At 42.4% G+C, this 71,687-nt stretch overlaps 2 protein-coding genes across 2 annotated transcripts; both read left to right on the top strand.

Annotated features, from left to right (window-relative positions):
• Positions 1–8,161: 8,161 nt before the first annotated feature.
• Positions 8,162–17,218, top strand: GEM (GTP binding protein overexpressed in skeletal muscle). The gene is made up of 5 exons (XM_039706344.1): positions 8,162–8,284; positions 9,961–10,303; positions 13,584–13,660; positions 14,143–14,347; positions 15,982–17,218. The coding sequence occupies exons 2-5, from the start codon at positions 9,970–9,972 to the stop codon at positions 16,257–16,259; spliced, it is 894 nt and encodes a 297-aa protein (XP_039562278.1). The 5' UTR covers positions 8,162–8,284; positions 9,961–9,969; the 3' UTR covers positions 16,260–17,218.
• Positions 17,219–34,569: 17,351 nt separating this feature from the next.
• Positions 34,570–59,948, top strand: CDH17 (cadherin 17). Its single transcript, XM_039706251.1, has 18 exons — positions 34,570–34,655; positions 37,285–37,348; positions 40,092–40,190; positions 40,879–41,016; positions 42,602–42,740; positions 44,072–44,230; positions 44,881–45,080; positions 47,609–47,740; positions 48,310–48,460; positions 49,128–49,343; positions 50,595–50,671; positions 51,917–52,108; positions 53,328–53,572; positions 55,314–55,444; positions 56,358–56,594; positions 58,503–58,619; positions 58,726–58,842; positions 59,721–59,948. Exons 2-18 carry the CDS (start codon positions 37,310–37,312, stop codon positions 59,825–59,827), a joined length of 2,496 nt encoding a protein of 831 aa, XP_039562185.1. The 5' UTR covers positions 34,570–34,655; positions 37,285–37,309; the 3' UTR covers positions 59,828–59,948.
• Positions 59,949–71,687: the final 11,739 nt, after the last annotated feature.

Raw genomic sequence — 71,687 nt, 5'->3', positions numbered from 1 at the left:
AGAGCATGGGAGGCAATCCAGAGCCAAATCCTGCCTTAGCTGCTCTCCTCTCCTTGCTGAAGGAGCCCATTTCCCTCCACTGACTCACTGAGATGAAGTTGCTCTTCTGCATACCCTGCTAATGGGGCAAAGAGCTACTGGAGGCAGAGTTATACTGGCCAGCAGTGGTGATGTAATTGTTAGCAGCAGAGTCTTGGGTCAGAAGTCAACCAGGAGTGGGCTTGTAACTAGGAGATCAAAATATTTTCTCTGCCTTTTGCAGAGGGACGTGTCTGTATTGTTCCCCCTTGCTTCTCTCTTTGTTCACTCTGATATGTTTTATCATCTCAGTTCATGTTTGTGGGTCTTACTTGACAGAATTGTTTAAAATCTGTCAGAGCAGGGCTGCAGAGAGGGCACAGTGTGGTGGGAGGGACAGCGGGGCTGTGCAGCTGCCTCGCCTGCTCTGCTCCAAGTGGGAGCTCATAGAACTGAGATTTGTGGAGCATCAACAATCAGATCCCGTTTACAAGTCATGCTAAAAATACATTCCTTGAGCTTGTGACTTTGAATTAGCTATTTTGCTTTTAGCTTCTCAAACTGCCCGCCTGACCTTTGATTAAACTTCCAGTAACACAGAGGATTTGTGAAAAACAGGGCTACTTCCACAGCCTCAAAAAATCAAAACTTTTCCTACCAGTTCATCAAATTTTGTACTTCACGGGAACAATGCATGTCAGGGACCCAGTTCAGAGCAGCTCACCTGAGAAATGGGCTTGCCACACAAGAGATACATTTTCTTTTCTAGTCATATCTTTTAATCCGTAGCACGCTCGGTGAGATGATGAGAAAAAGTCCTCCCTTATTCATAGGAAATGTTAGTGTAGAAAATGCTCAGAAAGTATTAAAAGATGTGTTAATTGCTGTGAAGGAGGGAAAACATGACTGAGACATTGCAGAGTCCACTGCTGAGAAGGATGGTGTTGTCCCACACATTATCATAGAGAGCACATTTTGCAGAAACTTGACTTGCACTGGAGCACAATGCAGTGAAATTATTGGAAGTTCTGCTAGTCATCAAGATAGTTGATTAGAGTTATTAATGTTGGCTTCTCTTCTATGCCCAGCTCCTCTGTTTACTGCCTGCTTTCAAAATTGATAAATTTGATTAGAACAATAGAGAGAAAGCAGAAGACAAACTGGCAGTTGTTGTAGGAGGTCACTCTACAAGCTTGAGCATCATCATCATACACGTGTGCATGTGTGTGTCCTAGCTAGAGGGCTCAAGAAAATCCTGCTGCAGCTGTGCCTCCCTTTTCTGGCTCCTACAGAATCCTTCAGTGCCAAGGAACTGGCTTCACAGCATAAGACTGCAGCTGACAGCATTGTAACTGCTGCTGTTTTACTGAGTATGTTCCCTGAAAAACATGCTGGCTGTGAGCTCCCTTTTCCAGGAGGCCTGCTGGATGGAGCAGGACGTGTCTGTAGTGATGCACTGACAGCAGACACTGGCTTGCAGAGGCAGGGCAGAAAACTCCACAAGACATGTTGCCATATGAGAGGCTATGAAGAAACAGCAGCTGGTGCTTGGTCACTGGGGATGGCAGCAGAACTAATTCCTCCCCAGAATTGTCTCAGCAGCTACTGGGAAAAGACCCCTGTTGCTATCTGTGGTGAACATGGCACATGTATGGGTTTCTCCTGTTTCATAGCCAAGTTGCTTTGTGTATTTATGTACCTTCTGTATGAGAGGAGGAAAGTTCTATCCATGTGCAATGATTAAATCTTAAACCTTGTCTTATTGCCCACCAGAAAGGGACATCGGTAAAAATCATCATCAAAATTAGCCTTTAGGCCATTAGGGATTTCTTCATTTCACTTGACTGCCAGTACAGCTTTCAGACAGTGCTGTTTAAAATCAGCATTAGTGCAGAGAGACTCATCTCCCCAGCCCTCTGTTGTCAGTGGGGAGAGAGGCATCTCCATGATTCATGCAACCTGTGTTAGATGAATCACCCTGGAGCTACTTGGTTAACCCTGTCTGCTTCGCTCTGGAAACAAGGCAAGCAGTTTAAATGAGGTGAAATTAATCCTACCTGTAGGGGCCAGTGATCAGTTGACCTGCCATGAACACAGTACATGAGGTGAAGAACACAACAGAGGTGAAGAATTAGATCTTCAGAAAGAAAATAAACATATCTTCAGGTATATGTTCATTATCACATCTTACATTTTGGAAAGTGGAAAGTACTTGATGAATGACATAAGGGCAAAGCCATGTAAATAAAAAAGATGCTGTTGTTCAATTAAGTAGACATTATTTATTCCTGACTGTGTAGAGCATCTTGCTCAAAGGCATTTTGTATGGCTCCAATCCGCTTAAAGCCTGACACTGGAGAGTGTGTGTTTTGCTGATAAACATGAGCCCAGGAGCCAGAAAATCCAAACAAGACAGTGAATCACTGAGCAATCACATGAAGCATCACTTTACTAGGTGCTAGTGTGGCAAGCAGGCAGCCGAACGCTGAACCAGGGACACTGGGTGGACGATTCTGTAAATGGAGAGAGATCAGAGCTCCCTCCAAGAAGACCATATTTAGCTGTGGTTTTGTTACTGCTGGTTGACTGCACAAAAAAGAGAGCTGGGGAAGGATATGACACCCAGACCCCACACCACAGTGTTTTGGAGGAAGAGCTGGTTTAGCCACTGCCATGTGTTTTGTGTGACATGTGTTTTAGCATGACACTTTTCTCCTGGTGCAAATGGGAGTAAAAGACCTGGTATGACCTGGACTGAACCAGCCCAAGCAAACTCAGCCCTGCTTCAACCACGTGCCACCACCTTTCCTCAAGGAGTGCACCAAGCGGGGGTTGGGGTCCTGCAGACACCCACAGCCCTGCCCACCCTCCCAGGGCCTCTCCATCCTGCCCATGTCAGCCTTGACCCAGAAGTGGGATTCCTCCACTCAGACAATGAGTCCAAAACATTTTTTGATTACGCAAAACAGAAGGTGTTTTGCAAGCCAAGGTGGGTCAGAGAGCTCAGTGGTGCTGTCTTGCAATCCCAGGCTGGCTTGCTGTGTAGATAAATGCAATCAGAACCTGAAAGTCAAGATCTGGCCACCACATGGAATATTTTTAAAGTAGATTTGCTTCTATTGGCATGGCTTCTTTTATATTTCTGTGTGAATATGCGTGAGTATTGATAATTATTGCTGGCTGCACTCAGTGTAAGAGTCTTGGAAAGCACAGTGAAGAAGAAATTGCATTTGGAGAAAAAGACCTTTTTCTGGATCTCCCTTCAGCAGGTGTGAAGATTAGAATAAGATCATTGTTCTGCTGAAGTTTCTAACCTATGGTTTGCTGATGAAGCAGTTGCCTATGGTTAAATTACTATCTTCACTTAGTGGTATGAAGCAAGGTATAAAATTCTGTGAATCCTGTAGCTGCAAAGGACACAGTGGCTCCTGAACCTGATTGCTCTGAGGACTGTGGCATACTATCAGGATCACAGCTGCAAAAAAAAATCTTCTGTGCTGGTGCCATTCATCTAAAGGTTTTTTTAGCTCAGTATTTGAAGAACACTTATGGCTAGCTCACATCCTACTATTATTAGTATATTAAGATTTTTTTTAAGTTTGCATTGAAAAGCACATTTATTTATGTCATATATGACTTAATCCCATTCCCTGGACAATTATCGGCAGAATTCATTAACGTCATTGAGTGCAAGAGTGGGAAATAGGCAGTCCTTTTGCTAAGTAACTCTTACTGAAATAATCCAGTTTGCCATTTACTCTTTATCATTGTTCTTTTTTTTCCTCCCCTCAAAGCTGACAGTTGTTTTAATTTATTTTCAGTTAACTAGACTAAAAAGTGACTTTTATTTTATTGTGAACTGAGCTGCATTGCTTCCCCTGGCTGGTCATTTCCCATTTTCTGCTGAGTCTTCCACTGTGCTGGCTTAATGTATTAATGGGGAAACCTTTGGACACTGGTTATAGTCAATGGAGCTCTGCAGTGCACAGATATAGAACACTCACTCCTTTTGGTACATCAGAATCCAGATTATCTGCAAGTAATAGACTAATAAGAGGTTCTCAATGAGTCAGCTGATTAAAGGCAATCTTATTCCCTGAGAACTCTAATGCTGGCTTTACAGCTAACTTGTGCAGATCAGTGCTTCTTCCCTATCCTTGTGCTCATCACCAAAGGGTCACGTTCTACTTTTGGTGCTCAGTTAAAGAATTGTAAAAATGCTGCTGTGATGTGGAAGGAAAGGAGCTGGTGGAACAAATCCAGTACTCCCAGCAAGCAACTCTAAGAACAGGGCCTACCAAATCTACTGCACTGAAAAGAGCAATGGCTATTTTTTAGATTGGGTGGTGGCACTTTCAGGTGCTTCTGAATGCGTCCCTTAAAATGAATCAATGTTTTATTATTCCTTAATTTCTCAGTGTCTTTCTCTGCCCTGTCCCCCTTTTAAGAACCTCAGTAATTTACTTCAGGCATATAATCCTTCATTTCCCTACTCATATATCCCAGTCTCAGAGTGCTTGATCCCTTGTCTCTTTTCAGTCAGTATGAAACTTCACACTGAGTCATCGGATGTGAATTGGGATTGGCAAAGGCAAAGCTGTGGACATAAGTTGGTATAAGTAATCCAATGGTGCCATTGCTGTGGCCCAGTGCTGCTTCATCCCACATCTATTTTTGCCTTTTGTTCTACATTTGGTCTCCAAGCTGCCTGTGGCTGCCTGTGCAGTAGGAATGAATGGTGACAATGGAGCAGCTTCCCTAGGGGGGGCATGCAGTGACTGTGGGCACCCCCAGCGTGTCCAGCACTATCCAGCCCAGCACCCAAATCAATTTCTCTCCATATCTGCTGTTGTTGGTAGGGCTGAGAATAGCCAGGGGCCTGCCAGCACTGCCAGATGTGAGAAGCAGGGCACAATGTGAAATGCCACAATGGTCTGGAGGAGAGGCAGACCTCACTCACTGCCTATGCTGGCAACTCGCTATTGGGAAAGTCTGCTATGCCAGGCCTTCTGAGGGGAAAGATGGAGGTGAACTTCTCTGATGGATGTATAGGGAGAAAGTGTACTTTCAAAGATGCTGCATTCAGTTTTCATTGAAAGAAATCTGAATTTTGTTTTTCCTGCTTTTTAATTTTTTTTTTCCTGCCTTGAATTTCCCTCCGACTCTGAGATAATTTATGTCCTCTCTGTGGACCACCCTTATACCAGAAGGTTTGAGGAACCACTTTTACCATCATATACATACATTCAAACTACCTAGTTAAGTGTTAGCTAAAAAGCAGTGCTTTTACAGTCAATGCAAAATTTCTGCCTAATTGCTCTGGGCATCACCTGCTCTAATTGTAATTGGCTGGGGAAGGGTTGCAGAACTGCTACTCTGCAGTGTTTACTTCATCCTGGCTGCAGGGAGAATTCCTTTAAGATGTGATTAATGAAACAGAGAGTGAATAAGGTGGGAGAAAAACAATGCCTCTGACTTTTCATGCTGCACCAGGCAGTTACGTTCAAGTGCTCGTGTGCTTTGCGACAGCACTGGCCTTATGGTTTGTCTCTTCTCGTGCCTGTGTCGTGGGCAGGCACGAGACTTGCACAAATGTTGGCCAGCAAAGAGTGCAAAAGGGCTGAACAGACCAGGACTGCAGCAGTCTCCATCAATCTGTGGGATTGTTTTTGTCCCTGAGAAGGTCCCAGTTCATATATTTCAGTAATCAACCTGCTGTTTTCCCTTGTAAGTAAGTACCTGGAGGCTAAAAAGGCTGCATCTCTCCCCAGCTTAAAAAATGGTTAAGAAAGTGTTTCCCCCACAGAGAGAGTGAGTGAACTTCGTGAGTGCTGATGGCATTCCCTGAGGAGCAACAATGCCACATCCTGTGGATGTGTAGTGCAGAATGGGATCTGGAGAGTTAATTGTCCAGTTGGAAAACCAGAGTAGGCTCAGAAGAGACAGTACAAAGGAAAACACACATGCAAGTTCCCCAAGTACACGCACTTCATGCCACAGTGGGAGAACTCTTCTGGATGGCTTTAGGGAAGAGATATATTGTGTGGTTCTGGAGAGACGTGTTTTCTTTGTCTGTCTTGAATTTTATGAAGAGGATATGAAAGATGACGTCTAGCAATTCCTAATCTAACAGTAACTACAACTAAACACAAAGGCTTTTCTGATTTTGGTTTATTTCTTCTGTCTGCACTTTCTGCTGTGATATATGTTAAACATTTGGGTGAGACATTAGAGCCTGCAGTTCTGCTGCAATCACTCTGGCCATAAATCTCTCCAGTCCTGCAGTGGACAGGTTTTGCTTTTTTACTCAGCAGTGACAAATTACAGACAGCTTACAGAGAGCTGTGCAAACCTGAGGTCCATGGTACTCTAACCACCCACTCACCTTCAGGGTTTCCAGCATGTTTCAAAAAATGAGCAACTTCAGTTGAGTATGCCAACAGGAAAGTTATTTTTGCAAAGTACTGTCCATGCCACAAACCTTCCTGGATAGAGATGTGGTTACATTTTGTGCAGTAAGTATTACAAGCCCCTCTGTACAACCTACACAGAGGATGTGGCACTTTCTGCTCCTTGGGCTTATCACTCAGCAGCAGAGGCCCAGAGCCTGATGAGTAAGAGAGAGGTGAGGTGAAGATACAGGACCTGGGGCCAGTTTAGCTGCTGCCAAGCACTGAAATACACAAGAAGGAAAATCAGGGCATATTTTTGCTCAATTCTATCCTTGGTAAATCTGCATAATTTTCATGTACATTGATGAGTACCTATTACTTTGTGAAAAGCTCTAGGCTTTTAAAACTTGAGAACGGCTCAGGAGGTCCTTGAAAACCCTCATGAAAGACACAGGAATGCAATAAAGCCAAAGGGGAAACCAAGCAAGGAGATTTCAATTCCAGTGTTAACAAGAGATGTTTTCTGCACATCAGTGTTCCCTTCAATAAAGGTACATTGCCAGTTACAGATTTGCCTGTAGCATGGAAAAAAAAAAATTACTCCCCCTGTTTAAAACTAAAGTTGTTCAGACTTTCTAGGATAAGAACTTGTCCTGTTAGATTACAACCAGGAGATTGTACATATAAATGTAAATATGTAAATATAAAAGAAAGCAGTAGGACCTCATTATATTTAATCCAGAGTCTGGATAATTGGGAGCTGACTACAGGGTTTGTGTATACTTATATAAAAGTTGTGGTAGCCCTAGCAAGTAGTTCTGTCACAGTTCCTTACTCTTCCTTTGCTAATGAAGAAGCATGTTGTTACAAGTTTCAGCAGTTTTGGATTTCTTGCCTTCTGGCAAAATTTCTTCCGCCAATCAGCTGTGAGGCTATAAAAATAAATATAAAAATTTAAGGACCAGACCCTGGGTTTGTGGCATGTACACTATATAGTGATTGTTCCTGTACACAGTGTCAACATTGTGTGACTTTGTGCAGACTTTGTGTGTTCTGGTGCATCTTTGCCAACATCCAGCTGCAGTAACACTGAATTCATAGTTGGATGTCTTTTCAAGCCCTTGGTAGGAAAATATTGAAGCAGAAGTGAGAGAGAGATGGTTATGCAGTTCAGGAGACTGGGTACGGTCACATGGAGGCTGAGAGAGAATAAGAGGTTTGTTAATATTGGAGCTTTAAAAACAAAGAAACAAACAAAACCCCAGCAAAGCCCCTAGAATAATATTCCTACTTCTAAAAAATTTCAAAATAACATTCAGATATTTTATTCCAGAGAAATGTTTTGTCCAGCAGGGGGTTAAGTGTGTTTTGCAGACAGAGAGCAGATACATAGTCCATTTACAGAATCTTATGCATTAAATAAACTTAGGTAAATTTTAAATCATCATTAATTTTGAAAACATTTGAATTAAAAGCTCTCTGAGGCCAAATGACATGTATTATTTATTTTTGTTCCACTTTCCTGTTTTCATCATGCAAGAGCCAAAAGTGTTTATTTTACTGGCAATATTAAAACAATCACATGATTTTGAGTAAGTCTTTCGAGATTGTTTGCAAGTTTTTCTCTTCTGCATGTCTGCTTTCCCCCAGCTGGGGGCTGGCTGTTGTATGGAAAGGCCAGCCACGTCACGGAAAAGCCCTGTCTCTGATCAGATGGGCTTAATATAAACCAGGTTTGCTGAGAAGGAATTAAAGAGGCAGTCCCAGAGCAGGAGAGGATTTACTCCGGCAGAGCTGCTCAGTGTGGCACAGCCCAGCGAGGCAGAAGGGCAGGGGGAACAAAGGACTGCACTGGCTGCGGCAGCCTGGCACAAGTAAGAGTGGATTTGGACCCAGTCTTTTCCTGGAGGTGCTGGAGATCCAAGCAGCTAAATGCAGTATGGGGTAGCAAAACCAGTTTGAGCTTGGAGCACAGTGTGTGACAGGGACTCGTTTGGCTGTTTTTAATGAGGGATGGCAATTTGTTAGAGGCAAAATTTTAAAATGCTTGTGTTTGTGATGGTTTTGTGAGTGACTGCTTGTTGCAGGTTGTGAGTTACTCTCTGTTGTTTGACTGAATCAGATCTGGCTTTTTCATCTGGTCTTTTCAATGGGGATACTGCAAGGAAAAAGTGCATTTTAGAATTCAACCACAGTAAATATTTAATTTTGTTTGTGAAGAAGCCTTTGCTTAGTGTGTGATTTCTTCCTTAGATGTATTTCTTGCTGACAAAGTTCTGTGACTTGTATCATTTTGCCCCAAAGTACTGCACATCACAGAGAAAATATTGTGTATTCTGTAGTAAATTCAGACAGTGCTTTTTCTATATATTTGTCCTAGGTCCTGCTGGGAATTTATTCACAGAAGTTTTCAGACAGTTTTGTATGAAGAAGAATAGCAATTTGTACATGTTGCTTTACTGTTCTTTTTATTGTTCATCACCTATTATTGAGGTTTGAAAGTGGTTGGGTGAATTTTATGGACAATTATCCAATTTACTGATATGGAGGAGAGAGCCGAGAAACATCAGATATAGGGAAAAAAGCAAAAATGTCTAAATAATGGTCACTTTGGGAGCTGGAATGCATCAAAGTAACTTTCCTAAAAATGGTAGATATTGGCCTGTGGGACTGACATCACTCTTCTCTGCCTCCAAGCAAGGCAAAATAGAGTTTGCTGAGTAAAATATAATTAAGAGCTATGCTTATGTAAGAAGAGTGAACCTATCTAATTAATTGTGTGGTAATGAAGTTATTGATTTAATATCTATAAATTAATGAGGCTTTTCTCCCAGTTGTATCTCCTGTAGAAGCTATGATTTTTACCTCCTCAGAAAAGCTGTTGGATTTCACTACATTCTCCCTCTTACCAGCCAAAGAGTCTATCTGAGGCAGAATCATTCTCTGTTTACCTGGCCACAGACAAGACCCAAATCCACCCCATCACAGCAAGACTTGCTTGCATGACTTTTTGTACCAGGGTTGTCTCAAGAGTGCAGTGAATTATGACTTATTGCCTTCCCAAGAGTTTCAGCTCTTAACTGAGTCAATGAGAAAGATGCTGGAGGTAGCTGAGTCCAGTGTCTCTGTCCCCAGTGATGCCAAAAGGAGGTGAACGTTGCCTGCACCACAGGCAGGCTCTCGGCAGGGCTGCAGCTGCTGTGCAGGACTGGTGTGTGAGCACTGTCCCCTCCTTCTCCTCCTGGGACACAGCAATGCCTCCCTCTTTCCAGGACTGGGCTGCACCCAGCACAGCCGTGGGCTGGTAAAGGCTAAACAAGATAGGATTTAGCATGTGAGGGTGGTATTATCCCTGGGAAACAGGCTCTGTTTCACTAGCTAATAACTAAAATATTTCTTTGTGCACCACCAAGTACACTAGAGTGCAGAAAGGCTAATTTTTCTTTTCTCACATATTAGGTCCCTACAGAGGAGTATGATGTGGCCCCTTGAAGAGAGCATTTCTAAATATTTTGTTGGTAACATTTGTGATTTCCCTATCTTTCTCTAGGGCTTAAAAATGACTCTCAACAATGTCACCATGCGTCGCACCCACAACAGCAGTTTGCACCAGCAGCAGCAGCGATGGAGCATCCCTGCTGATGGAAAGAACCTGCTGGTCCAGAAAGACTCCAACGAGTACAACCCACAGAAACGGTACACCATCAGTCCTGATGAATATTACAGAAGGAGCTGGTCCTCGGAGTCATCCGACTCCGTCATCTCCTCCGAGTCTGGCAGCAGCTGCTACCGCGTGGTGCTGATCGGGGAGCACGGCGTGGGGAAGTCCTCGCTTGCCAACATCTTTGCAGGGGTGCACGACAGCATTGACAGTGACTGTGAGGTGCTGGGAGGTAGGTGGTTATGTCCTGGGGTGTTGGTGTTTGCTTGCAGTCAGCTCTGCCTGTAGTAATTGGCACAGAATAAAAGAGAGGCCGTTTAATGTAAACCAGAAGTAACAAGTGTTTGGGTGTGATTATCAAAACTGATTGAGCTCAAGCAGCTCTTTTTAAAGAAAACAAGAGAGCAAAATATGATGAGTAAGATACTCTCCAACAATGAGTGAAAGCCACTGAAAGAAAGCAATTCAGAATCCCATGCTATTTAATTCCAAAATACCTGTTGGAAACTGCCTCATTCCTACCTGTGATGATGCTACACAAGAGTCTGCTTCAGCTTTCATGCTGGTCCAACATTTGTGTCACCACTGGCATCAAAGGGCTGACTCCAGCTTTCCTTGTGGGAGGGGAAATAACTGAAGGTCCTCATGATTTACAAGAATTAAATACTTTAAAATCACATATAAAGAAAAAGTCACTTCCAAAATATTTGCCATTAGAAGTCATCTCAGCCTTTCTGTATAAAGACATTGCTTTAGTACAGGCTGCATGGACTTGCAGTAAAATATGTAAAATTTTGAGTAAAAACCTTGTTTCATGTTATTTGTACAGTATAGGTTCCTCCAGGAGGAGCAAAGATAAAGGTCCTTCAAGAGAGTAGGAAAATTCCTGTTGTCCACTGGGGGAAAGGCACAAACTGTAGGATTCTCTTTGATGCTTCCCCCTTGCTTTGTTTAGGATTGCAAAGTGCTCTTTAATCCCAAAGATCAGACCATGCAGAAGGTGAAGCTGTAGCACCAAGTCCTGAGCTATACTGTGTGAAAGATGTTGATGTGGAAGGGTTGTGCTGCTGCAGAAGTTTCTGTATCTCCAAGGACATAGTCATTGCTGTTTTCAGGGGACATGCAGTTTGCTGCTGGGTTTTGTTTGTCACTGTGCAGGGCTTTCTTTGTCTCTCCCTTCTGTCTCCTGCCTGTATTCCCTTGGTGTAATGGCACCAGTGCTACCACAGAGAATTTCTGGACTTCTCTCTATACTGTGTGAAAGATGTTGATGTGGAAGGGTTGTGCTGCTGCAGAAGTTTCTGTATCTCCAAGGACATAGTCATTGCTGTTTTCAGGGGACATGCAGTTTGCTGCTGGATTTTGTTTGTCACTGTGCAGGGCTTTCTTTGTCTCTCCCTTCTGTCTCCTGCATGTATTCCCTTGGTGTGATGGCTACCACAGAGATTTTCTGGGCTTCTCTTCCAGCCTTCAGTGGGGCATAGGCAGGACAGCTTCTTTTTTTTTTGTGTTTAACTCTCCAGTTAGTGGAAGTTTGGCCCAGGATTTAAAAAAACCCAGTATCAGGAAGGTCACACTCACATTTTCCTTACTTTACTTGCTGTCTCAGACTGGCGACACAGAAATTTGTGCCCTTGGGGGATTTGAAATTCACTGACTTAGGTGTGTTCTGCCTTCAGCTTCTGCCATCAACTTCTTCCATAGTTCTACCAGCTCCTCAGCCTGGAGCATCTCTGGTAAAAGTTTCCATAGTGCTAAATAACTGAAGTAGAGTAGGATCCTTGGACAAGCCATCAGGAAATGGAGCTGATTTTCTTTGCACACCCCTGTCAGGCAGTTTTCTTTTCCCTGAGGTGAAGCCGTGTGGTTTCCTCTTTCCATCACACTCCCAGCAGCATTGCTTGGAGTATAGCAGTGAAAGATTTTCAAGGCCAGCTCAGAAGAGATAATTGGAAGTCTTGCTTGTTGTTATCTCTCTCCTTTTTTATTGTCAGCTTTGAAAAGAGCACAAAATGAACCAAGTGCTCACTTTCAGTGTGTTTTATATTCTATGGAAATTCCCTAGGACTGACCAAGGTGCAAATCAGTGCTGAATATGATTATTTAGGCATAGTATTTTCAAGGAGTGTGATTATGCATTTGTAGCTTCTCTGTATGTAATGCAGTGCAGAAGGAGTCTTCTGGATTTTGTCCTCTGGTGTGCATGGAGCTTGTTCTCACACAGATGCTCAGTCACTTGAAGGAACTATTTACTTTAGCTTTACAAACTGGAACTTTAGCTTACACACTGGAAATTTAATTGCATGGAAGGATAGTTTCAGGGTAGCCAGCTTACAGAGGAGTACAGCTGCTTTTAAGGAGAGGCTTTGCTACTGATTGTAAGATGAAGCTAACTCATGAATACAAGCCTCATACTCTTGGGACCTCAAGGGAAATCACTCCTAGTGATTAGCTCTGTCTTTTTAGTCTTGACATTTTAAGCATGGGCTCCATTTGACTTTATTTTAAATGTGTAATATTTTTGGCTTATTCTTTTACTGGGATGTAGATCCCTAGCTCTGAGGAAAGGCTCTGAGGGGAATTTAGGGGAAAGTTCACTTCATCAGTACACAGCAGAAGTCTTATGAGACATAGGTTAGACACAACTTTATCTACAAGTATGGATGGGACAGATCCTTCAAATGCTGCAGTACCTTAAGACTGGCTTTTCCACTGACTACAAATGTGAGATTAGAAATGGGTCCAAACCTCTCATTGCTCATCCTAATGCCCTCAGCTTTGGGGAAAAGAAGAAAGATTGATATTTGAAGCAGATTTCACAGCAAGGGTTGATCAAAATTCAGAGTGGCGACAACCCCTCAGATCTAGGCAGAATTTTGCTACATGGCATTTATAATCTAGGTATGAATTTTTATGGCTGCAGTACAAAATAACTGACTTGTGGTTTTTTAATTTTTCTGTGATTTGACATCAAAGGTGATGTGGGAAACTGTAATGGGAGAGAACGTGCAACTGAAGTCTGTCTGTCTCAAACTCAACAGCTGTTGTCTCACAACACCCTGTCCTCCTCACTTGGTTGGCTGTTTGCTGTATTGCTCTCAGCAGCAGTGACTGTTCACCCGTAAATTGTCCATGCTAAAGCGAAAGCAAATATTTTCCATTACTCAGCCTTGCTGGACTCTGCTGCTCCCATGGGGCAAATGTTCAGCTTTTGGTTATTTCTTCCACTGGTTCTATTTTCTCTCTCCCACATAAGATAAAGAGACTATCAGCCAAAATAATGAACATTTTGTTTCCTGATCTTTCATCTATCATGGAAAGTAAGGCAACCAATTATGAACAGAGTGCAGATTCAGTGCAGATGGAAATGAGGAAAGAACTGGATGTGAGCCAGCCTAAAATTTGGCTCAATAACTCTGTGAATAAATCCCCCACATTCAGCAACCTGAATTTTTTAATGTATATGATGATACAAAATAATGTATCACCAACCTTTCTGCTTTTCTTTCCAGAAGACACGTATGAAAGAACTCTGATGGTGGACGGAGAAAGTGCAACTGTTGTACTGCTCGACATGTGGGACAATAAGGTACTCTAATTTGTTCTAGTCAAATGCTGACAGGAAAGTGTATGTGCATAACTGCTAATATAAAAAGCAAGTTTCCTTTGTGAAAGAAAATAGGTGTTTCCATACAGCAGAATCAGGGAAGATATAGCATTAACCCTACCCCACATCAAGGCAAGCATGCCTAACGGTTCTGCACTGTGAGCCTGAGAAGTGCAAGTCTTCATTTTTTTAAAACGATAAAACAAACCATTCAAGCTTTCTTTCCAGTCCATTTTCATTCCAGCCTAAAGCCAGCACAATAAATTATCTGGGGCAATTTTTTGCCCTCCTTTGTGGTGAAGTATTCATACCATCACCACATTGGAATTACTTGTAGTATAACTGTGATTCAAACCATACCCATTACAGTTTACAGCAGGAATGCATTTGGATTCTCTAATGTTTTACTTTCTAAGTAAAATCTGCTCAGGGCATAACGATGTCTGACCATTTAATTTGGACAGCGGGAGGGAGAATGGATTCGAGACCACTGCATGCAAGTGGGAGACGCCTACTTGATCGTCTACTCCATCACAGACCGAGCGAGCTTTGAGAAGGCCTCTGAACTCCGAATACAGCTCCGCAGGGCGCGCCAGAAAGAAGATATCCCCATTATTTTGGTTGGCAACAAAAGTGACCTTGTCAGGTGCCGTGAAGTTTCAGTGGCAGGTAAGGAAATTATGAGCATAAACCCGAGATAAACATTAAAAGTCATCTAGTAGCTTTTGGACAAACTGCAGTGCTCTGGCTGAGGGAGTACATTGTGATCAGGACTAGGCAATAAAAGAGTAATAAAATAAAAGAGGACTGGAACAGAGGGCAGAGGACTGGGAAGGGTCTGCCAGGTCCTTAAGCTTTCCTTGATTATACTGTTATATGTCAGACAATCCCTTTTCTATATTTATTAAGTACCATCATAAATGGGATTTCTTCCCTTCCAGCTCCTAGTGTAAGACCACTTCAATATGTGATTTCTCTGGTAGCTGGAAAACCTTTGTATTCCCAATGCATGTTTATGCATAACAAGTTTAGCCCCCTTTATTCTGCTGCCAAAAATTCTCTTCTTTATAACCAGTTCTCTGTCCTCCTGACGAATTAAAATTCCCTCTCAATCTTTGTTTTGCTGGTCTGGGCAGGAACTGTGCAGCCTTTCAGAAGAGGTCTCCTTACTGCCTTGCTTTGGGATGCTAAATCAGCCTTCCCTTGGCTGCACACAAATGAATAACCACTAAGCCCATAAATAGGAATGGAGAGACTGTTGGGAACACTGCTGCTGGCTCTCAGCATCTGCAGCTAGTAAAATATCTTCTTGGAGAATCTTCCCTGAGGCTGAGGTGACACACTGTAATACACAGCCATGCATTAGATGTTCTCGTCTTGGCCCATCAGAAACATGGGTTCTTCTGCTCAGCATTTTCTTCTCTCTGCAGCTGTTCTGCTCTTCTGTTTCCCAGCTGAGCTAGACTTTCTTCCTTGCTCTGTGGATGTGCACAGTTCCTCTGCCTCCTGTCACAGCTGCCCCAAGTGAAGAGCTTGAACTGAGGGGTTCATAGGGAACCCAGGGTTGCCTTCTCATTCCTCTTTGCACAGCTTGGAAGCTCTTTAGAAAGATGGAAGGTGAATCCATGTCACTTTAATGGCCCTCATAATGAATTCACAGCAAGCCAGAAATTTGCTTCTGTGGAAGACACCTGTCAGGTTTAGCTTAGGCTTGTGGAATTGAGAATAAGAACTATGATTTCAGATGTACCCCAAAAGCCATAGACACCCTTTATTAAGGGTTTCATACATGTACATTTTAGTGTCTGTTCTCACTGAAATTGCCACAGTTCCAGGGCTGTGGTTTCCACCCATGGCCCATGAAGGAGGAAAGTGCTCTGCCTCCAGTGCTGTGCTGTATGCCTGGAGAGTGCCATCATCACCTTTCAGTGCAGCTTAGGGGAGTTTGCACTGCAGATGGCCAGGTGGTGTTGAGGCATTGCTGGCCTCCCAGCCTTCAGTGTCTCAGCTCAAGCCCATCATTCTGCGCTACCTTCACAGCCAGCAGCACGGGCTGGGCTTTGCTGGGAGGGGATTTACTCCCCAGTACACCCCCCACTTCCTCTGGGAAGCAGCTGTGACACAGGGCAGATGGAATCCTGGGCTAGCAGGCAGCATCAGGTGATTAAAGACTTATCTGTGCCTATATCAGGCTTGAGGAATTCCCCGGTGGCTCTGACTCCCCCGCACATGGCAGCCGGTCCCGGCTCCCCCACCCCGGGCCTGGTGACCCCATGTAACGTGTCCACCTTGGCATTTTGCAGAGGGGCGAGCCTGCGCCGTCGTGTTTGACTGCAAGTTCATCGAGACCTCAGCAGCTGTGCAGCACAACGTGAAGGAGCTCTTCGAGGGCATCGTGCGGCAAGTGCGGCTCCGCAGGGACAGCAAGGAAAAGAACGAGAAGCGACTGGCGCTACAGAAACGGAGAGAGAGCATCCCCAAGAAAGCCAGGCGGTTTTGGGGCAAAATCGTTGCAAAGAACAACAAGAACATGGCCTTCAAACTCAAGTCCAAGTCTTGCCATGACCTATCAGTACTTTAAGAACACTGGACTCTGCCAGAGCTTGTGGCATTTTGCGGACATTATCTAACTTTGTCATAGGACAATCAATCAATCTATATTAGATTGGGCTATCAGTGACTTAGGTTCACAGTTGTGATTGTGATGATATGTGCTGGCATAAGAACAGCACAGTGCATGGAAATAGCTCTTCCTTTTTTTTTTTTTTTCTTTTTTTGTCAGTAGTTTTAAAAGAAAAGTATAGACCAGAATGACCCAAAATTATGCTGGGAACTGTTCTGGAATACACCTGTTCTTTCTCCTCTCACCTTTGGATAATAGTGTAAGAACCTCAGATGCCATAACTTGGGAAGTGAATACTACTGTCTTTACTCTTTCTCCTTATTATTAATATTTCTTTTTTAAAACTGTGTAAAGAATTGAAGAACTGACTGGAGATTGGTCCCTTGTCAGTTGACTGGTCGGGCTTGAGCACCCACAGCTGAGGAAAAAAAGCATTTTTGTAGAATAACCACAAAGACACCTGTTTGGTATTTTTTCTTTATTTCAAGGATTAGTTTCAGTGAGTTTACACATCTCTTACTTTGAAAATATTTAAAGGAAAAATTCTACAGTTGAACAAATTTTCCTCTCTTGTTTTCATATTATGGGACTGTTTAAAAATGATAGTAAAATTAAAGTGCAAGTTGTATCAAAGTGCATCAAGTGCAGGATGCCAAACCTTTAAAAATCACCTGAGCTTTTTTATGCAACCACATGGACTTCTTGTATCCATCCTTGGCCTTTCTCTATGCCAGAGCTATGCTGTATTTATTGTTGTGCAAAATAACAAGCATTTTAATGTTGAGGGGAAATGTATTTATTACCAATTTTCTTATTATAATAATGTTAATTTTATTACTGTTTTCTATCTAATATCTTTTTTCAGATATGCAAGTTTTTACTTACATGCCTTGTAATAAAATAAATAAAATATATGACTGCCTTTGAGCCTCAGTAGAAAATCCCTAAGAATAATTTCAAGTAGAGAAAAGATTGTGCATGCTGAGCAAGTTTGCTGCATGAGAAGTGCAATGAGGATTCCTTACATCTCTGAACACTGCTGCATAGCAACCTAGGATCTCAAGGCAGGAAGCACCAGGAGCCTCAAAGATGAGTGCACAATATCCCTCACATGAAAATGGGATTGTGGTGACAGAGTTAAAAATAAATCACTTCTAGCAAAGGTGTTTGGCCTTTAGGCTGGGAACACTTTAGAAATGTAGGTGAGTACTGTTACCCCACTTTTGGAGATGAAGTGAAATGCTACATTCAAGGACAGAAAGCAGGTACCTGGCATGGTGTGCCCTAATCCTCACTTGCTGTTGGGCATCTTTGTGCTGTTTTCCTCTTGGCTATGCTGGTCAGAGGTACAGTCATTACATTTTTGGCCATGTGGCTCAGAAAAGCCAAATCTCCAGCCTGGCAGCTCATCTTCCCAGATGATGAAGGCAAAAACGTGCAGCAGTAACAAGGTGAGACTTGGATTCCCCATTTTGGGCTGCACAGTTTTCATGTACCAAATGCTCTGGACAGCAATGAGCATGCTGAGTGTTTGCCCACAATTTCCTCTGCTGAGGAGATGACTTCTAGCAGTTCTTTAGGGGTAAAACATCCCATTACAGAATGACTCAATGCTTGTGTGGCATTAAGATCTCCCTGGAAGGAAATTTCTGATTTAGCATAAAGTGTTGACAAGAACAGAAAAAAACCCTTCTGAAACGAACACAGACAAGATCCAAGTTGCTGGATTTTGGATGAACGCTTTTGAGCTGTCAGCATGCAATCTAAGGTCAACCCAGAGTAGTCTAGAGAATTTAGTTTTCAGAACTTTTAAACTCAGAACCTTTCCCCCATTCAAAAATGAAAACAATATTGCACAAATTAATTTTTAAGATTATATTTATAAACAGATAGTACAGCTGTATGCAAGCTGCACATTTCCTTAGTCTATTCTATATCTGTCAAGCTAAAAACCAAGCAGGTTTAGAAGAAATGCAAAATGTCCATGTTGATCATACATACAGGCCTTAGGGATAAAAGCCATCCATGTTCATAGCATCATTATGATCAGGATACATTGATGGCATTATAAAAATTTAGAATTACCCAGTAAGTTTTCATATCCTTGCTCATCTCCTTCTACTCCTTCCAAGATAACAAAATTTCTTTCTAAAACATACGATTTTTCAAAGAAAAAAAAACAGTGAGGCAGGCCCATTCCCCCGAGATGTCACAAGAACTGCCACAAAGAGCTGTGCAGTGGGCATGGCATGTCACTGACTTTTCCTGTTCACAGCAAGCAGACACCACTGCAATTCTATCTTCTGGGGCTGCTGGTCTCTGAACAGCACAGTACTGCCCTTGGACCAAAACAATTCAAACACATGCCTCCACCTTTCCTGTCCCAGTCACCCTCTCAGCAGCCCTTTGGCTCACCCTGCAGCTCCACGCCTGCCGTGGGTGTCCAGGCAGAGCGTGGGGCAAGCTGCAGGGTGAAAGTCCACAGGCAGCAGCCTCTCCTCCATGGAGCTGTAGCTCAGACAGCACCAGGGTGTGTTATTTCTGACCTCTGGATGTGGAGTGAGAGAGCTGGTGCTGAGCATCTACACTTTGCATATTTCAAGGTTTTTCTTGTTTTGAACCTGGTCTGGTCCTGTGAATCGAACCTGGGACTGCAGTGCCTGAGATGCACTCCTGAAGGGCACCGTGAGCTCCACCTGAAGGAACCCAAATCATATGCTCTGATCTTAATGGCTACTGCAAGCTGGGCATGGAGGAAGGGCTGGGGCTTTCCCTTGCAGCTCATGAGATTAATCTGAGTCATGGTTTTAGCTGATCATCACCAGATTACCAAATACAGCAACTCTTACTATATATAAAAGCTAGTGTACCTGGAATGACTGATTAATACTAATTTACTCTGGAATGCTGATATTTCAAGTCTTTATATATCTTTAACAGTATATATCTTTATATATCTTTAATATCTTTAACAGTCCCTCTGTTCATCTCAGATGTGTGTGTCCAAAACTGTGGAATGGATCAATCAGCAATTCTAATCACTGTTCTGCTATTTATTAAGTCAGGGCTACAATGACAGATCCTAATGTGATAATTACAATGCTGGACCCAGAGATTTGGCAGTGGCTGTGGAATACGTGAGTCACAGCACTGAGAGCACCAAGGCCAAAATGGCAAAACTCACAGAGTCCAAATAAAATAAAAGAAAATAAGTACAGAAAAAAAGAAGTCTAAGAACACACAAAATGCCAATTATAGTGAAATAGCTGTTATAAAAAGCTCTCTTCAAGAAGATAGATCAGATTTGTAAGAGGAATTACAGAGCATGTCCAGCTCTGTAATCTTTAATTGTGACAAATGAACTGCACGAAGAAAAGTTTATTTATGCTTTGTGAGAAAACATACTCATTATTATGGTACTATGTGGATTTGCATGGTGCTGCAGGATTTTGGATTTGGGAGAATTATTGATAAAATTTAGTTAAGTAAAAGATATATATTTTCAATAAAATCAATGAATGTACTGTGCATTTGACCCTCACATATCAAGCCTTTCAACAGCAACCTCATGGAAAGCTATAAAGACCTGAGTTCTCTCTCTTGGGCTGCAGGATTTTGGATTTGGGAGAATTATTGATAAAATTTAGTTAAGTAAAAGAGATATATTTTCAATAAAATCAATGGATGTACTGTGCATTTGACCCTCACATATACAAGCCTTTCAATGTCAACCTCGTGGAAAGCTGTAAAGACCTGAGTTCTCTCTCGGGCATTTTGGGGTTCAGATACAAATGGGAGAAAGGGCTCCTTACAGAAGCAGTGTTGGTGAAGGTAACACAGAGGGATCTGCAGAGGGCTGCTGCAGAGGAAGGAAGCAGTTGAGTTCCGTGTCTTTACAATCTGCTACACCTCTTCTTTCTCCCTGGGAAGGCTTTTTAGAGAAAGCTGTGGCACACAGAGAGGAGACAATGTACTGATGAGATCCCTGGACTCATAAACTATTGACTCTCCAAAAGTGAACCCTGCAACTCATTTCTTGCAACACCTCTGCAGACTGTAGAGCTGAATGCATCACGTAGATCATTCCTGTGTCTGACTCACAAGCACAGGAAAAAAGCACCGGTGTGAGCTCTGGGGCTGGTTCTCCTCTGGCTTTCTTTCCTGGACTAACTCATTGCTCAGTTAGGAGGGCAAATGCTGTGGGCTGAGGTGCTGCTCAGCACACTGTAGGTTTTGTCAGATGTGGCTTCCAAGTGCATTAAATAATATTTAATGAGACCTGTCTGCCTTGTCTGCAGTCCCCATCAGTTCTGGTTCATTGGGGTAGCACAGGACAGAGAGAGCAGGACAAAACAATTTATTTTGTGTTTTCTCACTTGTAGGACCCATGCAACAGCAGGTTTGCAGTAGCACTCAAGGCACAGGTGGCATCTTGTGTTAAATTCTTACTAAAATGTCACATTGCTGGTCATACACTGCCAGCACTTTTAAACATGGCAGACTCTGTGGGAGGTTTACAGAGTGACTTCTAATTCTCTAAGTGTAATCCCCTGCAGTTAAAAAAGGGAACAGCATGTTACTCTCTTCAGAAAGCTGTGAAGCCTTGTTTTAAACATGGCAGACTCTGTGGGAGGTTTACAGAGTGACTTCTAATTCTCTAAGAGTAATCCCCTGCAGTTAAAAAAAGGGACCGGAACATTACTCTCTTCAGAAAGCTGTGAAGAACCCTTGTTTCTGCCATTGCTTCCAGAAGGGACCAAGGACCAGATATAGGGATGCAGTGCAGGGATGGCTGTAGGAAAAAAGGTGAATCCCTGTATATGGAATGACCAGAGAACCCATGGTGTTATTGTGCAACCTGACAGCTTCCCCGCCTGCCCCTCCTGGTACTGGCACTCCAGAAATCTCCCACAGATGTTGCAGCAAGTCCCACTCCTCCCTCAGTGGCCACCTCACATAGGGGCCTGCAATACTTCTGCATTTATTCTCTGTAATCACAAATGTGAGATGATCAAGGCAATGGGTATTATTTTGCCTAGAGCCACTGAAATTCACTGTGCAAATTACTTGTGATTTTAGCAGTTTTGCTGGAACAGGTTCCCTGCAGTCAGACAGTGGGGACAACACACCCATGACAGAGCACACAGGTCCTGTGTGCCTCATTTGACTACCTGGAACATGGTTAATAATTTGCTGAGAAAATTATTAGTGTAATACACTTCCTCCAAGTCTTGAAATTTATGCATGAGTCATTTTAAAATGAAATTACTTTCTAAATAGGAGTTGTTTCTGATACTCTGCTTGTGTGCACTCGAAAGCCTCCTGTTAGGGTGCCCAGAGCAGACCTTTGGCTGCTCTTTGGGCCAACAGGAGAAAAGCAGGTGGGAACTTTCAATGAGAAAATTCAGACTGTCACATGGATACCCTGAAGGATGCCTGACCTCAGCCCTGCACCTGTACTAAGTGCATGCAGGCAGCAGCCTTCCTTCCCCACTTGGTGTGGCAAGCCTGGCACACCGTGTCCCCACCAGACCTGGCAGTGCCCACCTGAGGCGTGGGGAGCAGTGGGGAGCAGGGGGAGCAATGGGGAGGCACTGGGCTGGTGTCCTGCCGTGCAGGGGTGAGGGGGAGTTTGGTGGCTGCTCCTCTGGAGGAAGGCCCTCCAGTTCTGCTGAGCTTTGCACCTTTCTCTGGTGCTGTGAGTGTTTCACTGAATTGCTCATTGGTCTAACTTTCAATGAGCTCAGAATGTTTAATTTTGGCATGGCCAGGCCACTATTTTTGTGTCTACCTGTGGCTTTCAGTAACATGTGTGTATTTCTACAATCCACAGCTTTGCTCTCACATTGCTCAGGATGTATTCCCTCTCTGTGCACCTTGAATCCCTGAGCAGTGTCCTGTGGAATGCTCTCAAGCTTTGCTGCCACAATGCCATTTCAGTTGCTTTCAAATTTTATTCTCAGTCTTCTGTGTTTAAGGTTTTCCTCCTCCTTTTGGTGCAATCTAATGTCATGAATGGCTGCATTTGCTCCTCCTTGCCTTGCTCCATTCCAAAGTAAGCCACTGGAGCTGGAATGCTCCCTTAGCACTCACAGCAGGATTTTTGCTAGCAGTAGTATGTAGAAGTTGCCCAGCCCCACCAGGGCCACAGGGATTGTGCAGAACCTCTGCATCCCTGGTGGATGGCACCTGCTGCAATGCTGAAGTACAAGCTATCAGTGACAACTCTGGTTTCTGGAGGGAAAATCCTTGTTCCTGGTCCACCTGTGAGTGGTTACACACTCTAGAGTGACGCATTCTACATGGTAGAGGAAACCCTTCTGAAGAACTGTATCCTCAGTCAATGTGCAGGTTCTGCCATTGTGCAATTGCAGCAGTGATTCTGTCTATCCTTGGCAAAATCTTTGCCAACATTTACTGCAATACAAGTAAATCAACAAACTCTTCCCTCTCTAATTAAAAAACTAATTTAGCATGATGGCAAGTGAATGCATGTAAGACATAGAGTTATATAGTGTTGAGATTTTGACCTTGAAACATGAGATTAAAAATTACACTTGTCTTCAGAAGTCACATTGTTGCCTGCATGCAGTATATATTTGAAGCAGTTTCAGAAGTATTAACCACATTTGCAGAAATAAAATACCATACGAAACATGTATTTAAAGCAGTTTCAGAAATATTAACCACATTTACAGAAATAAAATACCTTGGTCAAATGTTTACACGTTCACCAAAATCTATGGTGAATACCAGCTTAGCTAAAGAAAATTAAACTACTTTAAATGAGAAAATTCTGCAGTGTTTTTACTGTGCAGATTCCCAGACCTGCATGGATTTTGGTGGAGCAGAAGCCTCCCAGCACAGCACTTCTGAACATCCCTGGGAAGACCACGTAGCACTGTGGCCGTGCTCTGCCTGCCGAGGTCCTGCCCTCCCGGGCTGTGGCAGTAGCTCCAATGCAGCAGGATTGCTCTCCATCACAATCTTTGCTATTTTGCAACAGCCCTTTGCACCAAAAGTTATCAGCAAACCCACGAAGGCAGTGGTGGTGCCCAGCTGCCATCAGCTGGTCTGACAGCAGTCCCTGGCTCCAGCAGCCTGTCGGGAATCTCTCCTGCCAGACCACTGGGTGCCCCTCTGGCTTTCAGTGTCCCCACGGGTGCCCCTCTGACCCCCTGCACATCCCACTCTCCTGCAGCCAGATTTCCTTAGCAGCTTGATTCCAGATCTCCCATAGCAGCATCTCAGAGCTCTGATTCCTTTAAGTGCTTTAATCGTGGTACAACAACAGAATAACAGAGCTGTCCAGGCTCAGGGGGACCCTGAACAAAGGAAACCCTGGCTTTTCATGCCTCGCAGTCTATGTGGGTGTTACTCTGGGTTCTTCCTTGCTCAGCCCCCAGCTGCTGCTGTCTCTGAGCTTCTCTGAGTGCCTGATCACTTGGCTGGTGCCACAGGTCCCCTGGCCTGAGCTACTTGCATTGAATGTATTCCTCCACAGGCTCAGCTAGAATCTGACCCCTGAAGCAAAAGCTGCCTACAGAGATCCCCAATGGCATGAAATATATTTCTGGAAGGCCTCTGATAAAATATAAATTTTTTTTTCAGATTGGTTAAAAATTAGTAACAAAAATTTAGAACAGTGCTACAGGTACTGTTATGCAGGTATAATGAAATTGTGCTGAAGATATGAAGTGTTTATATTATGCATATGAGATAAAGAGCAAACACGTAAAAATTAATTAAGGACATATGAATTTTAAAAAATGAATAAAATATTTATTATTTATAATAGACAATAAAGGTATGCTGTTTAAACAGGATTTATTTAACATTTATATAACATTCCCTTATACTTGTGCTTACTCAACAAATTGCTTTTCTTTCTGTAGGCAACCTAGAACATGTCTATGTAAAAATATGGACTTAACTTCCATAATAGCAAAAAGCAAAGAAAGACAAATCTTAATCCATTAAAACTGACATTGACTATTAAAGAGTAGCAGAAAATCTCTGCAAATGTGGCATATTTACAACAGGACTCCATCAACAGCAAAAAGTAAAGAAAATAAATTTGTTTCTCTCATTCTTACCAAACTGAATTCAGCAAAAGCCTGCAGAGACATGAAGTGACCAATTCTAAGAGTAATTAGCATTTTGTAGAAATTAACTGTAAAAATCCCCTTGTAGTAGAACCATACATACACAATTTCAGCTTTTATTTTTACCTGAAATGCTATACCATTGTGAAAACCTGCTACTTCTCTCAAGGCTGTTTGTAAAAACAACCAGAATATCAAATGCATTATGAGGCTTGTGCATCTCTCTTTATTTCTGAGTTAAAACAATTTGCATTTATGTAAAGAAAATTCAATTCTTAGTAAAAAAGATACTTTTAAAACAAAACTTCAGTTAAAGAGAGAATGAATGAGAGTCAATATCTGGCCAAGGTTGTCTTGCTGTTAGTTGATGCCATTGCAGCTGAGTCTTAATGACAACACCTCTCTCCAGCAAAGCTGGCTGGGGTGAGCAGGGTGCTCATCAGCATCCAGCTGGGAGTGCTTGTGCAGTGGACCAGGCTGGGGAATGCCTGTCCCCCTACACCACCACCCCAGGGGCAAAAGTGATGGATACCCCTTAAATACAAGATATAATTTTTAAAAATTAGACACTTATAAGTAGTGAAGCACCATAACCAAAAGATGCAAATAGGTTAAGACTCCAGGTCCATCTGAGGGCTGCAAAGATGATTAAGGGACTGGAGTATCTCTCTTAAAACTCTTAACAGAGTTGGGCCTGTTCAGCCTTGAGAAGAGACAACTGAGAGGAAACCTCATCAAAGTCTATCAGTCTCTGAAGGGAGGGTGAAAAGAGGATGGACCAGGCTCTTCATGGTGGTGCCAAGCACTAGGACAAGAGGCAGTGGGCAAAAACTGATGCACAGGAAGTTCTACCTGAATATAAGAAAGAACTTTATTGAGTGAGTGACCGTGCACTGGAACAGATTGCCCAGAGACTTTGTGGAGTCTCCCTCACTGTAGGTAAGCAGGGAGGTTGGAGCAGATAATACTGGAACAGATTGCCCAGAGACTTTGTGGAGTCTCCCTCACTGTAGGTTGGAGCAGATAACCCACTGTGGTCCTGTCCTTTCCAGCCTTACCAATTCTGTGATTCTGTAATTCTAAGAGCAAATCAGCAAAGAACTATACAACACAGATATCTCAGGACTGAAGTAAAAGTAAAATTTTTAAAAATATATAGGAATGTAGTTGAACATATTTTGGGCAACAAAGGACAAAAACCTCTCCTGTTTTATTAAAGGAATGTGGATAGGTACCACAAAGAGCAATATCCCATCCTCATCCCACCTCTGTGATCTAGTTACATTATACATTGGGTTGCATGAATACCAAAGACATTGGAAATGTATTGCTCCTCTTTCTGCATTAGCTGCTCATTGTCTTGTTTAACTTACCAGCAAGTCATAAAAACTTGCTATCAGAACTACTGTTTCATGGACAGTAACTCAACTCAAAAGCTGATAAGTTCTTTATGCTTTAGATTAGTTAGATATAGGAGATAAGACCTCTGAAGTTCCAAATAGCTGAGTAATTAATTTGAAAAGTGCATAGGAAGTTGAGACAAAGTTATACTTTTATTTTCTAATCACATTGTGTTGAAACAGGCTTATTTTTGTTTGATAGATTCTATGAATTTATGAGTATGTGAGAAGGTTTCTGTTGCTCAAAAAACTCCCTCTAATCTCCATAATTGCAATGAAACATTGAGGGTCACAGAGCCAAAGGTGAATAAAAATAGATTAATTAATTAATTAATTAATTAATTCACATTGTTGTCTTATTAAGACCTTTTTAAGACCACCATGGTATTTTGGGGCCTGAATTACTGTTTTTGAATTAATTAATTAATTAATTAATTAATTCATTCATTCATTCATTCATTCATTCACATTGTTGTCTTTTTAAGACCTTTTTAAGACCACCATGGTATTTTGGGGCCTGAATTACTGTTTTTGAATTCCTGGAATTGATGGCAGCACCATTTTTGTAGAGAGAAGGTGGTTTTTCTTATAGATCTTGGAGAATTTGATTAATCCAAGTGTACAAAATACTTGGAACTCCTATAATGCATTATATAAATTATTTATTAACCAGTAATTGATACAACTTTGTCAATATCCCAATAAATGTTGTGTTCACTCAGCGCTTAGACAAGATACATTAAGACCAAGAATTTCAGGGAAAGTATTCTTCATCAGGCTGGTTTTGGTTAATAGATGTGCTCTGAAGTGTGCTGGTGTCCCTTTGGACTGGGAGGAGAATCCGATCCACGGCACAGAGGCTGCTGGGAGCCAGGACTCTTGTTTGCTCAGCCCTGCCCTGCTGTACCTGTGCTGGTGATACAGCCTGGGCTGCACCTACAGGAAGGAAATGCAAGCCAGAGAGCAGACATGAGGTGCTGCCCTGACCCGAGCCCAGCCAATCACTTCCCCTTGCGTGGAGTTGAGGGGAAAAGGAAATGGCTTTGTGCTTCTAAGCGAAACCTTTGATCTGGTGTTTGGGCTCCTCAAGAGGAAGTTTGTCCTGCTGTCTTCGAGCATGAAACTAACCCCTGAATGCACAGCATTTAGTTTCAGCTTTGCTGGGCTTAGATCATTGAGGTCCAGGATGGATATTGGTGCCAGCAGCCAAGGTCAGCACCACAGCACCCCTTCTCATGGGCGCTGTTAAAGGCACTGGTTCATTCTCTGGCTGCGCTGACCTTGAGATGCAAAAAGGCAAAGATATTTCTGAACTGATGAATTTACCCTGCTGGCTGTCCTTATAACTTGAAAAGTAATGAGACAGATGCACACTTGAGGCTTTAAGATGGGAGATGATGGAGGGCATTAAGTCATGGAGCTTCCATAAATGTCAAGCAGAGGTGTATGCCCAGGGAGCCATTTCCATATAAGTCACAAGGGAGACAGAAAAAGAGCTAAAATTGTGCACTGTAATCTTTGGAAGCACAGAAGTGAACACAAAGTACATACACTGATAGCCCAATACCACAGTTATTTAGTCACAGAAATGAAAGTCCCACAGAAAATCCCTTGAGTCCTAGTTTGTGTATGGTGTGCCAACAAAAGCTGGTCATCCATAGCTGCCAGAAGTTAAAATTATGTGGTATTTTTGACATTTTCTATTCTGAGCACACAGGAATTAGTCCTTTAAGTAGTGTTCATTGTAGGTGGTGGCAACACAAAATGTGCACCCTCCTCTCTTGCAGACCATAGGCCTCATCCTCTAATGGCTCGCCCATATGACTAGGTCTTGATTACCAAAGTAAGTAATTGAAATAAGCGTGATTATTTATGCTGGGCTTGGCCTCTAATGAATGTAGAATTCCTTCCAATAGCTAAAGGTCAGCCTCAGCACCAATTCAGGTTCATCAGTTCAGCTGTGTAATTTGACTCTGAAGTGAAATTGCCGAAACCCTAGAAGGTTTGACTCCCATTTTGTCACTTCTTTGGAAGTTTGTAATATTTCTAGTGGAGGGCACAGATGCAATCAGACCTCATGGTCCTGCTGAGATGATTGGTAACATAACTGATTTGTGGTAATTTTTCCAGCAGGAATCACATTTAAGGTCACCTGGAAGCTCCTCTGAAAATGAGGAGCTATGTGTGCTAAATGAACCCCAAGTTTGATATTTGGACATAAAGCACTTTCATTCCATGTTCAAATCAGTGTGAATATTCAGTCCCTTTCTCTCTATTCCTACCCTTGTCAAAGACTTCAAGGAAGCTAATTCAGTGTTAGAAATGCAGATATCATTTAGGGAAACATACTCTGGCAACTCAATTACCTGAAAGACTTCCTGATGAGCTGAAGTTTGCTGCTCTTCTTGCTATTACAGTTGCTGGTACAAGTATTGATAAGAAGTCCTGTGCTCAAGGAAACTCTTGGTATCTTATCAGCTTTGAAAGTTCCACCCTCTGATGTAAAGCAGTGTCAGTATGAATATTGTCTGCACGGGGAAGAGAAGAGCTAAAACCAAGAGGAAAATGAGACACGTCTGACCTGTGCTCTTACCTGTGCCTAGGCTAAGAATGTCTTTTTTTAACCTATCCCAGGACAACAAGCTGGTTGGTTATAAACTATAAAGCTTGACCAGTTTTTCTTCACTGGTCAAGCTCTGCATTTTTCAGGCTTCTACTAGTGTGGCAACAATAAATCCCTTTAGAGGAGTCATCAGAATTGGGATGAGGGTGTTGCAGTGATATTCCTTCATGTTGTTGGTTTTACACAGTCATGGCAAAGGGAGAGTCAGGAAAGCCTGAGCAGCAGAAACTCATTCTGTATTCACAGCTGGGAGGCTGGGAGGAAGGGACACAAAGAGCACCAGTTTCCAGTCATTTGTACTTGGTTTTGAAACATTTTTTCATTCACAGGCCAGTTTTCCAGGTTCTGAGCTGAGGGACATGGACTGCTCAGGCATTGCAGATTTGTCCATGTGGCCCACTGAAGTTCAGTTTACTTTGTAAGTCAGTCACTGTAAACATATTTCATATATCATATACACAAAATTGGTGTTATAATACTATTTTGAATTAAGAAATTAAGAACAAGATATAATAAAAAGTTGAAACGCTGCTGGGCTTTTTTTCCTCAAGCACAGAGCAAAATTCATTCCTAAAGCTCTAAACCTTTATTCCTGACTCAGCTAACAGGGCCAGCCAAAAACCTCAGGGGGCAAACCCAGAGGGTGAGGAGGTGAAGCAGGGAGCTGCAGTGGTGGGGACGTCCCTTCAAGGCAGGGCTAAGCACAGGGCTGACTGTGAGCACCTGCCCCAGCTCTGGGGCTTGGATGTCTGCAGGAAAAGGATTTGCCCCTACACCTGGAAGCCAGAGCTGCAGATCCTGCCCCAGATCTGAGGGGATTGCCTGGCTGTGATTTCTGATAAGAGAAAGAGAATGAAGAGCACCTAAATCCTGCTTCAGTTTGAAGGAGGAATCTTAGTATCTGGGCTCTGCTCCTGAGCTTATTTCTGATTTTCATGCAGTGATTGCCATATGTAATAGTTCAGACAGCAGAATCTGTGATGACAGTGATAAACAAAGCCCTAGAGACTACTTTGTTTTATCATCCCTATTTCAGCATCCTACAGGTGATAACGTACACCCAGACAACAGACTCCTCTAAGACCATTTACATATGTGTGTGAATAAAAAAAAGAAGCATCAGTCTGCCAGTTTGTTGGTTATTACATGTCATAATACTATCAGGCCTTGTAAAAAGACTATAGATGAGGAAAGACTTGTATTTTCTTTTTGGATTTTACACAGTGTTATATATTTTGAGCTGTGCAAATGTGGACATGTCTATATAGGTATTGAGTTATGGATGCAAGAGGTAAAAAACCTGTTTCTTCTGCATTTATGAGGAAAAAAAGTAATTTTGAAATATGCAGTTTATAAGTCTTAATGCATATGCCACCTTAAGACATCATGTTACAGGACACCAGCATCCTGAAAGAAAGGGAATATCTCCATGCTACAGTATGCAGCTCAAGTTTTAATCTTCTTTGGAGGTCTTGCATGTAGAGTAAACACAAGTAATCTCTAGAATATGCATTGTTTATTCCAGAAGAGCCACTTGGTTCCATTATGTCATTGCTTGCAAGAAGAAAAAAGAAAACTAAAATCTATCATCTTGACCTGTGCATGTTTAATAGCTGAGGAGCTCAACAGCATTAGCTCAGCAGCTACCAGGGGGCCAGGGCCTGGCAGCAGCAAATTGGGGAACCTCTCAGCAGGCCTCCTGTGCCAGTGGTGCAGAAGGCAGGACAGTGAGGTCTGCCTGTGTGCAGCAGGAGAGGTGACACTGCCACGCCTGGGGACAGAGCCTGGGAGTGCCACATGTGTGGGGCACCTTCTGCAGGGCTGGGGCTGACCAAGCCCTTCAGGGAGATCCTCTGACAGTGAAGGTGGGCAGGTCCTGTTCGTTAGTCAGATGTGCTGCTGATCCAGCTTCCTGCTGCTTCCAGAGCAGCCACACCTACCAACAAATGAAACCAGCTTGGGAGACATCTGTCAAGCTGAGAGCGGGTGTCACTGTCGCTGCAAGCCAAGAATGAGGTACCACGTGCTAAAAGGGCTGCTGGGGGTGCTGGCTAGGCTGAGACACAGCAGGGGCTAGGAGAATACATCAGTAGAATGGAGATGGAGTACTCTGAGGACAGCCAAACATAGAAGCTGGAGATTCACGGCAGCACCAACAGGGAAGGACTGTGCCCCTCAGTGGGATTAAAATTGTATGTGAACATCCCTGAGAAGGAGCAGAGCCCATGTCTTCCAGCAGATGGGCAATCCGTATTGACTGCTGTGAAGGAAGCAAGCAGGAAGTGACTCTGCTTCTAAGACAGTGGGGGGGGAACATTGTCAGGTACCTCTCCTGAGCTCCTGTCATCTGTTTTCTGCTACCTCAGGCAGGGGGAATGATCCAAGTGAGAATTAAGATTAGCAGGTCACAACTGAAGAGCATATTCTGGGGACAGGGATGATGCAGGCAAGGTTTGCATTCCAAGGCACAGCACACATAGACCAGTCAAGGAGCCTTATCTCCTGGCCAGCAGAACAGGGCCACACAAATGATGTAGCTTCACTCACTCTGGCCATCAAGCATTAGTACTGTGAACTACTCCTTCCCTCTTTTGTGCAGAGCTTGCTAAACAGTCAGTGCCATGCTTTGGTCCTATCCCAACACATGCCTGCATGTCATGATGCCCTTTATCATGATGTCTCTTGTTTTAGATGATTGCTTACAAGAACATGTTCATCTGCTTTTCTTGGTTCATGCTTTTTTGTCTAGGTACCCTCTCCTCAGCACAATTCTCACACCATTGTATAAAGACAAATTATCTCAATGTGAACTGGGGTATGAACAATAGAAAGGGCAAAGCTACCAAAAGAGGGTGAGAGATGTCGAAGGAAGGTTTGAAGAATAGTTTAAATGGAACAAATATGTGGTCCTTTAACACTTGAATATATTCTCAAGATTATGAGAACTACAGAGATTTGGCTGAATAATTTAAGACTGAATTGCTTGTATAGAAGGAAAAAGTGTTTCAGAAAAAAATTGTCAGGAAAATAGAACTGTCAGGAAAAAAGTGAAATGTTGTTGGGGATGCATGTACTTATTTTGAAGTGCAGGGTACAAGAGATAGCAATGATATCAGTGTTGGAAATTATACCACAATGAGAATGCACAGTCCTCACAAAGGAAAAGAGGGAAAAGTAGACAAATTACAGTGAACTTGGAAAAAGCAGACTTCTATAAAATAAGCTTAGTGACAAGAAGAATTTCATAAGAAATAAACCAAAGAAGAGCATTAGCAGGAATGACCAGGTCTCTCTATAAATGGAGTGAATGACATATGCCCCAAAACAAAAGTAGTATTCAGAAGGTTGGTAAAAATAAACTAAATCAGAGCTCATCAGTGTTCTCAGTCTCACAAGGAAGCTCAGACAGTTATGAGTAGGTTACACCACTAAACTGAGTATATAGAGTAGGCAAATACAGACAAAACCATAATTATGTCAGTGCAACCATCAGAGCAATGAAGATAACATGAAAATACATTATAAGTGTATTGCTAAGAGGTACATTGTTTGGGAGATACTTTCTGTAGGAGCCTTTCCTCAGCAGCGTTGTGAAGTCTTGTCTGGGAGCATATGGGGGCACAGGTCATCAGCAAGGGTGGAGTGACTGAGCAATGTACAGAGGGCATTCATGTGAATGAGCAGATGCTGAAAGTCCCACAGTGCATTACCTATGGAAGACTGGTAATTATTTCCATTTTTTACAGTCAGGGTTGTTGCAGGTATAGGTGATTCTACCACATGAGAAGTGAAGGAACTAGGTCAATAGAAACTTAAATTTTTTTTCAGCATTATTTTCTTTGCTTCTTTTTCCTCCAGTGGTACTATCTCATGTTGACACACATTAATTATATTGTGAAATGATCATGCCCCAATAGATCCATAAAAAATATTTTCTAAACAAACAAAAAGGGAAAGAAACTGAGGTCAGCCAGGTCCAGCTAGTTTGAAAAGTGGAAGAGGTACATGGAGAGATATCAGCTGAGTTAAAACCAGGAGTAAAAGTAAAAAGACAAAAAGAGAAAATGAAAAAGGAGCGAGGGAGAAATGACGAAGTTGATAAATGGAAAGGGTGAAAAGGATGTGACTAATGATATGAGAAGAGTTGTTTCTGGAAAAACTGACTCGTTGAACAATGATTCACACAATAAACACCTGGACGTTTGCCTTTTTTTCGTTGGATTTACTCAGAGAAACAGCTGGCTCAAGGACCCAGTCTCACTGCTGAGTTTCTTCTTGTGGTTTTATCTGTGGCACCATGTTATGACTGTTGTAAAGCTTTATGTGCTTCTGGACTTTGTAATGCATTTGACATGGGAGATTTTTTTTTCCTCCTGTGCAGTTGCAACCTGTAAGCAGTTGCTCTGTGCCTGGGAAACTTTTTCAACCAGAGGAAAATACTGGGCATGACAGGCTCACTTCTGACTTTAAATAATGGGGACATTCAATTGGGCATGCTGGGTACCTTCCATCTGTGTATTTGTGCTCCAGGTAATACACTGCACTTCCTAGTAAATGAGCTTCCAAGCAGAGACACTAGCACTTGAAAGACAAATGCTTGACTTGTTTATAGGAATTGCACTTCTGACATCATGACTTGAGTTATTCTGCACTTGTCATGTGAAAGAGAACAAAAAATGTCATTAGGAATTTGTGGATGTGAATTTGGTTCTGCCATGTGAAATCTTGCTGTTTTAAAATTAGTACTTGTTGAAAGTACTGCTCATTTATATCCAACTAGTACACAGTTAATCTGCATGTAGGTCACTTAAAATCAACATATTTCTGAGAAAGTTAATTTCCCTCTCCTTATTATATTTATTTAGAAATCAACAGCAATGAGTTTTAATGCCTTATTCAAAACTTGTTTTGAGCTGTGCTCTAAAGATAACTCACTGCTAGCAGACAGCTTTGAGAAAGTCTGAATCATTCTGAGTGTATGAGTGAATGAAGAACACTTGTGTTTTAAAGCATGCTGAAAGCATAGCCTAGAGGGTTTTTTTTCCTGGAGAAACAAACACTGATTTCGAGGGAAAATACCTGAAACACAAATAGAAGGCCTAACTTTTCCCAGAACTGTACACCTTAGAGCTGCAATCAATTCTCAACAATTCTTTCTTTAGACACATCATTCAGAAAATAATGTACTGCACAAATAATTTAACAGTGTTCAAGAGCAATCTGACAGACTGGGGAAATTGAAAGCAGAAGTTAGAACCTGGATGAAAAGTAACATCTCTCAAGACAATAAAATATGCCTGTCCAAAACTTCTGAAATGAGCACTATATTAAAAAGTGATATACAAAAAGCGTAACATTTTAAGAACTGCATTTAAAAAAAAACAACCTAATTTTTTTTAAAAATATTTTTTATTTATTATTTATTTTAACATTGTCCTTTACAGCCCAACTGATTTCAGTTCCCTTTACTGCAGGTGTTGTAGTGCAGAGACTAGTGGGGACTAGCTCCCTCAAAAGGCTGCAAACATAAAACAGATGTGAAAGATGGCACAAAAGGGAAAGGAATGATTGCATCCACTATGAGACAAGTATCTGGAAAAGGGCAGACAGACTGATTTGCCCAAAATTACTTAAAGTAAATTTTTAGCAGAGCTCAGACAGAATTTAAACTTTCCAACATGAGGACTGATAAATTATTTTCTTAACTTGGCTGGGTCCTTCCCATGAAAGGATCTGCTGTGAAAACAAGCCACCTTTATGTCCAAATTCTTGTCCTCTGAATGTGAATTATTCCTGTGACTTAGCAGGTAGCAGACATGCTCTCCATCAAGGCCCGTGCCCCCTCCTCTCCACCTGCTCCCCTACAGAAAGGCTGTCTTTCCTCTGTGCCTCCAGCCCATGCCCTGCATGTTCTTTTCTCACAGCTCGACTGAAAAAAAAAAAAGAAATCAGAAAGAAAATCACAAAGGATGTAAAAATATTGAAGACTGTGAATTACCTTTGAGCTACCTTGCTTCCTTACAGGCTGCTGTTTCATACCACACCTAGTCATTAGAATCAATAATTGTCCTGCAGTTAATGTTTGAGCTGCTGAATCTCTGAGGGCAAGTCTGAGGAACTATAAACTGGATAAGCACAGACAGACATCACCAACCTGTGCAAAGGTGATTCCCACAGCTGAAAGAAAGAAGAATTTTTAGAGCAAAATAAGCTTTTCATGTTACAGGTAAGGGATGATCTAAATGACATTTCACAGAAAGATTTTAAAAGCTGAAGTGGGGGTTTTGCTAAAGGATTTTCAGGCAGTGTTAGGAAATCAGCTGTCCCTGTAAAATGGATGACTGCTGTGCTAAGGCTTAGTCTGGTTTATATTTGATTTGGATCAATTTCCTCTGTTTTCTCTTTGCTGAATTTGAACATCTGAAATCAATCAACTAAAGAAAATAATATTTTTTTTTCCATGGAACCAAATACTTGTGATTGTTACTGATCTTTAATCTCTGGGAATAGTCTTTGTTCTCTGAATGTTTATTATTGAAAGTCACTGGAATATTTGTATGATGGTTATCCTAGGGATTTCTCTTCAGTCATGGGAAGCGTGAGGGATTATTAGGGATATAGCACTGAGATGAAGCTAAGAAATGAAGGAGAAAATATGGCTCCAGTCCTCAACCCAGATCTCAAGCTGCTTTTAGTTAAGCTGATGCTATTCTCATCCTGAAACTGCCTGTTACTGAAAATTTTATATGAATCTATATATACTGGAACTCTGTTCTGAGTAACAGAGGAGTATGGATTTTGGGGTTTCAGTCCTTGGCAGTGAGATGGTTCATGAGACTTGGTAACAGTTTCCACCCAAAAATAAATGTTCAAGAACTGATCAAAACTTGCAATAGGCACCATAAATTACATGACATAAGGAAATGATATCTACGTTCAAAGAGAAGGGAACATCAAAGGCACATGGAAACTGTGAAATGGATGAATTTCCACTGCAGCATTTGGTAGTCGGATCTGGACAGGAGAGCCTGGCCGTGACACAGCCACATTTAGCAATTAATTTGACAGCATTTTCTGTCCCCAAAAGTAAGATGGGATGTTTCCCCTGAAACTTTCTCCCCTGGTAGGTCTTGCTCCTTCTTTTTTCCCTGAATCCAGACCATGGTACCCCAGACATCCCATATGGTTTTTCCTCCCATTTGATGGCCTCCCCCAGCACTTTTAGCTCCCTGGTGTTCCTCCATCGCTGGCTGGCAAAGGGGCACCTCCAGCCATGCCTTCTCCAGAGCGGCATAAAAGCCCTGAAGGGAGCCCCTGGGCACAGACTGCAGCCTTACAGGATGGAGGGGGAACACCTTGGGCACTCTGTCCCACCTTCTGCCACAAATTAATAAGGAATTCGTTTTTTGGAGTTCCCACATGGCTACTAAGTGCAGCAGGAACAGCCAATATATTCAGAAGAGCATGGCAGGAGGGAAGGGGAGGGGAGAGGTTGTACAGACAGAGGAACTGAAAGAATTTTCATTGACTGTGTAACCGGAATATCAGCAACAGGTTTGGTTTGAAGTGTCCTTCCAAGAGGTTCAAAGTGTCTTCTCCTTTTCTCTGCCCTGCCTGTGCCACCTCCTCTGGCTCCAGGAGGTCTGTGAAGGACCCACTGAGGAGGCATCACAACCAAGCATTTACAGGGGGCTCACTTTCAGCCCTTGTCTCCTGACAAATTTAATGATTTTTCTGATCACTTCTGGTTTCAAAAGGATGTCATATTATTTTCTTGCAGTACCCACACAGTTATCCCCAGCCCAAGGAAAGAGCCCAGTGCTTCAAAGGGTGTAATTGCACACACAGTATAACTCAGCTCAGAATGGGATTGGGAAGATAAACTCCTGTGGCATGTCCTAGAAGGAGTGCTCGAGAGAGCAGCAGTGTGGGGAGCAGTTTCTATATTACAGGTCCCCTTTTTGTTCAGCCATTCAGGAAAGAAAAGAAGGGGTGGTTGGGGTGGAGATGGTGTGATGAGAAGCACAAGCAGGAAGGCACCTGGAGGGATCTGTGCCTCCACACTGTGCTCTCCCCATTGGGGGCCTCCTTGGGACAGATCTGTGGAAGGATTCCTGCAGGTGGGAGCCATATAACATGAAGCACCACTGAAAATGGCAGCACAATATGCCAGCTTCACGTCCTTCCAGAACTGGCCCCGTCCTCTTTGTAAACATCTGGAGGCAGTGAGGAAGTAGGATAGCATTTTGCAAAAGCCATCTAGTTTTTAGGAGGATGTAACATAAACTGTGGAAGTGTGTGCTCAACATTTCTTTGAAATTTGAGGCAGAGAGTGCTCCTTGGACTTGGAAATTTTGTTTCCAGTAGCCATGTTGTTTTAGGGCGCGCGACGCCTTAGGCTTCCTTTGTCTCTGCACTCTGCAGGAAACAGTTGAACTTTTGGAACCAGACACCTCAGGATAGTCTCTGCAAGACTTTTGTCCTGTGGTTATAGCATTTCTTGTGAACGGTTCATTGCTTTCAGTAAAGCAGAAATGAAAATGGCTTTGCAGTACAGAATTATTGTAAATGCGGTTGCATGGCTTTTTTGTGCCAGGTTCAATCTTTGAGAGCTCTTTGGCCATCTCACATGTTGCATCTCTTGCACCATTAGGCAAAACCTGACGGGCACAGCCTTCCTTGGCAGCCCAGGGGTATCAGTGGTCTCGTCTCTCTTGAGCAGATCTGCAGCTGCTCCTTTGGGACCGACTCCTCAGCTCTCTCCCTGCAGCTTCAGGAAAACTCAGCTCTCGCCTTGGTGTGCAAATAGACTGGGCCAGATCTATGGGGCTAAATTGACTGTCATCTCTTTGCAGGAGCTGAAGCAAAGCATATTCCAGTATGCTTAAGCTGTGTGGACTTCTGCTTCTCATTCACTCGGTGAGTTCCAGGTTTTCCTTTGTTTATCTGTGAGCAAACAGCAAAGGTTGCCTGAGAGCCTCTGAGCTCTAATCCATGGGGCGTGCCAGCCCGCAGGTCAGGCGGGCCCTGCTGCCAGCACAGGGGCTGTAACTCTGGGTGTGTCCCCAGCACATGTGTGTGACCCCCACTGCAAGTTCAGAAGACATCTCAGTCATTAGGAAAAAAAAACTTTTAAAAGCCTAGAAGGCACCAATTTACTTCTTTTTCCTCTTCTACTTCCTCTTTAGATATCACTGTTTCTAATACATGAATTTCATGCTAGAAAAGACTTAAACATACTGCAACAAATCACCAATGAGTGAAAACATCAGTATAATGAGTTCTGCATTATAATCCATATATGTGCTGACATATTAAATGTATTCTAAAACATATAATGGCTCATAGCTTAAACTGTGCATATTAATTATGTATCCTCATTATTTGATTTCTGTGAATCCTTTTTCAGAGGATTTTCTGGAACTGAAACGTATTAATTATGCTTTTGTGGACCTTATGTGTTAAATGCAATATTTACTGATGTTTGTAAAGGCTACAGCAGTGGTGACTTCTACTTCAAATTAACAGAAAAGATTGAAAAAATGCATGAAATTCAAGTTCAGTAAAAAAAACCACCTCATAATATGGAGACCTTGAGGGGTGCCACAGTGAGCACCTCCTTTTCCCTTCCCATTTCACAAGCTGCTGCTTGTGGTAGTGCTGGCACCCCCATGAAGCCACTCTGCAAGCATTATAGCCACCTTCACAAGATATACCAATGGATATGGACCAAGAGGTAAAGCCTCTTTCCCTTTCAAGCTCCTGAACAGTGATTCATGTGGTAGAAATATGTTTGGAAGCATTTATGGTCCACATAAAGTAATTTTAATCGACAGAAGTGATTACTTATTTCACAGTCTTATCGCTTACTTGTTTCATAGGCTGCACTTTGAACTTGCTGGTTTTTATAGCATCAGCCTTTGTTCCTCCATGGCAGGCAACATGATAAAGCAAAATCTGTCCATAAAATGGCCCTGGGAAAAGCCTCCAGGAGCCAGGCTGTGCCAACCTGTGTGACATGGGAGTAGCTGTAGCAGGTCAGGTTCAGGGTTCTGATATCTGGTCCCTGGCGAGGCCAGGAGTCAGCATTTAGCAAAAATATTGAAAGGTAGCTGCAAAGTGCATTTTCCTGGATGCATAACTATCAGATTGCATTTGTTGATATTCTTCTGCTGACACTAGTGTCCACTAGCATCCCTCCCTCTCCCTCCCCAGCTTTTCCTGTTTTCAAAAGGAGTCACAAAGCCTCGTAGGCGAGCGGGACAGCATCTCTGGCTATTATTAAGAACAATATGGAATAACTGAAACACTACTTGTGACACACACACAGAGCAGTGCTTTAGGGTGAATTGTGCTTGAATTTAGCTATGTTTTTGTCATAGGCAGAATTAAGCTTTCCCTTGGTAATATGCAGACTGTGCTTTTCTGTGAGAAATTGAATAGCTGTCCCAGCAGCAATAGGACCAAATCCAGAGGAGAAGTCATGCAGCAGGGAACACACACTCAGCTCTGTGGTGTGATAGGGTGGCAATGGTACTCTAAATCTGTAAAGCATAATAAATTAATTTTTACTATGGAAGAAAAGAAACTTTACCTGTGCAGCCAAATAATGGAGCCCTTATTCTGACAGGCAGATCCTCAGTATTGTCAAGATAGTGGTGGTGGTGGTGAAGACAGGGAATTTGGGGAATCTTGGTCTTGCCATTGAAGAAACAGGTTGATTATCTGAACCACAGTGTGAATTGTCTTGTGTGCAAGGCCTGCCCTGAGAGGCTCTTTTTTTGGTTTTGTTTTGGGTTTTTTTTTGTTGGGAAGCAAGAACAGCCCTGAAATGTTAGGGCAGGAGTGTGGAGGTCTTTGGGAACTGGGGAGTGTGTGGTTATAAAACTCATAAAAATTTGGCAGGAAAAACCATGATGTTAAGACATTGCTGGTCTTTAGGAAGAAAACAGAGGCTGAGAGTGATTTGTATTACATTATTTGACATCAGGTAAAAGCCAAAAATTAGAAGGACACGTTTGTTCTCTCTGTGGTTTGCATTCACATACAATTGATGTGAAATCACAGGGCTCAAGTGGCTTGCCTAGCTGGCTGTGGCACTGAGTGAGAGGGGGTGTAGGAACCCAGGGAGGGCTCATTTCTATACAAAAAAGATTTGATTTACTGGGGAAATTACAAAGGGTGCATGCAGCCACAGCTCCTCCTCATCCCCAGGTGTGATGTTTGATTTCACAAGACACACTTGTTTTCAAGGGCCTTTGTGGCTCTTGGATGGGTCATAGATGGTCCTGCTGGGGACACAGAGGAGATCCAGAAATGATTTCATTAATTCCCTTTTGCTCTTAGTCTACATTCATCTATTTTATTCTTCTGTTTGCTCTTGAAGGTAGATCCAATCTCATTTAATTATGTAGTGGTCAGAAAAGGGCAGGGCACAAGCCTTTGTTCTCTAATTAATTAATAAATCACACTGCTTTTAAAAATTATGTACGCTGAAGAACCTGAAGATGTTCATTGCAAACCTGGAAGAGTCTCTGCCATTATACCACAGCAAAACAGCTCAAGGAGGCTCAGGGGTGGGGAGCTGCTGTTTGTGTGTGGTGGCAGCAGACATCCCTCAGCTGCTTTCCTCCATCCCTCTCTCTCCCTCTCTGTCTCACAGGCTATGTGGCTTAGTCTGGAGGGCCTGAGTATGACTGGGCCTCTGAAGGACATGGACTTCTCTGTTCAAGAAGGAGGGGGTCCACGCATCCTTCACCAGGTAATCAAGTGTCTCGTGTTATCCACCCTGGTCAGGAACCCCATAGCCTGCACACAGAGACCACATATGAAGTGTTGTCTCTGTGCTGGTGGGAAGAACAGTCCCCCAGGAGGATGCAAAATTCATTTTTAATTCCTGTCTCTGGGAATTCAAGAGTCTACATGCAAAGAGCAGGAGACAATCCCCTCTCAAACACATTTTTAAGAGGATATCCTAAGACAGGGATTAATAAAATCAACATTCCTGGAGAATTTCTTTCCATGTAACTTGTGTCATAATTTTCCTTTGACTCTGAGGTTTTCCTCCCAAAGCCATAACCACAGAAGGACAGATCCAGCTCCCAGGCAAATGGAGGATGTGTGTCATTTTTTTCCATTCCCATGCTCAGACAAAGCCTGTCCTAAGCAGACGTTTGCTTTGGAAACAAACTGCAGTCGGGATTTCTTGCAGCATTCAGGAAATAATGTGAAAACTCCTCTGCTGAGGATCAGAAAAGAGCAGACTTGTTTGAGCAGACTCTTGAAATATCATTCTCCCAGCCAAACACACTGTTGGCAATAGATTTTAAAAAGTCACAAAAGCATGAAATTATTTTTATTATGGTGAAAATGCTGAAAAAAATGATGATTTTCCCTTCTGTTTTTGTTTTGTTTGTGTGTTTGTTTGTTTGGTTTTTTTCCCATTGTAGTTCAAACTTGAGCCACCTGCTGTGAGTTTCAGAGCATCTGGTGAAAAAGGCGGAATTATTGACGTTGAGCCGAGGACAGGCATCCTGTATATCAATGGGTCTCTGGACTGGGAGACCAAGCAAGTGCACAAACTGCAGGTAAAAACTCAATGAAAAATAGGAAGGGAGAAGTATTCACATTCATCTTCTTTGGGTATACCTGATACTAAGAGAAATATGTTGAAATTTTGAATCCTTTATTTTGCCTATGTTTACAGGCAGGTTTTTAATTTTTAATATCAGAATTTTCTGGAAGACATATGGCTTTGTAGCTCTCAAAGACTGAACAGGAAAATGCTCCTTAACAGAGGAAGACTATGTTCAGAAAACAAAAATCGTGATGCCAACACAACCCTTTAACTCTCCTAATATGGGGGGAATACTTGACTGGAAGTAAAATCCAGTCTTATGAATGAGCTTCTCTTGTTATCCCTGATAGCTGATAGGGTGAATTCTATTTCTGGAGTGGAAAAATGAACTATTGTAATAATTTAGAAAGCTTATAATATACATGGTGACAAACTGAGATTAGCTCAGTTGGTTAGAGCATGGTGCTAATAATGCCAAGGTTTGATCCTTGTATGGGCCATTCACTTCAGTGTTGGACTTGAAGATCCTTGTGGGTCACTTCCAACTCGGAATATTCTGTGACTCTGAAAAAGTGCGAGTGAAAGACATTTAGGCAGAAAGGCACAGATCTAACCTCTGCCAGATAACAGCAGGAAGCTGTTTGGCAGATGTTGGACTCTAAGAAAAGAAAAGCTTTTTGTGCTTGTCCTGCTGTTATACCCTTTTCATGAGGATCTCACTAGTGCAAACACTGCTGAGAATGGAGTAGTGGATGGGCAGTGTTTAGGTCTCAGTATAGCCTTGTCCTCTTAAACCATGTCAAAAATGGTGCTGTCTTTTTCTGAGGCACTAGCAGCTGAGGAGATGATCATGAGAGGTTCACTATCTGAACAGACAAAGTACATGATGGTTTTTTAGCCAGCCTTAGCAGTCTTTCTAAAGTCTAGCACTTCAGGTTTTCATGGTTTCACATTCGCAGCTCTAAAGGACCCTTGGATTGGAATTAGAGAGGACAATTTCCTAGCCCCAGCAGTTAATAACCTTAAGCATGTGAATCATTTATAGACAAGAAGTGATGACAGAATGAAAAAGTCGTGCTTGGTTAGGCATAAATAATCATGATTTTATCTATTATGTGCAAACAAAATGAAGTGTGACAGATATATACTTAGTGATTTAAAGTTAAAGAAGGCTGGAAAACAAGTCAAATTGTGTGAAAAAAAAAAGTCATTAGAATTAAGAATTAATTTTTCTTTACTAATCCTTATATCAGATTATTTTTCTGATTTATATTTATAATAGCAATTAGTTATAAATGCTGTATCATGTTGGATTTTCTGCAGAAACTGGAAGTGGGAAATTGTTCTCTGAAAGGTGTCATCAGAAGCAGAAGTGGGTTATTTTGTTTTGTTGGCATTATATACTGTGACAAATACTTGTCAGGGAGCTACAGTGGCAAATTTGACCTTGTATGTGGAGCTACCCATTGGTGGCTCTCACCAGATTTGCATGACAGTAAGAGTGACCTGGCATCTGACACCGTGATATTAATTTATGCCTTTTAACCTATCTGCATGAAAATATTTACTTGCTGTTCCTTCTTTTTTCAAATCAGGTGGAAAGTCTGGATGAGAGTGGAAAGACAGTTAAAGGTCCACATACTGTTACAATACATGTGGAAGATATCAATGACAACCCACCGGAATTTAACCAGACAAAATACTATGGAGTAGTGAGGCAGAACTCTCGTCCAGGTAATTGCCACCATAATTAAGTATTATCATTAATAGGAAGGTAGGTAAATTAGGCAGGAAGGTAAAGTGGTTGCCGTACAAGCTGGAAAAATATCAGTTTTTCTTCCTACAAGACTGTACAAAATAAGGATGAAAGCCTCTCTAATATTACGAAAGGGCAAAGAGGTGACCACTATGTGGTGTAAAGGGATGAGTGCAATCAGAAATACTTTTTATTGTTTATTCTTTGCAAATGTCACTTAACAGACAAATATTGCCGCTCTCTCCATTGCTCTGGAAAAAAAAAACAAAAACAACGAAACCTTATGCTAGAAGAGGTATAAAATTTAAAGGCTATGAAAGACTGTACAGAAAGAGAATGCTAAGACTATCTGAGTCTTTACGAACAGTAAAAGAAAGTACCCCATACATATGGGATATGTGCTTGCCATGAATGATGCTTCTCAGAACATGGGCTAAACCTTAATATTTAGAAGAGAGTCTTAGATTATGAATTTCAGTGATCCAGTCCAAAAGTCATGCCAGTATCAAAGAGCAGTAAGTTGATATTTACACCTTGGAAATAAAACAAAGGACTCCTACAGCTGTTATTGCTGTGCTATGGACTCAAGAAGAAACTTTTGCTAAAAAATATGCATATAAACCTCCATGGGGTTAGAAAATTATTCTGAAACACATTACTGTATTCTTTAGTGCATCCAAGTCAAAAGGATTTTGAATGCTGCACTGGTGCGCAAAAGGTAGAAGTTGACTTACATTACTGGGTATTTCCATATTTTTTTCACTGTATGATTGTGTTTTTATTGTACCTGTGTTACAAGTCATGCACCACTTTTATCAAGGTGCTTTGGATTTAACTGATTTGGGTAAGAACTGCAAAGTGGCCTTAAGGAGAGATCCCAGTGAGCTGAATTCTGGGTGCAGGCACTCTTGTGTGATAGGTAGCTCTCTGTTGATTTCACTCTGTCATCTTCTTCATCAACTGGGCACCACACCTCTAACTGATTTGGGTAAGAACTGCAAAGTGGCCTTAAGGAGAGATCCCAGTAAGCTGAATTCTGGGTGCAGGCACTCTGATTTCACTCTGTCACCTTCTTCATCAACTGGTCACCACACCTGTTGTGATCCTACCAAGCAGAGCTGGTGGAGGGTTGACCTGTGGGATGGCATACAGCAGTGTAACCTCTGCACATGGCTTCCCATGAGAGATGCATTTTGGAACAATGGTAGCTCCCCATAAGTTTCTTTCCTGGTTTGCAAGCTCTGCTCGAATGGATTATGTGTTAAGGTTCAGTCTCTTCTCTTACCACTTTCTTCTCCAATCCCAACAGGCAAGCCCTTCATGTATGTCCATGCCACTGACCGTGATGATCCTACAACTCTCCATGCACAGCTGTCTTACAGCATTCTCCATCATTTTCCCAACCCTTATTCAGAAATGCTTTTCCAGATTAATAATGCAACTGGAGCAATCTCACCAAGCAGGAAAGGTATGTCAAAAGATTCTTGATTGCAGAGAGCAAGCATGACTTCTGGGATATGCACAGGAGCAAAACAACATGGGTCTGATGCTACATTGTGAATAAACATAGTCAGTGGACATACTCCACTAAAGCCCTAGTTTTGGGGAACTTGTGTTTTGTCCCATCAAATTCAAGGGAAGCTAGCAGAAAGGGAGATTGAGCTCTTCACTGAGAAGAGCTTCCTTCAGGACTACACTGTGTCATATCTTGGAATTAATTCTCTGCCACGAAATCTAGAAACCCAAAGCAGTAACATGAAAAATGCAGAGAAAACTCAGCTGGACAAGTGATCCCAACTAAATTGTAATGATTTAGAAACACCCATCTATTCTGCTGGGCTGAACAAGCGCCTAACTGGGGTGAGGGCTCTTCAGTGATGCCTCTGCACAAAATAAGACCACAGCACAGAGGCCTCATATGATTCCATGCACATGATGCTATGCTGCATAGTTCAGAGAACCCAGAGGAAGTGGCTTGCTGAGGTTTGTCCCAAAGGACCATCTAAGGAGTAAGTCTGAAGCAGTTAAAGAACCATAGTATATCTAAGAGGCAACAGGCAGATGAACAGCCCCCACAGCCTCTGTGTAATTTTTCTTGACTCTTTGCTCTGTCTCTAGGCTCTTATTACTTGGATCCTCAAAAGCAGGACACCTTCATACTTGTTGTCTCCGTGAAGGACATGGCAGGGACGACACCAAATGCTTTCACCAGCAGTGTTGATGTGATCATCACGGTGAAGGAGAGCCTGTGGAAAGCTCCGCCCATCATCCACATCAAAGAAAACTCAACCGAGGTCCACCCTGTCAACATCAGCAAGGTAGGGTCCTTGACCACACTCCTTGAACTTCTTGTACTACAGAATTGTTTCCTCGCAACTAACTGTGAAGGTGTCCCCACTGCATCCAACACCAGGTTCTTCTTTGACACCTCCCAGTCATTTTTTTAATACGGCATCCTTTGGAAATGATTGTTTGTGGAGGTCTCATTGATTTTTTGTTAACACAAAAGTTAATAGTTTGGAGGTGACTGAGATACAGTCAATACAAACACTAGAGGGACTGAACTTTGCCTTTCAGTTTGGGACCAAAATCCAGTCATGGGTCCTCCAGGCTTTGAGCAAACCAAGAGTTTTTTGGAGTTTATTTTGTGGTTAGCTTCTTCCACCTGCAGAAGAGCAGGGCAAGGTACCAGCTCCACAACAGCCCTGTTGTGGGCAGTCCCTCACACTCAGGTACACCTGCTGTGACCAGTTTTGCATCATGCAGCACAACTGCTACATCAAAAGTGCCTTGAAAGGACTGAAATACCCTCCTTCATATGCTGCATTCCCAATATTCCTCTTTTAACAGTTCATGTGCAAAATATTTTGCTGATAACTGCAGACCAATAGCAGTGTATACATCAGTACATATTAACTAACAGGTCAACAGCCTTTCAGAAATATTTGACTTTGAAAAATGCCTTGGCAATGACACCCCAATGCTGTCATTCTTGAACATGGCAGGATTCCATGGATCCTGTTCACAAGAGTAACTGGCTTGGTGCTATTCTCACTGGCCTCAGTGACAGCCCAAGGGAATCCAGAATGAAAACAGGTAGAATGAAGAATAAGATGTAAGGGTGTACCCATTTTGTGGTCACTTGTATATACATTTCATATGGTAGCCAATGTCATGTTGATTATGCCTAGGGAAAAATGAAATGTAGTTGCTGCTATGTAGAACATAAATGTTAATACCGACTCTATTAACTTACCAGTCTGTGTATTTAATTTAATTTTAAATGTGCAGAACCCCAGAAAAGAGCCTTCCTCATAGGCTTTGATGAATGTAAAGTGTGTGCATACACCTATTTACAGACAGGTACCAGGTATTTGTTTTCACAGAATCATAGAATCATAGAATATGCTGTATTGGAAGAGACCCATCAGGATCATAAAGTCCAGCTCCTGGCCCTGCACAGGACACCCCAAGAGTCACACCAGGTGCCTGAGAGCATTGTCCAAATGCTTCTTGAACTAATGAAGGTCTGGTGATGTGACCACTTCCTTGGGGATCCTGTTCCAGTGCCCAGCAACCCTCTGGGTGAAAAACCTTTTCTTGATATCTAACACAGACCTCCCCCAGCTGAACTTCCTCAAGTCCTGCCCCTGGTCAAGGAAGTGAAGAGATCAGTCCCACCCCTCTGCCTCTCCTCATGAGGATGTTGAAGTCTCCCCTCAGTCTCCTCCAGGCTGAACAAATCAAATGACATCAGCTGCTCCTACTAAGGCTTCCCCTGCAAACCCTTCACCATCCTCATGGCACTCCTTTGGACACTCTCTAATAGTTTAATGTCTTTTTTATAATGTTGTACCCAAAACTGCCCCCAGCACTTGAGGTGAGGCCTCCCCAGTGCAGAGCAGAGCAGGACAATCCCCTCCCTTCCCCTGCTGGCCATGCTGTGCCTGATGCCCCCAGGACAGGGTGGCCCTCCTGGCTGCCATGGCACTGCTGGCTCACATTCAACTTTCCACTGACCAGGACCCCCAGATCCTTTCTGTGGTGCTGCTCTCCAGCCTCTCGTTCCCCAGCCTACACATACAGCCAGGGTTGCTCCATCCCAGGTGTAGAATCTGTCAGGCCATGCTTTGTACCCCAGGACAGGGTGGGCCCTCCTGGCTGCCAGGGCACTGTTGGCTCACATTCAACTTTCCACTGACCAGGACCCCCAGGTCCTTTCTGTGGTGCTGCTCTCCAGCCTCTCGTTCCCCAGCCTACACATACACATACAGCCAGGGTCGCTCCATCCCAGGTGCAGAATCTGTCACTTTGTTAAACTTCATACAGTTGGTGATTGCCCATCTCTATAATTTATTAAGGTCTTTCTGCAGGGCCTCTCTGTCCTGGAGGGATTGGGCAGCTCCTTCTAATTTAGTGTTGTTACGTTGTTCTACTTCTCTGGATTAAACAAAATAAAACAAGGCAGGAATAGAGAGTGTTAGGAGAGGAAATCATTAGTATCAAGATATTCAAAGGAAAATAATTATTTTTTCTCATAATTACTATTTATCTCCATATCACCAAATCCTTTTATGAAAAGGTATGTGTTGTATCCCATCTGGACAGATGGAGAAACTGTGGTAAAGTGACTTCAGCACACAATTCAGAGAGCCGAGGTGGATTATCAGTCTGATTTTCTGCAGTTCATCCCAAGAGCCTGCCAAACTGTTAATTTTCTGGTTTATGAAGCTAACAGGAATGCAATTGTTTCTGTTTGTGGTCCAGAAATAATCCCTGTTAAATCTCACTCTACACTTCTGACTTCCTATCCTGATTTATTTTTTGGTGGGTTTTTTTTTTTTAGGTGCAGTCAAATGAACCAGGTGTAATTTATGGCATTTTTGAAAAAGAAAAGCTGCCAAGGCTCCCATTTTCCATCAGTGAGAATGGGGATATTTATGTGACCCAACCACTGGACAGGGAAGAAAAGGATACTGTAAGTAAACACATAAAACTTCACTGATGGCAGAGAGCACAGCAGGAAGCTGATTATTGGTGTGGGAGTAAATATAAGAAAGCTCAACAGAAAGGAAGGGGGACAGGAAAGAGGAGAATAGATAAAAGCTTTGTTTCTTGTCACTTCAATTTGGAAATGATGTGATATATGTGGAAGTTCATCCACCTATTATACTGTAAACAGCTTCAGGTTCTTACTCTAGAGTGGGACAGGCAGCAGCAATCACTGCCCACAGCATATGTACCATGTACAGCATGGACCAGCTATGGCAGGGCTGTAGGTGCATGAGTAAGAGGTAGGCGGTGGGATGTGTGGAGTGAAGGAGATCTGGAGGTTTCAGATCTATTTCAGACCTTGGGGACCACAGATTTTAAAATCCTTTGAGAACTCAGGCCTCAGAAACTAAGGGGTGATGGAAGAGTTCTTATTTAAACAGAGGGAAAACACTGAGCAAACTCATGAGAAGATATTTCATATTCAATAGTTACATACTAAAATGCAAAATATTGTTACATTCAAGCCATCTAATTGTTATATTCTTGTTGCAGTATACATTCTTTGTGGTGTCAAAAGATAGCACGGGAGAACTGGTGGACAAGCCTTTGCAAATTCACATTGTTGTGGAAGATATCAATGACAATCCCCCTGTGTGCCAGCAGTTCCTCACCATTATTGAAGTTCAAGAAAATGAAAAGGGAGGTAAGAAAAGAACTTCTGTTAATTTATGCACCTCATTGTATTCCTGTTATTTCCAGCTGTGTGTGAATGAAGCTAAAATTCTAATCCCAAAGATTAAAACATGGCTGTCCCAGGGAAATATTTTCCTGTGCAAATAGCCCTCCTATTTTGTCTTAAATAATTCCTGTGGAAAGGATTTCAAGAACTTGAGAAAGACAGACCCAAAACACCTACTTTTAAAACGCTTTTTTATTTAAAATATAAAACTGCCATAACCCAGATTTGGATAACTGCTTAGACTGTGTAAAGAAAAACACATCTTTTATTACCAATACCAGAAATTCTGTTCTTAAAGTGGTATGAGCCCATTTTCCCTCATCCAGCTGCAACTCCAGCATAATACCTCTGACTTCAATGGACCATTACCAAAATCTTCCAATGTCTTGACATCAGCTATTTGGTTTCAGGACTGAAGAGTCTGCTGTCTTTTGGACTGCCCAAACCAGTACATTGGGATGCTAAAGCAAAAACTCCCAGAAGTGAAAAGATTGCATGTCCATTGAAGTGTTTTCCATAGAGCTTTATTTTTAATGACCCTTTGCACTGGTATTGCTGTTGTCACTGTGTACTTCTGTGGAGAAACGGGACCACTGCACTCTGTCTGACTCCCATCTCTGCTCTGCCACAGGGAGTAATATTGGCACCGTGTTTGCTACGGACATGGATGAGAAGGACAGCCTTAACTCTCGTCTGCATTTCCAAATCCAAAGCCAGGAACCTGAATTTCCCTCAAATAATCTCTTCTATATCCAGCAAGACACCGGGACTTTGCAATTAGCTGGCCGTTCCTTAAGCAAGCGTGATTCACCCAAGTATTTCTTGAAGGTCCTGGTGACAGATTCAAGTAAGTAATGCCTGCTGTTACACATTGGAATAACTCTGTCCACACTGGCATGACTTGTGTTCAGTGTCTAAGGGATGTGGGGAGACAAGGAGGATTTGCTGAATAGGCAGCAGCACTGAGAGCTGTCTTGCTCTGGCATGGTACTTGTCCTGTTCTTGAGATGCAGGGAGATTAATCATGATTCATAATGCAAGCATGGAAGGGAACCAGCTCTAGGACAGAGTGTGGCTAAATTGGGAAGCTTATTAACAAGTACTTCAGAAAGAAATTTCCTTCCGCAGGGGTAAAAAATGAAGAGATCATGAATGTGGTTTTCCCCCAGATCTTTCAAAGAGACTTAACTGAAAAAAAAAATCTAGAAATTAAACACAGCTGCTCAGACAGTCCAGATAATATTTTAAAACATTGAGAGAATATTAAGCTGAAATTAAACTTTTAAACTTCAAAAATTATCTTGTCTCTTATATAAATTGTCATGAGTCCTTTGTGATTCACTGAATGGAAAGGAAATCAAACTTGGTACCAAAGCTTAAAGCTTTGTGCTGGAATCCCTACAGTCAGGCAAAACTTGTGCATGAAGGAACTGGCATGGAAAGATGTCTGTAAATGAAATTGCATCATTTTGGCAGATGATGGAAAACCTTCCACAGGGAGAAAGCTGGTGATTTGTCTTGGATGCTTATTTGAATTCCATCCAAACGATGTTGTTTAGAATTTTCCTTAACTTTCAGCTCATGAGGCATGTTTGTAAAACACTAAGAACCATTTATATATGGATATATTATGATTCTAATGTCACAACCTGCCATTGTTATGGGTGCCACTGCTCAGGTAGTGATTAGATTTACAAGAATTGAACTCTGCCTGTAACAAAACTGGGGGTGCTGCCTGATGACCAAGAGGACAAGGGAGCGTTAACAACCCAGGGCTTACTTTTTGACATGGAAAAGTGATACTGAGACAGCTAACACAATTCATAGCTATCATCATGCTGGTAAACAGATGTAGTTTTAAAAAGTGAGGGAAATCAAACAGGATGGGACAGTGCTGGAGAAATTGGGAAGATCAATGGTAAGCCAGAGAGTGAGGTTGTCATTGACTAAGAGATATGTGAGATAAATGCTTCTCTCAACTTAGTGCTTAGATTGGGCAATCTGGCAATGCTCACTTTTGCTCACAGTGAACCCTTCTGGAGGAGAGTTATTTTTGGCAGAAAGGCTGGTGTGACATTGTTTGTCTGTTTCCATGCAGAATTTGAAACGATCTGTAATGTGGAAGTACATGTCATCGACATCAATGATCAAATTCCCATCTTTAAAAAATCAGATGTGAGTATTTTTAACACCATTTTGAATGCTCCAATAACTTTTGACAAGTGTTTGAGTGCACCTTCAATGTCTATAGGATGTCAGCAGGAAAGTAGTCATTTACAGAACAAGTAACAGAGTAACTACTAGTAAAAATAAAGGTAAAATATTGCTGCAAGTCTGCATATAAGCTCTATCTAGACAGTGAACAATGGGACAGACTAACAGCTAATTATAAAATTTAAGGTAATTTGCTCAGTGGAAAACTGTGTACAGAAAGAAATTTTTCCATTCAAGCAGTTTATTCCAGAAATGAAAGTTCTGAAGGGAAAGGGAGAAGAAAAGGCTCTAAAATTAATCAGATAGCTAAATGGAAAAAAAGCTGGCATCTCCCAAGTACCTTTCCAAACACAGCCTAGTGTACCCAAAACAGCCAGAAGGTGAATGGGAATCAAAAGCCCTATGTGGTTTGGTCAGAAACAGTGGTCCAGTGATCCATGCCCAAACCTGATTCGAGGATGGTGTCAGGTTCTTGCCTTTCCTCTGGTGGAGGTGCTGGCATCTGGCAGAGACCTGCAGACATTTCATGACTTCTGCCTGATGGCACGAGCCTCCTGGCAGACACTAGAGTGGCTGGAGTGCTTACACAGAGGTGTCCCAGCTCCCTCCACTCCTGCAGGCCGTGTAGGTGGTGGGCTCAGGAGAGCTGTGTGGCCTGTCAGGCATAGTTGTGCTTCCAGGGAAGCTGTGCTGGTTCTTGGGCCTTGCAGACTGCATTGCCCAGCTCTCTGTTGACGGCAATGGCAGCACAGTCTCATGCAGACAAGGTGCCTGCAGAGCAGGTTTTACACCATCTCACCTCAAGGTCTCGGTCCAAGACCTGGTCTCAAGGTGAGGCTTCTGGGCAAGGGCACGCATTAAAGAGTCAGAAGAGCTGAGAGTCAGAGATGCCAACGTGGCAACAACCTATGGTGCATGAAGCAATCAAATATTTAACAATAAGTGGCGCTCACAGGGTACAGAGACAGAGGAGCTCTGCTATCCCTTCTGCATGATCATGGGCTGGTTTTCACAGAGGAGCTGAAGATTTGGGACTGATTCTGATCCCATCACCTCCCATAAATGTGTGGCTAAAAAGCTTCCCTCCTTTGTGTGGCTGCTGTGGGTTAAAATATACCCATGCATGTGGGTCACAAGCTGAAGTTGTGCTGAAATTCTTATCCACAAATGGCATGTCATGTTTCAATGACACCTCTCTCTCTTCAGTACGGCAGTGTGACTGTGGCAGAAGATACACCAATAGGAAGTCTGATATTAGAAATTGAAGCAACTGATGGAGATGAGCCTGCCACAGGGAGCTCCATCATAATTTTCCAAGTGCAGGAAGGTGATCCAAACAACACGCTCATCATAGAAACAAACTATGCAAGAAATCAAGGGCTCATCAAGATTAACAAGGTGAATAGATGGATTTTATTCTTCTTCTTTAGTGTTACTTATTTGTCATACACAGTTACTGCCCTGGTAAAGATTTATGGGGAGGGTGTTGACTGGTAGTGGGGTGAGGACACCCTAAGCATGGCACAGACTGCAGGAGGCTCCACTTTTGGACTCGGGCTCTGTGCCTGTGCAGTGCTCACACACACCTATCCTCCTGCCTTTGCTGTGCCCTCACCACCACCAGCAGCTCCCTCCACTGGCTCTGCTGCTGGCTGCTCCTCCAGAAGAGCAGGTTCTGGCCAATGAAATAGGTCTTTATGCACCATAATGACAAAAAAATGACACTGTTTGAGTGATTTTGCGGCAGCATTTCTGGACAAGAGAAAGCCAGCTAATGCTTCCATGTGCTGTGGTGGTAGTGGTGGGCTGCGACAGGGCAGATTCTCCTCCCTGCAGTTGCTCTGGCCATTAGTGGCCTTTGCAAATCAAGGTGCAAGCGTAGCCAGCATGTCCCAGCGTCAGCATGGAGTTGCAGTTTGTTCCTGATGAGGGGAACATTAACTGTGACCAAGAACAATGTGTGCTGCAGTAGGTGATACAGCCCACATGCTGAATGCTGGAGACAGGAATATAAAGAACACTTTTTGCTGCATCCATGAATTTCAATAGCAAAATTGCTCTCCCTTTGAAATTAGCCTTCTCAAAGGTGTTTGGACTCTGGGTCCAGAAAACTATCACTCATTTTCCAAGGGGTGCCCTATTGTGTGCCTCCAGCTCGTGTGCTGCCACCAGGCCAAGTGCAGGCAGAGGCAGCGTTTGGTGACCTGTCTTCAGCACCAGCCTCAGCCTCATTTTTTCCCAAGGAGGCAGTTGTGAGAAACTCGGTAGTGTAACAACCCTTGTATGACTTTTGGCACCCTGGGGTCTTTTGAGGCCTTCTCATACAGAGCTATAAATACTATTTCTGTAAACAGGATATTGTCATTAAACTTAGTCGGGCAGGTGGCAACATTATTAGAAAATGCAGTTGCTGAGGAGGCTTCTAAACAGGCATATGGTTTCATTTAAATGGAACATTCCCAGTGTAATTTTCTCCTGACAGCTCTTTTATTTTTCCTCTGTTTGGGATGCAATCTCCTCCTTGAGAAGAGAGGGACTCTTTAGTTTCTCACTGGAGCTCCCCACAGCAGCAGAGCCATTGCTTCAAGAACCTTTTTTTTTTTCCTAATTCATCCAGCCTCTTGATTTTGAAACAATGCCTGTGTACAACCTGGTGATCAACGCCACAAACCCCGAACCGCTGGTGGAAGGTGTGCAGTACAACTCAAGCTCTCTTACCAAGTTAAAAATTTTGGTGACAAATGTGGATGAGCCACCTGTTTTCCGGAAGCCAGTTTACAAAACAGAAGTGTCTGAAGACATTCCTGTCAATACCTTGGTGATGACTGTGGAGGCCTATGATCCTGAAGGGGATTCTGTACGGTAAAAAAGAGCGACTGAGATTAATTAATTGAATTTAGGGTTTCAAATGTTGTTCTAAAGGACCTGCAAATAAAATATGCCCAATACTTGGCATGTGGAAAAATACTGTTTTTACAGAAGTCTTATCTCCCAGTAGAAGGTGGGCGTGTGGTGGGGCCAGTGACCTACCTGCAGCAGACTGCTGGGTAGTACTTTTTTCACCAGATTTCTCTCTGTGCTGTGACAAACATCAGCCTTGAAACAGGAAACCACAAGGGAAGCAGGCTAATTTATATCTCCAGGAAAAAGGTAGAGCTGGACTGAGAATAACAAGGTTCCATGTCTATAATGCCTTTATCAAAAAAATGAAGCATATACTGTGTACCCCTAAACCAGCAGGAGATCAGCTGCTTTTCATGTCACACAGGAAACAACCAAAATTCACAACCTCAAGTTTTTCTCCACCAAAACACACATCCTCAAGTCTACCACTGAAAAATAAATAGTTTTCTTTCCTAGCTGTCAGAGATGACACATCTCTTTCTATTGTGGATGCAAAGCTCTCTTCAAGACAACTCCTGTGCTGTGTTGCATGGTGTAAATGTACCTTACACAGTAGAGTCAGATAGAGGAGTTATTTGTGACTTTTGCCTTACAATTCCCAGCTGGAATGCTGAACAGATCAACTCAAAATAAACAGTTCTTGAAATTTAACTAAAATTCAGCAAAACACCAACTGGTTAATGGAGTTGCACAATGTGACTCTTGGGCCTCCTGTGGGTTCTTATTCCCAGAGATTTCTCATCTGGCTTTCTACTTGTCCCTAACTTTTGGGAACTTATCATGTTTGGCCTTCTGTCAAGCTAGTTTGAAAGTGAGCCACATGGTCCAGAAGCTCTGGGGGATGATGACAGAGACATATGACAGGAATTTAGTTATACATAAACCACATTTCTGCTAAAAATAGGTTAAAGGGCATAAAATAAAAAGTATAAAAAGTAAAAGATGTACAAGCATGCTGTTTCTAGTGTAAAGGGTACTAAAAGAACAAAAACATTGAATGAGAAGGTCTGGTCACTTCTACTTAAACAAGTGCCTGTGCTTTAACTGGGTCATATGTTCATAGTTAAATTTGTATAAGTAAATACCCAGGGACCTTGATTTTTTTAAACAATGATATAAACACAATTATGTGGTGATGCTTAAAGCCCACTCTGTTCCAAGGCTGCCCCAATGGTAGTTACAGGCTGCTCCAAACTGGCAGAAGATAATCACCATCGTTCACCTTGGGGGCCTGGTCCCTTCTCGATCCACAGCAGGGCTCCTGCACTGGCCCCTCTGTCCCCCAGCCCTTGGCTTGTGCCCCCATCAAAACCAAGATGTGGGAGATGTGATGGGGTGAGATGGACATGGGGTTTGGACAAATCACACTTCAGAACTAAAAGCTCCCAGGTTCCCCATTAAGAAGGAAAGTGGAATTGCAAGCACACAGGCTACAGCAGAGATGGCATTTCTGTAGTTCTGCTCACACTCTTATCCTGGATGATTTTGGCCTCTTCTCCTCTATCTGTATCTCCTGGTTGGCTGTAGTATTGTAGTACTGCAACTCTTCCAAGAACCCTCTCTTTGAGTACAACTGTAATCAAGCTTTCTTATGTAAAGTCAACAAAGAAGTATTTGCTTTGTTGGATTTTTTTCTCAATTTGGAACTGTATATCATATATATATATGATTTTTTCCCCCCTCCTATTTCTTTCCAAAGATACTCCTTGGAAGGTGACGTGAGACAATGGCTGAGAATTGATTCAGCCACTGGGCAGGTATATACTGCTTCCCCTTTGGATCGAGAAACAGAAGAAATATACTCAATAGAGGTTGTTGTATCAGAGCTAAGTAAGTGATGAAACTACTAAATATACACACAGAGGAATCCCCTGTCCTTACTCATTTATGAGGAATTATCATACTAAATAAACCCTGACTAAACCCATGAAAAGTACTGGAACATGTAATCTTGGATATATATCCTGTGCTGTATCCTTAGAAGTATATATTTCTTAAGAATTTAAATTTCTTGAAGAAATCTTGATGCTGTTGATAACAAGGATTAAAATAGCTTTTGTGAAGTTGGGTTATGGTCTTATATTTTCTTGAACTGCATGACATATAGAGAAGATTCAAATTTTTTCACTGTTTGCAGTATCAATATTTTCTGTCACTTTTTTCTCTACAGCTATGAAGATTTTAGTCTTTGTCCTAGGTATGGTTAGGCTTTCTGAAAATATACCCAGAGAGTAGTTTGAAACCTTCTACAGAATTTCATTTTATTATAATTAAAACTAATACTCTGTGAGGTATGAAATATATTAGGACTTCTAGTTAGGACTTCTAGCCATTAAAATCTTTCCATTTTGGCTTGCATTTCCTGTATATAGAAGAGGGATGAGAAACTGAAGGCATTTCATGCTTAAGAGAGCTCCTAAGAGCACTGGTCACTTTGGATGTGACTGCTTGCCAGACATGATGGATATGACAGATTACTAGATATGATCTGCCTCCTTTCCCTTGCTAGTGTTCTGTAGCTAGCAAGAGCTGGTGGTAAATAAACAATGCTCGTGAAAAAGTAGAGGCAGCCCTCAGAAATCCCCCAAATGATCTCCTGAGACCTTGTTTCTGCCACCTTTAGACAGATCAGCACCTTTCACTGCCTATGTGATGGTGTAACTCTGTGACAGCTGCTAATGCAACAGCCCAGAGTGTAAATCCAAGATGTTCATGTAACTTTGCGTTCTGTTAAACTCAACAGATAATGCAGCTCACAAATCCAAAGCGTTCTTGGTTCTGCACTTACGTGATGTGAATGACAACTACCCACAAATAGCTACGGATTATCCTACTTTCTTCTGCTACCCAGTCAGTGGAGGAGAGAGAACTCTCATTCAAGCTACTGATGCTGATGAACAGTTGTTTTATTCAAAATTTACTTTTTCCCTTGCGGATGAGCTGAATGCAAGAAATAATTGGGAAATCTCAAAATTCAATGGTAAGCTAATTCAGCCGTTCTTACCATGATATGGGACTCACTTGGTACTCTGGTGAATATGAAGAATTGTAGAATTCCTTTTCACTCTCATTATTGCATAACCAGTGTTCTGTGCAGAAAAAAAATTGGGTTGTTGAGAACACCAAAGTCATTAATTATTTTTGCAAGAGGTAAACCCCGGTATGTTGCAAGCTGTAATTTCATGACTATTTTTGAGAGAAGAAACATGTAAATATGAAATATATGTGTGTTTAACGAGCACAAATCACTGCTGAAAAAGAAATAGAGCAGTTTGCAAACTGCACATTTTTGACATTTCATGTACAAAAGGAAGTCCTGCCTCACAAAGTGAATGGAGCTTTTTGAAGGGGACAGTAAGGACATGAATAAGTGCTTGGCTGATAGAGCCTGTCTGAATTAATAAAACATATTTGATGAATTGTCCCACTAGAGAAAGCTGGGTTGCCACAAATTTAAAGTTATGAAAGAATAAATGATAATTTTAAATTCAGGACTTGGAGTAAACAGTCAGCTCTTGCAGTGAAGGGAGCTCATGTGTGGTTTTCCAAAGGTTTTTTGCTGGGATCTACATAACTCAATACATATGGATGTGCAATGAGGAGGCAAAACTTACTCATTATACAAAGTTATTTGAGTAGGAACTGAGCGTGAAGTATTTCAGAACATACTCCCAAGACTGAGTTGGTTGAACAATTAAATTCACAGGTGCTAGTGAACCTTGGGCTCCCAAATTCACTTTTGAAATCATGGATGCTGAGCTGGCTGTTATGAATCAGGAAGGAGAACTGTAAGCAGTTCCCTGGAAATGTTAGATCAGCAGTATCCAGAAAAACAGGTCAAATATTGAGGATTACCAGGAAACAGCCAGAAAAGAAACCTGAGGACATTATTATGCACCTTTATAACGCCATAATTCTTCAAGCTTTGAACTCCATTCTATCTGTGTCATAAAAATGCAGTATAACAGGAAACAGGTTTAGATAGGGTGACAAAGATAATCAGAGTTATAGAATGGCCTGATATAAGGAAGTGTATAGGAGCAGCAAAGTAAGCTAGTACTTTTAATCTGTCTAAAAAGACAGCAGGAAAATAATTCAATAGAGAGATAAAAAATTATGAATGCTATGGTCAGGGTGGCCAAGGGTTCATCCTTTGCTCTCTCTTCCAGTGCACAAACTTGGGACCCTCAAGTGAAGTTTGTGGAGTTATTTACAGGGCAGATAGAATGAGGAGGTGGCTGACTTGGGAACTTGCTGTCTCAGGGTGTTGTCTATGCAGAACTTTTCTACAAGTTCAAAGCAAGAAATTACACCTTGCTCAAGGCGTCCCTGAGCTGCAAATGTTTGAAGGGTGAGAGGGAGGAGGAAATGAAATACCTGCTTGTTTTTTCATCGTAATCTCCATTTATTCTGGAGACAAGATACTTACATCAACAGACTTTGATCTCATCCCAATGGCTGTTATTACCTTTTCCAGTTTTCAGAGTCCTAGATGTGATGGTGTAAGTTCACTAGAAGGATGGCCTGTCCTACATTTCCTTGGGAACAATTTAAGCTGGTTGTGGTCTCTGTGAGTTTTGGGGACTATTGCTGGTCTAGATGGGATGCTATCAGTGTAGCACTACCAAGATCAGATTTGGCCTGGTACAAAAATTAGGAAGAAAATTTTGTAGTCATATTACGCTGAAGGCCAGACTAGGCTTCTAGATATTCCCTTTTTACTTAATGTCCGCAAACCAATGAGATCCTGGAAGACATTGAGGAAAACAGGAATTAATATCATGCACAAAGCAGTCTTAAAAAAAAACAAACCCAAACACTTGCAGCTGGTATGAATGTTGAACTGTCTTTCTTGTGCTGACATGAATGTCCCATTTCCTACTTACAGCTACTCATGCTTACCTGTCCCTGAAACATGCTAACTTTGAAGAGAAGGTGTATGAAGTTCCAATAATACTTAATGACAATGGAAAACCGCCTTTGGAAAACAAAGTGAATCTTAAAGGTATTCTATGCACAGAACTATTACCTTCAAGACAGCAGTTACATTTATAAATAACCAAATGTGACTACTAAACTTCTCATTAACCTCATGGCATTTCCTTTTGCAGTAAGCATCTGCAAGTGTTCCAGTGAAAATTCATGTTTTATCGAAATAGACCGTCAGCACTCCTGGCCAACCGTTGGGCAGGCAATTGGGATTCTACTCGCGGTGCTGATCATCATTGGTAAGTCACTTCTTCCTGGCTGATTTGAAGCCAGACCTCTGAGATGTGATGGTGCTGCTGCATTTCTGACACAAATTCACTTGTTGGGTGAAGATTTGTCAAGCATGTTGCATAATGAGTGCAAGAGGAAAGATCCCATCATTGTGTATCATGATGGCTGCAAACTTCTAGGATTTTGGTTGTAAGAAAAACATCCAGTGGCACAACAACCAGCTAGGACAGAAGAAACTGCTGAACTTGTAGCATAGTGTCATTTCATTGCTACTTACTGCCCTTTGCCTGTCAGGGAGGGGATTTAAGTTTTGTCTTGGGCATCCAGATTGTAGTGAAAATAGTGAAGCTTTCTACTTATGGTATCTGTACCTGTAGTTTATAGTAATAATTTTATTCTCCTATTTTAGCTTTGCAGGTTTACATCTTTCATATTAATTCTAACACTGATAAAGAGGAAATAAATTTATATACAGTATAACAAGATCATAATAATTTTAAAAGATCAAATGATTTTATATATATATATATATATATAAATAAATAAATAAATAAATGACGAACTACATTTCAAGACAAACATGATAATGACAAATCTCTGCTCAGTGGGAGGGGGCGCTAAAATAGACACTTTGCCATCTGGTCAGACCCTAGAGGAAAAATTTTCCTTTGGGAAAAGGCCTCTGAGCCCCAAGGCATCTGATCCTGCCCAGCACTGCCTTGGGTTGATGCTCTTGGTCCCATGCTGCACAGTCCTTCCTCAAAGCTGCTTCTGTTCAAGAGGTAAAGTACTGTGGATATTACAGGGCAGTGTTGTGGCCCTTGCTGGAACATCTTTTCAGAAAGTTTCCTCTTCCCTTTACATACAAACACTCTCTGTTTTTCAGGTGCCATTTTAGCGGGTGTATTTTTCCACATGAGATACAAAGAGAAAAATGAAAAGAGCCATCCCAAAGATGCAAAAGATAATGCTGAACTCAGCAGACTGACTTAATGACTGTTTCATCAAGAGACAAAACCACCCTTTGGGTGGTGAATGAGTGAACTGTGAAGCTTCCAAAGCCCAGAGATGTACTATCACAAACACGATAAAAACATGCAAAAGTAGACTCCCAGAGGTTGGCCTCACTTTTGTACATAATACTATTTAGTCACAAAACCTAAAAGGTATGTAACCTTCACCAGCAGCCGTTTATAAGCTTATCAGCTTTGACTAAAGTGTTAACTCATGACAACACCAAATGCTGAGTTCCTTCAGGGATCTACACATGGGACCAGTCTCCTTCATCTGACAACTGAAATAAATATGGATTTTACAGAGGACTACGTTTTGTTGACCTGCACATATTTGTCTGTTTTCAATTCCGTGGGTCACTGAAGAGTAGACTGGGGAATAGTCCTGTGCTACATTTGAAGATACCCTACGAAGTTGTAGGAATCTCTCTGACTCTCAGCAAAGGAGATCCCAAACTTATTGCAATCTGTAATCTGTCCTGCTTACATGATACTGAATTTGTATTATCAATGTGTTCTTCTATCAATTACAGTTTTTCTTTTTTGATATCCCATAGAGTAAAACCAGTTTGTGAAGCACCATGGCCTTTCATTGCAGTTTCCAAGTTAAAAAAGCCCTATGTCAAGTCATGTAGGTAATATGCTGTTTCATCATACTGCTGCAAATACTCCTCTTGCCCCCTACACATAAGATAAGAATAAAAATGTTCTTATAAGATTTTAGTCCCTGCTTATTTTATTAAATAAATAAAAAATGAGACAGTGCATGACAGCAAACAATTGCTGCTTGGTTCTCTATTGTATTTAACCCTTACTTTCAAAAATGGTTCTTAGCCAGACTGATATGTGTCGAGCTGATTCCAGATGCAATGATTACTGGAGCCATGTCTATCCTAGTTACAGTAAAATGTATTTGAACCCAGGGTTACACTCAGAGAAAAAAAGCCTTTCTCCTGACAGCATGCCTATAGAAGGGCATTTTTGGTGACAGTTTGAGGAAGGCTTTTCTTTTAAGCTATAAATAAAAGCTGACAAATACTGTGTTAAACCAAAAAGACAATATACTTTTGAAAACATTCAAGAAAAGGTCGTATGGAAAAGAGCATATTTGTTTACCCAGGGTTTTTTTTTGGTTTTTTTTTTTTTTTTTTTTTTTATGGCTTTTTAAGTGTTCATCTGACAACTGAAATAAATATGGATTTTACAGAGGACTACGTTTTGTTGACCTGCACATATTTGTCTGTTTTCAATTCAGTGGGTCACTGAAGAGTAGACTGGGGAATAGTCCTGTGCTACATTTGAAGATACCCCACGAAGTTGTAGGAATCTCTCTGACTCTCAGCAAAGGAGATCCCAAACTTATTGCAATCTGTAATCTGCCCTGCTTACATGATACTCAATTTGTACTATCAATGTGTTCTTCTATCAATTACAGTTTTTCTTTTTTGATATCCCATAGAGTAAAACCAGTTTGTGAAGCACCATGGCCTTTCATTGCAGTTTCCAAGTTAAAAAAGCCCTATGTCAAGTCATGTAGGTAATATGCTGTTTCATCATACTGCTGCAAATACTCCTCTTGCCCCCTACACATAAGATAAGAATAAAAATGTTCTTATAAGATTTTAGTCCCTGCTTATTTTATTAAATAAATAAAAAATGAGACAGTGCATGACAGCAAACAATTGCTGCTTGGTTCTCTATTGTATTTAACCCTTACTTTCAAAAATGGTTCTTAGCCAGACTGATGTGTCCAGCTGATTCCAGATGCAATGATTACTGGAGCCATGTCTATCCTAGTTACAGTAAAATGTATTTGAACCCAGGGTTACACTCAGAGAAAAAAAGCCTTTCTCCTGACAGCATGCCTATAGAAGGGCATTTTTGGTGACAGTTTGAGGAAGGCTTTTCTTTTAAGCTATAAATAAAAGCTGACAAATACTGTGTTAAACCAAAAAGACAATATACTTTTAAAAACATTCAAGAAAAGGTCGTATGGAAAAGAGTATATTTGTTTACCCAGGTTTATTTTATTTTTTTTTAATGGCTTATGCATGCAGCACAGAACTAGAAAGAAAAGAGCACTTTTTTGGTAGTGTTGCATTTATAATAGGTTTTCCTAGAATGCTGCCAGCAAAAACTTTGCTTTTGGGCTTCAGCAACACAACCCAATTGTTGTACCTCTTGCCCCAGCTTCCCCAGCTGTTGGAGCTCTGTTATTTGCTAGGGGGCTCACTGCTGGAATGTATTTATTTTATGATGAGAATGTAATCCATTATATTTGGAAAGTATGACATTCAGTTACGTCAGTGTGTCCAGGGATTAAGATTAGTATATTGTTTTATAAATAAAGGAGCCAAAGATCAGCAGTCGTTGTACTTGTGTATACCAACACGGCTTTATCTGAAGATGGGGAAAATGTGCAGAAGTTCCCCTTTGCTCTGTCTCCCTGACCTCTCTTTGTGTTTTCTAAGTTTACTCAAGTGCATCTCCTATTTTGAACAATTATTTTTCTGGAGAGGGGTCAAAAAATTTACCTACATTCAGGACCTGCTGGTTTGACAGCAGGACCTTGTCCCTGTCCCCAGCCTAACATTTCCTCTGTTTCTTGTGTCTCATGGGATAATTCACCGCACCCTCTCCCACCTGCCTGCCTGGTGGAAAGACTGGTGGAAAGCAGAGCTCCTCAGACCAGCGAAAAAGTTCCCCCTCCTCAGGGTCTTAAACACATTTTCAGTCTTGAAGACTTCCAGTCTCTGTGCATTGGGAATCAGCCTTCCTGCAGTTATTTACTAAATGTTGTTCACATGTGGTAGGAGTGTCTGAAGGAAAGCCCCTTGGGGTGTTCCTTCTCTGGCATCTGCCAGTTTTCCCTCCTCAGGGTCTTAAACACATTTTCAGTCTTGAAGACTTCTGGTCTCTGTGCATTGGGAATCAGCCCTCCTGGAGCTATTTACCAAATGTTGTTCCTTGTACCATCAGCTATGTACCAAATGCACCTACATGTGGTAGGAGCATCTGAAGGAAAGCCCAGTGGGGTGTTCCTTCTCTGGCATCTGCTCTGGGTGTGGGGCTGAGCACACTTGCTGCTGCAATGGCCCCTTGACAGCACACACCTCTGCCTGCAGCAGGGCACAGGCAGCTCCTGCAGCACCCCGACTGCCTCAGCCCACCTCTGCCCCTTCCCCAGCCCACCTGCCAAAAGCCTCTGTGCTCAAGGATTTGGGATGTTCATGCTTGCAGGGGCATACCCAAGCAGTTCAGCTGCTGGCTGACCTGTGCCTGGGCAACCTCTGCTTCTTAGTGCTGCTCGTACTGTTCAAACTTAAATGAAATTTAAAAAAAAAAAAAAACCAAAACAAAAATCCCTGTAATCAAAAAAAAAAAAAACAAAAAACCAAACAAACAAAAAAAAAACCCAAACAAAAATCCCTGTCATTTCCAACCCTGACACAAATATTCTCATTTTTTTCACCCTCCTTCTGCCTGCCTGCCAGAACTTCTCCTCCAACCCTCCAGGGTTTATTTAACCCAGTCCTGCTCTGGCTCCTTCATTGGTTCAGTCTTTTTTGGGAGCCAGACAAAAGTTCTCACCCAGCCTTAACTCTCCCCCTGCGGCAGACTGCTGCCCTCGGCCTCCTTTCCAGAGGACAAATTCAGTTTTCTTTGGGTCTCTGGAGAGGAAGAGAAGCAATACTTATTATTATTCCTTCCCACCATGTTTCCCAGCAGCTCCAGCTGGTTCCCAGGTCCCTGCAGGAGTGGCAGACATTAGGACATTTTGCCCTGGTACGCTACACTTTTGTTCCAAGTTCAAGGATGAACACTTCTTTTTGAGCTCCTCAAAATCTGGACAATGTCTGTTAGTCACTGCATCCTCCAAAGTTGTTTCATTGATGCTTGTAATAACTGACAACATCAACTGCACTTTACATATAAAAGTGAAAAGCTATGGACAGCATTGAAACAAGAATTTTCTACAGATTAAAAAAAAATTGTTCTTTGAAGTTGGCTACATTATTACTTTTTAAACACCTTGAAATATTGCCTTCTATTAATTCTAATTTTTTTGCCTGCTTGAATAATAGATGTTGTATACTGGCATGACTTTCACACCTGCAGGAATAACTAGGAAGTAATTAGTAAAAACTGAAGCAGTGCTTTAAATATATGACACTTACAAGAAAAGGATAGACATGCGAAAGCACTCCTGATTTATATGCACAAATTCTTAGAATAGCTTTATACATTGATAGGAGGACAAATTTTAAAAACAACATTGATGATTTTGGACTCCAGTTTTGCCAAGAATAATATCACACAAGAAGTCCAGTGATGAAATCTGCTGAGAATATGTCCTCTGGCACTGCTCCTTTCCATGGCTCCTCCTCCAAGCATGCAGCATCTCATTAAAAGGTTTACAGATGGCAAAAGATGTTTCAGTGCTTTCTAATTCTTTTTTACAAGATTAGAGACTTATCAGGCTTTTGATTATCTCCAGGATTAATGGCATACATTAATTAAACTGTCATTATGCCTCTTTTTCCACCCTTTGTAAATATAAACTTGAAAAGTAAGAACAAGATTTTTATCTGTGTTTGTAGAACAAATGCCACAGAACAGCAGCTTTGGGGGGTGGGGAATGTGTCCTGATCCCACATTTTGAAGGAAAGTTCATCAGCCCTTACACGATCAAACCTATGAGGCTGTACCACCACATGCAGCTGCTGCTGTGCCTGTTGATGGGGATGAAGGTGAGGCAGCTGCTGGTGGCGTGGCCATGGGTGGGCAGGGCTGTGTGCCAGCAGCACGGCTGGAGAGGCTGTGCCATGCAGCTGGCTGGAGCCACTGGCATGTCCCCCCATGTCTGGGGGACAGACTCCCCCCAGATCTGGGGAATGCAGAGAGGAATGTGTTTTCACCCAAAAAATGGCTCTGCATTGAGCTGTACTGTCGGGGTAGGCAAGCATCCTGTGGAGGAGCAGAGAGGGAATTGAGGTGGGATTAGGAAACTGGCTGATGAAGAGCAACTGGTTTTGGCTGAAAGCAGATGGGTCCTCTCCCAGTCCCTCTGTGTAGCAGCTAATCCTAAATGCACCTCTCTAGAAGTTTGAGAAGACTTTCTTTTAAAATAAATAAACACATTTATTTGTAGTGTTATTTTCCACAGATTTGCCAGAACTGGGAGCTGAAATCAGCTAACTGCTTATACAAACTAGGGCAAGGAGCAGATGTAATCTGCAGAGTTACCACTGCTTCTAGACACCAGAGATCTTGCACTCAGTCTTTAAATGGGATTCCAATGCCATTCACCCACTCAGAGAAGTTCTTCTGTCGTGATTGACTTTAGGTCTTGAACAGAGAACTCAGAAATCTGCCACATCAATTGCCAGACAAAGTCCCAGAGCCACAAGTCTGTGCCACAGCAAGGGACCATCCTTTCAGTTTAAAATACTCTGTGATTCTGTGATCCTCTGTGGACAGAGCTCAGAAAAATGAAGCACCACATGCTGTGACCAAAGGGTTACAATGATGTACATGAACACCCATTAGTGCAGTAAAATACCACAGAAACATTCAGCAAGATGGACAGCATGATCATGTTAAAGACCCTAAGCCAGAAAAAATGCTTCCAGTTTTTTTGATTGCATATTCCAAAAGAAAAACAGAAGATTAGGGGCAAACCAGCAGCAGCTCTTTGAACTCATTGCTGGACAGCATGTTCCTCCACTGATAGTGAAAGACTGTACAGAACAGGGAGACAAACTGCTTGAGTCTGTTCTGTTTACAGCTTCGGGGCCAGAGATGGGTGATGGGTACAGCTGCAAAAACATATTCTGCCACAGATGAGCTCAAGGGGAAGAAGTGTCTTGTGTTTGCAGCTAAGAAGATGACAACTTTTATTGCCTACTTACGTCTGGTTATGACATCAGTTTCAAAAGTGGGGGTTAGGCAAGCACCATCTCACCATTCCTGAATCATTCCATAATGCTGAATATGGTCAAGAAATGTGTTTCTACAGCCTCCTTTTCCAGTTCACTATTCCTCAGGACTAACACTAACATGAAAATCATCTAAGGGAGGTGTAGATCTAGCACATGATTCCTGGCTCTTAGAACTGACCAAAAAGAAGGTGGAATATGAGACCAGGGGAGATCCCTCTGGTGTGTTAATCCCATCACCAAGTGAAAAGATGGGTGCAGTCCAGTGGTGGCAGCCAGCATAGGAACACACCTCCTGTTGTTTCTCCACCTGCCAGAAACAGCCTCTTTGAAGATTTCACACCCTGAGGCTGTCATTGCAGAACTACATGCCTACATTTGAATTATTTCCATAGTTTGGCAAAGCTGAAGTGATGCAACAGCTGAATCCACAAGACATTTCCTCATGCGAGGTTCCCATTCCTCTGTGCAGTGCAGTGAGCTCACCTATGCTGCTTGTCCCTTCCCAGCAAAGTGGCATGTCTGTGCTCACTCAGCACAGAAAGGTCATTGTGGAAAAGCAGTGGAGGACTGGGAGTACCAGAGTGATGCCAGTAATGATTTCCTGACTTGATTTACCTTAGTTATAACTCAAGAAGACTTTTGAAATAACTTGTCCCACCCAGCTGAGCAGACTAACAAGAGCTGGGGACTGGCATTGCTGCCGCTGTGCTGCATTCACACATTCAGCCTGGACAGTGAAGGGCTGCCAGTAGAGGTAATGGGGAGCATCTGCAGGCAGAAGGAACAGGAAGGCAGCACCAAGCAAGACACACCAAAAAGTGAGAGCAGAAGAGTATAAACAGAGCCTCACTTGAAGACCTGAATGAGTGGGCAGGCCTGAAGGCTGAGCAGCCCCTCAGAACCATCCTGTCTTTCCCACCTGGAAGGATGTGAGTGAACTTCAGGCTGCACATGCATCCTTCTGGATCCAGTGGCCACAGAAGGGTTAGAGGCAGCAAGGTGCCAGGGACTTCAGAAGCTGAGTGATTTCCAGCTGCCACCCCTCTTGAGCTCCTTTTGCTGGTGGCTGCTGCTGCCAGACCTGACTGAGAAGGCGCCTGTTTTTCTTTCAGTTTTGGCCAACATCTGAAAGGCTACAGATTTTTTTCTTGCCCTTTGGATAACTCTGTTGATGTTAAGATCTACTCTTATGAAACTTTTTCCATTTCCCCAGGAAATATTTTGTGTTAATATATTCTTATCCTTTCCTTATTGATTTTATCTGCATTAGACTTTTGCCAAGTCTAATTTTTAGAGCCTTACGTTTATTGTCTTAGGTCCCAGTCGTTAAGTGTTTTGCTGGGCTCCATTTTTTTATTTTCCATGATGCACAGTGCACTTCTTTTAAGTGAGGCACAGCTAAGAGGGGTTTGTTATTTCTGTGTAAGTCAGACTGTCAGTGTGGGCTAGCAGACTGCATGAATGTGTAAGACACAGGGCATATTCCTATGTGCTTACATCAGGGGCCTGAGGCCAAAAGAAAGCTAAATTAATTATTTTAACTAATTAGTTAAAATAAGAAGGAAAAGAGAAGGGGACACATGTGAAGCCTTAGGCAGTGACTGTTTTTACTCATTCTTCTGGCTATGTGGGTTTGAGCATCAATAAACCATTTTGTACCAAGTAATTTAGTCACAAACACCTTGTATTTTAGGAACAGCCTGGATGCTGGGCTTGTAGGTTTGTCACTTGCTAATGCCTCATGCCTTTCCAGCCTCTGTGATGGTGCAGGAGAGGATGGCCCCAGTGACATCAGCTGAATACCCCAAACTAGGCCATACTATTATGTCCCCTCCTTGTATTTCTTTTGGGTCATTTCTTTGCTTTGCAGTCATCATCCCATGTGTGAGTGCCATTTCTTAAGGCCTAGCTCCTGGAAGCAGGTGCCTTCTCTGCCAGGTGCACACCTCATCTGCAAAAGCCAAACCTGATAAGAAATGCCTTTCAAGTCAGCTCATGGAATTCCATCACCTGCGTGGGGCTGTGGACATGCCCTGGAGAGCTCTCACTGGGCTCTTGGCTGAGGCAGAGCCTGCCAGCAGCTCATCCACCACCCAGCTCCCTCCAGGCTGTTTGTGTGGATGATGTCCCCAGCTCTGATGACAAAGACAGCTCTGTACAGACTGAGCAGATGCCTGGCATTAGCAGCCATGAGCAGCAGTGGCAGTGCAGTGGTGGCCCAAGGTGCCCCAGCAGAGCACCCTGGAGTGACAAGAGCCCTGCCTGGGAAAGCATTAATGCCAGGGAGTGAGGGAGGGAGAGACTGAGCCTGGCCAGAGACACTGAAATGCCAAGTGACTCAGTGGGTGCCGCGCGATATTCAGATTCAGGGAAGAGGAAAGAGCTGCTTTCCCAGAAGCTCAGGGAGGCGTTATCACAGCAGAGCTGTGATGATAGCCATTTTCCCAGAATATTAGGAGTGAAAGATACCCTGGATATTAAGTATTATTGATACTAGCAATCTCCAGAGCCTGTTTGATTTGCAAGGGCCTATCACCCAGCCTTGGTCTGCCTTTGATGTGCATTCCTGCACACGCACAAAGCACATTCATTTCCTTTTCCAGTGTTTCGTTTGCTGGTAGGAGATCTCTCAGCCCCTCAGACAGGCCTGTGGCTATTAAACCAGTGTTTTAAACCAGTTTTCATATTACTGAGAGCCATAAACAAACTCTGCTAGCTTTCTGCTGCACTGCATACTGATGTTTTACCATGGTGCAGAGAGTTAAAAATTCCCACAGTAAGACCTATGGCTTATTTTCAGGAATTAGCCACCATCATCACTGCAACTACACAAAATATTCATCTGAAAATTGACTTCTTGCCAACAACCACTGTGAAACACCATTTTCTAACATTGCTGTATTAAACAGGGCTTCCCTCTCCCTCAGAGGTGTCAGAGGGTGCCACCAAAGCACACAACAGGAGGAATAGAAAGAGGTACAACTCAAATATAGTCTGAAGGTGCTCTTAAAATGTGCAGATTTGCATGTGGAAATGTTAGCTGGAGGTAGTCTTAACAAAGAAATGTTTCCATAAAACACTTCCACAAGAAACATCCCTGTAAAAACTAACATTTAAGGGAGACAAAGCAGCTCTCTGTCATCATGCTGTTTCCCATGCCACTTCTTGTGCCATTTTTGTTATCACACAATGCTTACAGCAGAAGGACTGTAGCCAGCCTGCCAGGGACATGGCTGTTTCTCAGGGTGCACCACTATGCCTTCAGAGGTTGGTGGCTTGAAAAGACAGGCAAACAGTTGTCATTTATATCTGCTCCCAAGAATGTACAGTGGACCAGATGAAACCAGAGGAAAGCAGAAGTAGTGGAAGTAGACAGGGCTTGTAACAGAACAAGCTGGGATCAAAGCCAGGGTGGACAAAGCAGGTTTGAGGGTCAGGTCATGATTCAAAACTTCAGGGCCTTGAGTATGGTACATCCAATGAGAAAACAGGAGTGCAGTCTGGAGTAAAAAAAAAGGTCAGGAAACCTTAAAAGCAGGAGGGAAGAGAGCATTTGGAGCAGGGTAAACAGGCTGGTCAGGCAGTCCTGATGGCTGTGAGCCTGAGGCCCCGTGCCGAGCCTGCCCTGAGGAGCTCTCGGGTGTCCTGCTGGCCCCAGCGCTGGGCCACGGCAGGGCAGGGCTCCGGCAGCTCCCGGCCAGGCCTGCAAAGCCTGGGCAGACCTTCCCAGCCTGTGGATGTGGGGCTGGTGGCACAGCCCTCTGGGCTTCGAGATGTGCACATCTATAAAGCCATCATGACCATGGGAGGTGTCATATAAAGAGAGTCATGACCATGAGTAACGGGAGAGGAAAACGAGGAGTTGAGAGCAAGCAGAAAAGGGTTCAGCAGTGTAATGGCACAGTCTCTCCTGGAGCCTTGTACTGCCAAGCAAGACAACACAGCATGCATCAGTGCTTTAGCTGAAAACGTTCAGATAAAAGTGACAAGTTGTTCTGTGTTTTGAGGACTTCCAACACTCAGATGTCAGTGAAAAATTAAGAGCTTTAAAAGAGAAGCAATGCAAATATTCTTGACAAACTTTCTTGGCAAGGTGGTGGATCAGCTGTGCTTTGCTGGGGATTCAGATGCAGCCAGTAAGTTCAGAGTGGAAGAAGGGAAAATCCCAAGATGCCAAAGAAGCACCTTGGAAAATGAAGACATGGAAGTATTGTCCTGAGCAAGCCTGGCCAAGGGTTAGGTACAGCACATCACGCTGATGAAGTTTCACAAGATGGTGGTGTCACCTAATGTAGCCATGATATTTTATGAAAAAATCCTCTACTAGGATTTTTCCTGTCCTGAGGAGCTGAGAGCCTCAGGAAAGAAATAACTATCTGCTGCTGTGGAATGCAACAGGTGCATCTTCCATTGGTCCATGTGGATTGTTTTCAATCAGTGACCAATCACAGCCACCTGTGCTGAGGCTGTGAGCAGTCACAGGATTTTTGTTATTTTTTTCCTATTGTAGTCTTGTCTTGGTAGCCTTCTGATCTTCTTCTCCCTCTGTTCTTTTAGTATAGTTTTAATGTAGTATTTTAATATAACATATAACACAATAAATCAGCCTTCTGATGAAAATGGAGTCAAGCCTCGTGTCCTCACACAAGGGGTTGTCAAGACAAGAACCTAACACTGATTTCCAACACAAGGACTAGCTGACAAAACAATGTAGAGAGATTTGCAGATGACATTTAGAAGAATAAGGATTTACGACCAGCTAGAAGAAATCAGCCTGAAAATTATTCTGACCAACACTACAGGGAACCAGATACCCTAAAGGGCAGTGGGGAATCCTTGCATGCAGCCATCCCTTTCCAAGGATGGTGTCATCAGGTACGGTCTTGTGAGGAAGGCAGATCAAAAGTTATTTCTGAAAACAGAGAGACTGATGTCTGGATGGAATGGAGTGCTGCAGGACTTTGTGGATTGGTCTGATCTCAGGTATTACATGAGTCAATAGATATTCAGATCTCTAGTTTGTATGTCTGGCTACCAGAAATTGTTCATGTTCCAGGATTTCTGATACAATTTCTACATCCAGGATTAAAGCTCACCTTATTGTAACAGAACAGCCTTCAAGTCTTAATTTAAATCCCAGGTAGCTGTTTTAGTCTGCCAAGATGAGGCAGATCTCTACTAGGAGTTTTACTGGAGCTCTCTTACTAGGATAATTCCAGCAGAATGACCTCTGTAAATTGCACATTTTTTCACTGTTGGAACTGGGAGGTCTTAGAATAGTGTAACTTGCATTTTCCCTTTACTCAGCATCTGTCTTGATGTTTTGATTACTTGCCTGATAAGTTAAAGAAATCTAAACACTGAGGAGAGCAAGGACCATCCTGCCTGTTGCTTTGATATCCCAGATTTAACTGCAGGGTTAGATGAGTCTGTTCCCACAAGAAGAGTTCTGTTGCGTTTCAGTGTGTACATGTAGGGGTGATCATCTGCTTTGGCTGCTCCATGGCAAAATGGACTTCCCGAAACATTAAATCTCCATTTGGGAGACTACAACTAGAGAGGTTACTCACTTAAAAAGCCTTTGATGAACTGGTAGCACACATCAAAGATGCAGACTGTATTTTTTTGTTGATTAGATGAGCATCCAAGCTCCCAGTATCAAAACAATGATCCAGAAGAAGAATATCTATTGTCACTTGGAAGGCACCATGCAGAAATACCACTTATACCACTATTCTGCCACTTATTTTGGATGAGATAGACAGATTACATTGAAAAAGATGTCCCAGGACAAAGGGAATACAAAGTTTACTCTAGTTTTTCAAGAAAATAGGTGATTATTTTATTATGCCACTATACAGCAATCTAATGCTAAAACACTATGGAAAATATTTGAAA

This window comes from Passer montanus, unplaced genomic scaffold (genome assembly GCF_014805655.1).
Source record: "Passer montanus isolate IOZ18808 unplaced genomic scaffold, ASM1480565v1 scaffold19, whole genome shotgun sequence".
In the NCBI taxonomy this organism is placed as follows: Eukaryota; Metazoa; Chordata; class Aves; order Passeriformes; family Passeridae; genus Passer; species Passer montanus.
Note: the sequence above shows the minus strand (reverse complement) of the source record. Positions and strands in the feature narration are given on the sequence as shown.

Coding starts and splice junctions, on each gene's coding strand:
- CDH17 (XM_039706251.1), top strand. CDS start 37,310: ATGCTTAAGCTGTGTGGACTTCTGCTTCTCATTCACTCG. Junction 47,741..48,309: donor ACAGGGAAGAAAAGGATACT/GTAAGTAAACAC, acceptor TTCTTGTTGCAG/TATACATTCTTTGTGGTGTC. Junction 56,595..58,502: donor GGAAATCTCAAAATTCAATG/GTAAGCTAATTC, acceptor TCCTACTTACAG/CTACTCATGCTTACCTGTCC.
- GEM (XM_039706344.1), top strand. CDS start 9,970: ATGACTCTCAACAATGTCACCATGCGTCGCACCCACAACAGCAGTTTG. Junction 10,304..13,583: donor TGACTGTGAGGTGCTGGGAG/GTAGGTGGTTAT, acceptor TTTTCTTTCCAG/AAGACACGTATGAAAGAACT. Junction 13,661..14,142: donor TCGACATGTGGGACAATAAG/GTACTCTAATTT, acceptor TAATTTGGACAG/CGGGAGGGAGAATGGATTCG.